Source organism: Phocoena sinus, chromosome 1, assembly GCF_008692025.1.
Source record: "Phocoena sinus isolate mPhoSin1 chromosome 1, mPhoSin1.pri, whole genome shotgun sequence".
Taxonomy (NCBI): Eukaryota; Metazoa; Chordata; class Mammalia; order Artiodactyla; family Phocoenidae; genus Phocoena; species Phocoena sinus.
Window position 1 is genome coordinate 18,653,423 of NC_045763.1, and position 53,381 is coordinate 18,706,803.

Sequence of the window (53,381 nt, forward strand, 5' to 3'; positions counted from 1 at the left end):
CCCACCAGTAATGCACAACAGTTCCAATTTCTCCATATTTTTGCCAACACTTGTTATTTTCTGGCTTTTGTTTTTTGATAATAGCCGTCCTAATGATTATGAAGTGGTATCTCACTGTGGTTTTAATTTGCATTGCCCTAGTGCTTAGTAATTTTGAATATCTTTCGTGTCTTATTGGCCATTTGTATATCTTCTTTGGAAAAATGTCTATTCAAGTCCTTTGCCCGTTTTTGCTGAGGTTTTTTTTTTTTTTTTTTGAGTCACCTCAAAAGAATGGTACTAGAAGTGAGGAGTAGAAGAACCAAAGCAATTACTTTCTTTGCTCTGCATTAAAGAGACTTGGCAAGTTACCCCCCTTCTACTTTTTTATAAAACATAAGGCTATAAGCAATCCATATAGAAACTGGAAGAAAAAAGCTACAACATGCTTTTTGGTAGAAAATAATTTAATGTACAAATTTCTTTGATTGTGTTAAAGAAAGCAGGGCAGAATCACATTCATTTTCTTCATAGTATCACTGTAAATAAACTGAATTTCAGAGCTCTTAGTTTGCTTTGGAAACTTCTAAAAAGCTGATTATTAGCAGCCTAGGAAGCACTTTCCTTCCCCTCCAGGATCTCCTGCTCCTGGGGGTAGCTGGGAGTAACTGGTCACGTTTGATGCTAAATAAATAGCATGTGGTGGATTTTGCCAAATCCTTTTCAGCTCCTCCCATAGGCAATGGGATGACTTGGCTTATTCTTGATCTGAAGTCATTTGAGTAAACAAGCAGGTTATGAAACACAGAATGGAGTGAAGTTTCCATCGTAGATAATTCCCAAAGTTAGGATGAGCTTAACTGCTCAATCCCTTCTGCTGATCAGAGAGAGAGACGCTAGCAATCGATCTCAGATCTTTTGATCCTGTGAGACATCAGCGTAACGTAATTCCTTCCTTTTATTAAAATGCGTTGGAAAAGAGATGTGTGAGTAGACAAGAGTAGTTGATTACAGTGATGGTACTATAAGAGGAAAATCAAAGTGTAGGCAGTGTCCCTTTCTTGTTGAACTCCAATGATCACTCCACTCCTGTCAGCTTTACAGCCCAAGCAAACTCAGTCGGAAGAGCAGAGGGTGGTAACTGGGGCAGGTACACGAGGAGACCTTTACCTGGATTTGGGGACCACTTCAGATACTTTTCGATTCCCAGCATTGTTACCTGCAGAAAGCAAAAGGGAATGGAAAAAACATTAATGCGCTGATGGGCACAGAATGTGGCCTGAACATGGTGAGAAACAACTATGCTGGGCCATGGCAGGGAAGACAGTCCAAAAGGGGAATAAATATGGGAGAAACCTGGGGAAGGAAGGAAGAATTAGAGAAGACTTGCCAATTCCTTTACAAAAAGTTACATCTCTGACAAGACTGACTGAGGCTCTTTACCTCTGTAGTCGAAGTAGTTATGGGGGATTTAAGGCTTAAGATTCCATCTTCTGGCCAGTGCAGGAAAATGGCATAAACAGCTGATCCTTTTGAGGTATACCTGGGAAAAAAGAAACATCACTGTCAAAGATACCTGGCTTATTACCCTGCCACATGACCTTATACGTTCCCCTTTCAATTATCCACCAATTCCAAGACCTTCAGTCTGTCACTGCTACAAGGAAGCACTAATAACTCGATACCAATTAAGGTCTGTGGGAAGAAAGCAGCCCTGGAAGATTCTTTCTGGTGATATCTTCCATTTTCTCTCTCTACGGGGTTCTAAGTTTTCTTTAAAAAATTTGTAACTCTTATACTAGTTACCTCACACTGAAGCCATTTGCCTCATCATTCAAATCATTCTTTGGCTCCAAATCCATATGAAAAGTCAAGGATATAACAAGGGCAAGGTGTGCAACGAAGACAAATTTGGGTTTTTGTTTTTAATTTAAAAAATTTTTTTTATTTTTTAATTTTTGGCCACCCAACACAGCTTGCGGGATCTTAGTTCCCCGACCGGGGATCGAACCCTGGCCCATGGCAGTGAAAGCGCAGAGTCCTAACCACTGGACCGCCAGGGAATTCCCAAGACAAGCTCGTTGTTCTGAGATTTCACCATGCTTAAAGAGGAGGGTGAAAATCACTACATAGAAACTCATCCAAAACAGAAGGATGAACGTGTTTCCCCTGACCCAGAGACCCCTGCTCTCTGGTATAACACTTACAGAGGTCTTTCACTGAGCAGTTAGTTTGTGCCTGGCACTCTGATGATACTTTACATATGTTATCTCATTTAACCCTCGCACTCTAGGAAGTTACGTATCATCACCCCATCTTGCCGTTGAAAAACACTGAAGCGCAAGATCAAATAACTAGATCCACAATCCAAGTATGAATCATGACTTCTCCATTTAGTAGCTCTGCAATTCTAGGCAAGTGCTATTCCTGCCCTGAGTCTGCTTTCTCACTTGCAACCTGATAATGATAGTATCAACTTGGTGGGATGGTTGAGGGGATGAAATTGGGGGAAAGAATTTAGAATGAAGCCTGCATTTGTGAATGTCGTGCAAATATCAGCTATTAGTATTTTTAGGAGGTGGGGTAACATTGTCAAGCAAATTCACTGACACTTTGTAGCTCTTTCTTTTTTTACCAAGCCTTCGGCCTCCCTTACTAGTCAAAGATACCCTGGGGGGGGCTTCCCTGGTGGCGCAGTGGTTGAGAGTCCGCCTGCCGATGCAGGGGACACGGGTTCGTGCCCCGGTCCGGGAAGATCCCACATGCCGCGGAGCGGCTGGGCCCGTGAGCCGTGGCCGCTGAGCCTGCGCGTCCGGAGCCTGTGCTCCGCAACGGGAGAGGCCGCAACAGTGAGAGGCCCGCGTACCGCAAAAAAAAAAAAAAAAAAGATACCCTGGGGCCTAAAACATAAACCTGGGCACAAATTTAAGAGCAAAAGGACCACTTCTGCATTTCCTCAAGATGACTCCCAGCCTGGCTTGTACCACTGTGGACCCAAGGAGATGCCAGCTCAGGATGGGGCCACATCCCATTCCTGCACGTAACAGAAGACTAGACTCACCACACAGAGGTCGTGTTTTTTTCAGATTGTACCCTCCATGGTTTGGAGGCATAGATAGCCTCCCCATTGATGCTCAGCCACTTCCCAACAGCAAGAAGCCTTTCTTGGAAGATGGGAACAATCAGTCCATCTTTAGTTGGTCCAATGTTGAGAAGATAGTTGCCTCCCAAACTTACTGTCTGAATCAGTTCCTGGAGAGAACAGAAACAAGGAAATCCCAGCTCTGAATGTCAAGACTGGAGAAATGCTTAGAACACACAGATGAAGGGAAGAAAAAGAATCTAGGCTACACTCTCCCTCTGTTTTGTGAATAGCCTTTACCCTTTGGAAAATACTATATATTTTTGTCATTATAAAAGCAGGATAGGCTTATATGAGAAAATTTTAAAATCCTGCTACAAGGTGGAGAAATATATTAACTCGAATTCCAGGGAGTAATCACAGGCACTTCCCTGTGAACCAGCACCTGCTGTGGTGCCACATGCAGACGGAAGGGTCGCATGTCAGAAGCACAGACTGTGAGCAGGGAACTGAAAACAAAGCACTTGGCCATGAAGGAATCCCATGGAGCCATCCAGAGAGAAAACAGGGATCAGAAAGGAGAGATTTAGAGCAGGTGCTGTGGAGACTCTGGGGAGGTAGAAAAGATCTGATGGATTTCAGGACACTTTGTATGTGGTGGGCTATATTAGTGTGTATGTTGCCCCTTCAGGAAAACATGCTGTAAAGAGATATGTTCTTTAAGATTTTTGGAGGGAGACGCGTGTGTGTTTAGTGTGACCTCAAACGGTAGCACTTCAAGGCAGCCCAGAAAAATTAAGGCTATATACAGAATATTTTAAAAAGGAGGTTTTGTTACAGTACCCCAAAGACACCACACCATTAACTTTTTTTTTTTTTTTGGTGGTACGTGGGCCTCTCACTGTTGTGGCCTCTCCCGTTGCGGAGCACTGGCTCTGTACGCGCAGGCTCAGCGGCCATGGCTCACGGGCCCAGCCGCTCCGCGGCATGTGGGATCTTCCCGGACCGGGGCACGAACCCGTGTCCCCTGCATCGGCAGGTGGACTCTCAACCACTGCGCCACCAGGGAAGCCCCACACCATTAACTTTTTTTTTTTTTTTTTTTTTTTTTTTTTGCGGTACGTGGGCCTCTCACTGCTGTGGCCTCTCCCGTTGCGGAGCACAGGCTCCGGACGCGCAGGCCCAGCGGCCATGGCTCACGGGCCCAGCCGCTCCGCGGCATGTGGGATCCTCCCGGACCGGGGCACGAACCCGTGTCCCCTGCATCGGCAGGCGGACTCTCAACCACTGCGCCACCAGGGAAGCCCACCATTAACTTTTGATGTTTCCTTTTGGTGTTTTTCCTATGCAGTTAATTCTATATAGTTGTGATACTACACCAACCCTCTAAGCATTAATCCATATTACATTAAGAAACATTTTAATGGTTAAGGAGATTCCCTAAATCTACGTAATTATTCCTTTATGGTTGCAAGAAATTGAAACAACCCAAATGACAAACTGAAAATAATCCTGGAAAGAACATCTCTGCACAGAACACTTCTTAATTATACCTAGTTCCTTAGGACAGGTTTTATGAGTGTGTTCAATAACCCTAAAGAGATCTATTAGCCTGCACTTCCATCCACAGTGCTTCCACCACTCTTAGTCAGAAGGTAGTTAACAAATCACAACCTCACAGGTACTCTTACCGAAATGATTCGAGATTCACTTGTGATGTCAGCCATTGCCATGTTGCGACGATAGCCCCAGGACAGCTTGTCTATTGAGGTGCACATCTCCCACTTGTGATCTGGCAAGGTCTCTGGCTTGAATTTATCTTGACAGTTGTAGTATCCTCCATGGCGACAGGAACAGTTCTGACCCCATCGGTCATTTACTACGACAACATCCTAAAGGAGGAAGGAGTACCGGGGTCATCGGGGGTAAAATCACTTAGCTTCCTTACGTAACACAGTTTGATATATTAGGTGCTTACTTGGAAGCAGGAAGCAGACTTAGTCGAGAGCAGTGTTTCTTTTTCTCTTTAATTTTATTTTACTTTTGGCTGTGTTGGATCTTCATTGCTGTGCCCGGGCTTTCTCTAGTTGCAAAGAGCGGGGACTACTCTTCGTTGTGGTGCGCAGGCTCTAGGCGTGCGGGATTCAGTAGCTGTGGCACGCAGGCTCAGTAGTTGTGGCTCACGGGCTCTAGAGCACAGGCTCAATAGTTGTGGCGCGCGGGCTTAGCTGCTCTGCGGCATGTTAAGATCTTCCCGGGCCAGGGATCGAACCATGTCCCCTGCATTGGCAGGCGGATTCTTAACCACAGTGCCACCAGGGAAGCCCAAGAGCAGTGTTTCTTAACTGGGGGCCATTTTGCCCTGGACAAGACTTTTAGCAAAATCTAGAGACAGTTTTTTTGGTTGTCACAACTGTGGGTGGTGCTACTGCCACCTAGTGGGTGGAGACCAGGGATGCTTCTAAACATCTCACAACATACAGGATAGTCCCCTCACAACAAAGAAATATCCAGCCCCGAATGTCAATAGTACTGAGGCTGAGAAACCCTGGCCTAGCAATGTGTAATGTCAGAGCTGGAATGGCCTGTTTAAATAATCTAGTAAACCACTTATTCTAGCAGAGGAGAAATGGAGAGGAGGAGACTTGCCCGAGGTCACATCCCCAGGCAGTTTCAGAAAGCTGGGCCTATGAATCAGGTATTTGAACCCAGCCCAGGATGCTTTCCACTATACAACCCTGACTTTCTTTACTTAGGTAAGAAAAAAATCAAACATTCTTTTCCTTCCCTCAAGGTTTTGCTGAACTTTGAGAAATCCTTACATGGAATAACCTAATGTAAATGTTTACTACTACTATAAGGGACTTCCCTGGCCATCCAGTGGTTAACAAGCCACCTTCCAATGCAGGGGATGCAGGTTCGATCCCTGGTCAGGGAACTAAGATCCCACATGTTGTGGGTCAACTAAGCCCGTGTGCGCTAGAGCTCGCACGCCACAACTAGAGAGCCCGCGTGCCACAACTACTGAGCCCACGCACCACAACTAAGACCTGACGCAGCCAAATAAATAAATAAATAAGTGTTTTTAAAAAAATACTACTATGAGGCTCATACTGGGTTATCTAGGGTAAAAAAACACAGTTCTTGCCCTCAGAAATCCAGCAGAGACTAGCTGAGGAGACAGATATGTGAAAAATTATAATGTGATATCACAGCAGAGTTAGGGATGAACATAAATAGGGAACACTGATCCAGGAGTGTTTCTTTCTTCTTCCAGGAAAGAATATAAATTGCCAGGAGGCAGATTTAGTTTACCTTGCACCAATACTTACTATGCGCCTAACTGGGCCAAGTACTGTTCGTGGGGTTGGGGACACAGCTGTGAACAGACCCAAACGCTTGCCCTCCCAAAGCTGACACTTTAGTGAGGGAGACAGATAGTAAAGAGGCAAATGATATCTGAAACATGTTAGGCCAGTATCAATATCTTAGTGGTAAGAGAAAGATAAAGCAAAGAAAGACATACAGTGTGACAGGGGCATGCTGCAATTTTAGATAGGGTGACGGGGAAGGTGACCTCCCAGGGAAGACCTGCGGAGAGCTCAGGAGTGAGCCACGTGGGAACTAGAGAGAATGGAGAATAAGGAGAAGGGACTATTTCTCCTAAAAGTACTTTCCTAACATGAGTATATCTCCAAAACAACCCTCCTTCCCAATGCGTGAGAAAGCATTCAGAACAAGAGAGGGTAGAACAGGGTCTGTGGTGTCCCACCCAAGGATCCACAACGGAGCCACCGCAGCCTGAGGACCCTCGGGGAAGAAGCACAACACTGTACCACTAGAGGTCCCCACACATCTTGCAAGTCCCAGAAAACCAATCGGAATTTGCTTCAATTTGTCACACAGGATCCTTCCTTTTTCCTTTCTCTCCATTTTCTGAATTTAGTAATATTTACCCAATGAGATCCTTAGAGGTTTATGAATCTCCCAAGAAAGCTCAGTTCAAACTGGTCTTACACTTAGATTTTTCTTTAAAATCCACAACAAAACTAGAATATGTAAAATTTTTGAAATTTTCTATAGTGAAGGTTAAGATGTCTGCTGCTTTGTAAGTGTATTGAAATACAAACTTTAAATGGGTAGCTATCGTGCAGCGTGACAGTGTTGATTATGGGGGAGAGGACAAGGTAGGCAAAGTTCCCTCAGGAATTTGGAGGGACTCCCCTGGTGGCACAGTGGTTAAGAATCCGCCTGCCAATGCAGGGGACACAGGTTTGAGCCCTGGTCCGGGAAAATTCTACATGCCATCCACGGCAACTAAGGCCGTGCGCCACAACTACAGAGCCTGTCTTCTAGAGCCCGTGAGCCACAACTACTGAGCCCGTGAGCCACAGCTACTGAGCCCGTGTGCCACAACTACTGAAGCCCACATGCCTAGAGTCCGTGCTCCACAACAAGAGAAGCCACCGCAATGAGAAGCCCGTGCACCGCAACCAAGAGTAGCCCCTGCTTGCCTCAATTAGAGAAAGCTGGGACTGTCAATGAAGACCCAACACAGCCAAAAAAATAAAATAAGTTAATTAATTAAAAAAAAAAGAATTTGGAATATAAGGGAAATGAAATTTCCCCTTAAGAGTTAAACTACATAATCAACATAAGAGTAGGTGAAGTCATAGATATTCACATTTTATTCTTATCATTTAATTTTACGTGTTTTATATATTAATTTTTGGGGTGGTTTTCTCATTTATAATGTCTGTTTACTTAATAGTTTATTTTCTCTATGGTGGTCTGGGACTTCTACATACTATTTCTAGCCTACTTAAATTTAAGAAGATTTAAAACTATCTTGTAAAAATCAAGAATTAAAGGAGAAGAAGAAAGATTATACTCCAAGTAAGGGGCCAAAAAAGAATTAATGGAGAAACCTTTAACATCCACTAAGTTCCCTGATCCCTACCACACCCACGTTGATAATACTGTTTACTACTGTTGCTGTGGTCATTATTGTTATTACTCCGGATCTTGGTTCCTCACATTTTCTTTTATCATAACAGAAAAATAAGAGATAAGTCATATAATCATGTACCTTAACTGGGCTATCATTGTAGAGCCAAGCAAGAAAATTTGTAGAGTTCCAATAAGTATCAGGACATTCCCACTCTCCATCAGACCAAATCAAGTCAGGTTTGTACCTGAGAGACAAGCGATGAGAACAATGTTTATTACCTGAATTCATTCATAGTAAAGTCTTACGGATCTATCTTTGCAACAAGTATTTAAAAATTAATTTTCTCCTATTTGGAAAGTACCAAAAAACTACCGCAGTGCAGAGAAGGTGGAAAACTAAAGAGACAAAAATGACAACACAGACACACACACAAACCCCTTAGCTAACACAACCACTGTTTAATACACAGCACTTTGGTGTATTTCTTCCTAATCTTTTTCTTTTTAATGTCTTAACTTAAAAAGTAGAGTTGTAATCAGTGTGTATACAATTTGGTTTCCTTCCGGCAACTAATTCCAATGAAAAGAGTGGTGCTCCAGAACTATGGGATTAATGTTGCTGCTTTTAAGATGTATGACGAGCTTGAACTGTTCCGCCAAATGCATTTCTGGGGACAACTACCCAAAACTTTGACTATAAAAATCTATTGAATTCACTTGCGCCACAGTTGCATCTTTCACATATTATTACTCTGAGCCCTATGAGGTGTGAGTGTGTGTGTGTATTTATAACTATAAGGTAAGCAGTATTATTCCCACTTTAGAAAGCTAGAACCTAATGCTCAGTAGGGTACTTTGCTTTAGGGGACAAAGCTGCTAAGTAACAGGGGCTGGAACCCACATGCAAGTCTGCCTGATGCCTTATCGTGTGCTGTACTCCGTAACTACTTAGGATAGCAGCTCGGTTCCAGGAAAATGACTGCCTGTCTGAGAGGTGAGAGAAGCACTGCTGGTCTGTGTTCCACTGTGTACGAGAAACTGTACTAGGCACTTTATACTCATTACCTCATTCATTCTCACGACAACCTTGTGATGTATAAACAGATAAAGAAACTGAGTTCTAGAGAGATGAAGTCATTTTTTCAAGGCTATACAGTCAGTAAGAAAAAAGAACTAGATTTCTGACTTAAAGCCTATGCTGATCTCTTACAACTGTACTATTTCCTTAGAGAAGTCATCTGGATGCAAGGAGTTTTTTTTGTCTTCTGGTCTACAATGAGAGTCCAGGCAGAGATGGCTGCCTCTTAATCTTTAAAGGCCCACCATCCTCTAGGAGGCCCCAGAAGCAAGAAGGGCAAACTCAGAATAAAACGTGGTGAAGACTAGGGACAAATGCCAAAGTGAAAGTCATCATTTTAAGAATAATGGTAATAACAACACCATTATTCTGTACCAGGCATAGTGACAAATACTTTTCACATACTATGCTGAGCCCTACACAGAAGGCATTATTATCCCCACTTCACAGAGGAAGAATCTGAGGCTCAGAAGGGTGACCTGTTTAAGGCCTGTAAGTAACTAGAGCCAGGATTCAAATACAAATATTGCCAGATGCCAAATCCTCTTCAGGGTCCGTTAGACCATGTTGCCCTTCTTCAAAGTCCAGACAAAGAAAATAGCATGTAAGGAGGGAACTGAAGTTTTGACTTACTACCATCCTCAGTTTTGTTTGTTTCAATTTATAGAGGCAATATGACCATATTATGAAAGTTCTAAAAAGTAGGAAGAAAAAATATATTTTGTCTTAACACAACCACTACTTTTACTATTTTGATGTCCTACCCCTTTTCCCCTTCCCCTCAACTTAACAGTATCCTATAAGAAGCTCAGGTGTCATTGCTGAAGGTCATAAGGCCAAAAAATTTCTGTTTTGTACCTGATAACGAGGTCATATAGCTCTGGCATTGTTTTTGCACGGACAAAATGCTGTGTTTTGAAGCCATTTTTCTTATCACGTAGGTAGAGAGGATGGAACCATTCTAATAGTGAGTGATAGAGTCCATAGCGTATGTTCCTTAAACAGAAAAACAGGACAGCAACTGTCATTAAGCAAAGAAAAAATAATTTATTTTAAGAAAAATCAGTTGCAGCATTTTTACATCTCAGTGAAACTTATCCATAGGGCATGCAGAGGGGCAGGATCCACAACCATTTCCTTAAATTATCTCATCGTTCACTTAAGCAAAATGCTTGGGCTTACTATGCTTTTGATAATACACATAACAAATTATTTTCATACATAAATATCTTAACACCAAATGTCATTTAAACCATCTTTTGTCTTTTAAGTCAATTATCTCAGTAACATGTAGTCCTATTAAAAAATGTTTTCTGTCAATCGTAAGAACACATACGGAAGAGATACTAGAAAATAGAGACAAGTATAAAGAATAACTAAAATCTTATCACTTAAATAATCATTAGTAACATTTTCTGTGTAGCTGAATTAATTAATATAGGTTTATTGTTTCATATAAGATTTATTAATAGTTCTTAACGTGAGCAGAAGCAAGAAGAACTACAATCTTGCAGCCTGTGGAACAAAAACCACATTCACACGGGCTTCCCTGGTGGCGCAGTGGTTGAGAGTCCGCCTGCCGATGCAGGGGACACGGGTTCGTGCCCCGGTCCGGGAAGATCCCACATGCTGCAGAACGGCTGGGCCCGTGAGCCATGGCAGCTGAGCCTGAGCGTCTGGAGCCTGTTGCTCCACAACGGAAGAGGCCACAACAGTGAGAGGCCCGCGTACCGCCAAAAAAAAAAAAAAAAAAAAAAAAAAAAAACCACATTCACAGAGACAGACAAGATGAAAAGGCAGAGGGCTAGGTACCAGATGAAGGAACAGGATAAAACCCCAGAAAAACAACTAAATGAAGTGGAGATAGGAAACCTTCCAGAAAAAGAATTCAGAATAATGACAGTGAAGATGATCCAGGACCTCGGAAAAGGAATGGAGGCAAAGATCAAGAAGATGGAAGAAATGTTTAATAAAGACCTAGAAGAATTAAAGAACAAACAACAGAGATGAACAATACAGTAACTGAAATGAAAAATACACTAGAAGGAATCAATAGCAGAATAAATGAGGCAGAAGAATGGATAAGTGACCTGGAAGACAGAGTGGTGGAATTCAATGCCACGGAACAGAATAAAGAAAAGAGGATGAAAAGAAATGAAGACAGCCTAAGAGACCTCTGGGCCAACATTAAATGCAACAACATTCGCATTATAGGGGTCCCAGAAGGAGAAGAGAGAGAGAAAGGACCTGAGAAAATATTTCAAGAGATTACAGTTGAAAACTTCCCTAACATGGGAAAGGAAATACCCACCCAAGTACAGGAAGCGCAGAGTCCCAGGCAGGATAAACCCAAGGAGAAACACGTGGAGACACATAGTAATCAAACTGACAAAAATTAAAGACAAAGAAAAATTATTGAAAGCAATAAGGGAAAAACGACAAACAACATACAGGGGAACTCCCAGAAGGTTAACAGCTGATTTCTCAGCAGAAACTCTACAAGCCAGAAGGGAGTGGCATGATACATTTAAAGTGATGAAAGGGAAGAATCTACAACCAAGATTACTCTACCCAGCAAGGATCTCGTTCAGACTCTATGGAGAAATCAAAAGCTTTACAGACAAGCAAAAGCTGAGAGAACTCAGCACCACCAAACCAGCTCTACAACAAATGCTAAAGGAACTTCTCTAAGTGGGAAGCACAAGAGAAGAAAAGGACCTACAAAAATAAACCCAAAACAATTAAGAAAATGGTCATAGGTACATACATATTGATAATTACCTTAAACGTGAATGGATTAAATGCTCCAACCAAAAGACACAGGCTTGCTGAATGGATACAAAAACAAGACCCATATATATACTGTCTACAAGAGACCCACTTCAGACCTAGGGACACATACAGACTGAAAGTGAGGGGATGGAAAAAGATATTCCATGCAAATGGAAATCAAAAGAAAGCCAGAGTAGCAATACTCGTATAAGATAAAATAGACTTTAAGAATGTTACAAGAGACAAGGAAGGACACTACATAATGATCAAGGGCTCAATCCAAGAAGAAGATATAACAATTATAACTATATATGCACCCAACATAGGAGCACCTCAATACATAAGGCAACTGCTAACAGCTATAAAAGAGGAAATCGACAGTAATACAATAATAGTGGGGTAATTTAATACCTCACTTACACCAATGGACAGATCATCCAAACAGAAAATTAATAAGGAAACACAAGCTTTAAACGACACAATAGACCAGATAGATTTAATTGATATTTATAGGACGTTCCATCCAAAAACAGCATATTATTACACTTTCTTCTCAAGTGCACACGGAACATTCTCCAGGATAGCTCACATCTTGGGTCACAAATCAAGCCTCAGTAAATTTAAGAAAATTGAAATCATATCATCTTTTCTGACCAGAACGCTATGAGATTAGAAATAAATTACAGGGAAAAATACGTAAAAAACACAAACACCTGGAGGCTAAACAATATGTTACTAAATGACCAAGAGATCACTGAAGAAATCAAAGAGGAAATCGAAAAATACCTAGAGACAAATGACAACGAAAACATGATCCAAACCTATGGGATGCAGTAAAAGCAGTTCTAAGAGGGAAGTTTATAGCAATACAAGCCTACCTCAAGAGACAAGAGACAAGAAAAATGTCAAATAAACAATCTACACTTACACCTAAAGGAACTTGAGAAAGAAGAACAAACAAAACCCAGAGTTAGTAGAAGGAAAGAAATCATAAAGATCAGAGCAGAAATAAATGAAATAGAAGCAAAGAAAACAATAGCAAAGATCAATAAAACTAAAAGCTGGTTCTTTGAGAAGATAAACTAAATTGATAAACCATAAGCCAGACTCATCAAGAACAAGAGGGAGAGGACTCAAATCAATAAAATTAGAAATGAAAAAGAAGTTACAACAGACATTGCAGAAATACAAAGCATCCTAAGAGACTACTACAAGCAACTCTATGCCAATAAAATGGACAACCTGGAAGAAATGGACAAATTCTTAGAAAGGTATAACCTTCCAAGACTGAACCAGGAAGAAATAGAAAATATGAACAGACCAATCACAAGTAATGAAATTGAAACTGTGATTAAAAATCTTCCAACAGGCTTCCCTGGTGGTGCGGTGGTTGAGAGTACGCCTGCCGATGCAGGGGACACGGGTCCGTGCCCCAGTCCGGGAAGATCCCACATGCCGCAGAGTGGCTGGGCCCGTGAGCCATGGCTGCTGAGCCTGCGCGTCCGGAGCCTGTGCTCCACAACGGGAGAGGCCACAACAGTGAGAGGCCCACATATTGCAAAAAAAAAAAAAAAAAAAAAATCTTCCAACAAACGAAAGTCCAGGATCAGATGGCTTCATAGGTGAATTCTATCAAACATTTAGAGAAGAGCTAACACCCATCCTTCTCAACCTGTTCCAAAAAATTGCAGAGGAAGGAACACTCCCAAACTCATTCTATGAGGCCACCATCACCCTGATACCAAAACCAGACAAAGATACTAAAAAAAAAAGAAAATTACAGACCAATATCACTGATGAATATAGAGGCAAAAGTCCTCAACAAAATACTAGCAAACAGAATCCAACAACACATTAAAAGGATCATACACCATGATCAAGTGGGATTTATCCCAAGGATGCAAGCATTCTTCAATATACGCAAATCAATCAATGTGATACCCCATATTAACAAACTGAAGAATAAAAACCATATGATCATCTCAACAGATGCAGAAAACGCTTTTGACAAAATTCAACACCCATTTATGATAAAAAACTATCCAGAATGTGGGCATAAAGGGAACCTACCTCAACATAATAAAGGCCATATACGACAAACCCACAGCAAACATGATTCTCAACGGTGAAAAACTGAAAGCATTTCCTCTAAGATCAAGAACAAGACACGGATGCCCATTCTCGCCACTCTTATTCAACATAGTTTTGGAAGTCCTAGCCACGACAGTCAGAGAAGAAAAAGAAGTATAAGGAATACATGGCTTCCCTGGTGGCGCAGTGGTTGAGAGTCCACCTGCCGATGCAGGGGACACGGGTTCATGCCCCGGTCCGGGAAGATCCCAGATGCCGCGGAGCAGCTAGGCCCGTGAGCCATGGCCGCTGAGCCTGCGTGTCCAGAGCCTGTGCTCCGCAACGGGAGAGGCCACAACAGTGAGAGGCCCGCGTACGGCAAAAAAAAGGAATACAAATTGGAAAGGAAGTAAAACTGTCACTGTTTGCAGATGACAGGATACTACACATAGAGAATCCTAAAGATGCCACCAGAAAACTACCAGAGCTAATCAATGAACTTGGTAAAGTTGTAGTATACAAAATTAATGCACAGAAATCTCTTGCATTCTTATCACTAATGATGAAAAATCTGAAAGAGAAATTAAGGAAATACTCCCATTTACCACTGCAACAAAATGAATAAAATACCTAGGAATAAACCTACCTAGGGAGACAAAAGACCTGTATGCAGAAAACTATAAGACACTGTTGAAAGAAACTAAAGGTGATACCAACAGATGGAGAGATATACCATGTTCTTGGATTGGAATAATCAATATTGTGAAAATGACTATACTACCCAAAGCAATCTACAGATTCAATGCAATCCCTACCAAATTCCCAATGGCATTTTTTACAGGACTAGAACAAAAAATCCTAAAATCTGTAGGGAAACACAAAAGACCCCGAATAGCCAAAGCGGTCTTGAGGGAAAAAAACAGAGCTGGAGGAATCAGACTCCCTGACTTCAGACTATACTACAAAGCTACAGTAATCAAGATAGTATGGTACTGGCACGTAAAACAGAAATATAGGTCAACGGAACAGGATAGAAAGCCCAGGGATAAACCCACGCACCTATGGTCAACTAATCTACGACAAAGGAGGCAAGGATATACAATGGAGAAAAGACAGTCTCTTCAATAAGTGGTGCTGGGAAAACTGGACAGCTACATGTAAAAGAATGAAATTAGAACACTCCCTAACACCATACACAAAAATGAACTCAAAATGGATTAGAGACCTAAATGTAAGACTGGACACTATAAAACTCTTAGAGGAAAACATAGGAAGAACACTCTTTGACATATACCACAGCAAGATCTTTTTCGATCCACCTCCTAGAGTAATGGAAATAAAAACAAAAATAAACAAATGGGACCTAATGAAACTTAAAAGCTTTTGCAATCAAAGGAAACTACAAACAAGACAAAAAGACAACCCTCAGAATGGGAGAAAATATTTGCAAATGAATCAACGGACAAAGGACTAATCTCCAAAATACATAAACAGCTCACGCAGCTCAATATTAAAAAAACAAACAACCCAATCCAAAAATGGGCAGAAGACCTACATAGACACTTCTCCAAAGACATAGAGATGGCCAAGAAGCACATGAAAAGCTGCTCAACATCACTAATTATTAGAGAAATGCAAATCAAAACTACAATGAGGTATCACCTCACACCAGTTAGAATGGGCATCATCAGAAAATCTACAAACAACAAATGCTGGAGAGGGTGTGGAGAAAAGGGAACCCTCTTGCACTCTTGGTGAGAATGTAAATTGATATAGCCACTACGGAGAACAGTATGGAGGTTCCTTAAAAAACTAAAAATAGAATTACCATATGACCCAGCAATCCCACCACTGGGCATATACCCAGAGAAAACCATAATTCAAAAAGACACATGCACCCCAATGTTCATTGCAGCACTATTTACAATACCCAGGTCATGGAAGCAACCTAAGTGCCCATCGACAGATGAATGGATAAAGAAGATGTGGTACCTATATACAGTGGAATATTACTCAGCCATAAAAAGGAACGAAATTGGGTAATTTGAAGAGACGTGGATGGATCTAGAGACTGTCATACAGAGTGAGGTATGTCAGAAAGAGAAAACAGATATCGTATATTAACGCATATATGTGGAACCTAGAAAAATGGTACAGATGAACTGGTTTGCAGGGCAGAAATAGAGACACAGATGTACAGAACAAACGTATGGACACCAAGGGGGTAAAGTGGCGGGTAGGTAGTGCGACGAATTGGGAGATTGGGATTGACATATATACACTAATATGTATAAAATGGATAACTAATGAGAACGTGCCGTATAAAAAAATAAAATTCTAAAAAAAAAAAAATAGTTCTTAACGTTCCCCAAATGAAATACGGTTAAAGTGACCTATTTTCATATACAATAAAGCTTGTTTTGAGTTCAGAATAGTGAGTGTTTTGGAAATGCTATAATACAAGTAAGAAGTAAATGTAATATTGCAATGGCACAGATAAGACAGAAACAATTGAAGTTAAGTATTTCATCACGTGATTCAGGGACTAAATAAAGAAGGTAAAAATCAAGGATCTTAGAGTCCAGATCTAATCAACACCTCAGAGTCTTACAGCAGGACTATTAGCAGAGCACAGCATTGGGAAACTGAATATTTAACCGGTGACGTAAGTCAGCAAATGCTTTCTCAATGGACCAGATAATATTTGAGGCTTTGCAGGCCTTGCGATCTCTATCCCAGCTCTGCAATTGTAGCTTGAAAGCAGCCAGAGACAATGCATAAATGAATGGGCACAACTGTGTTCCAGTCAAACTTTACTTATACAAACAGGCAGCTGGTCTACCCCTTAAATAGGACATCAAGTTTGCCACATCACAACAGAGCTGAGATTGGGCATGACACAAATACCACTTTTCCTCCTTAGAGGCAAACGTCCCCAGAAATATAGGACCCAAAACCAAAATACCTGGGTTCAAATCCCACCTCTGCCACTTCCCAGCATTTTGATCTTGGGATGTTACTTTTTATTAAGTGGCAAATATTAGAAAACATTAATTAGAATCAACAGGGTGGCTCCTTATCTCACTTTTTGCCCTTTTCAGTTCTCTCTTGATCTACTATTCATCTAAACCTTCCCTGAATGCCTGCAAAGCTCTGTGTTGACAGCTAAGGAGGACAGAAAGATCAGAGGCCCAACCCTGGCCCCCATCAGACACTGGAAAAGGCCTGGGGTTGGTAGCCTTTCCAGAAAAAATCCTTTGCAGAATGCAAATGAAGCACTGGGGTCTACGCTGGGTATCCTTCACCTAAGCAGACAGGGCTGTGAACTTCTCTGATGGTGTCACCTTTGGTCATATGAAAACTGCCAAGCATCAAACACTGCTAAGGCCAGAAGCCCTTCAAGGTACTGGTTAAATGCAAACTTAGAAAACACACAAGAGTAGAGAAGGCACGGCACATCGGATGGCTAGATCAAAAGTGATGATGGAGTAATCATCTGTGGACACACACCTACTTCGGATGGCTGTTCCCAACTCACCAACCAAATCACGATGGGGCCCCAGATCCTCAGAGTTCCAGTTCCAAGACACAGGACTTGGCCAGTTTGTGAAGCCTTCGTGATGCTTTGTTGTCAGGACTACATACCTGTGGACATTGAAACCATATGAACAAAGGAAGTGGGCAGTGGGCCACCGGCACGAACTTACCTGGTATGCCTGGGGCTCTTAAAATGGTTGGGAGAACTTGACTACAGGAAATGTATGGTTGAACCTTGAACAACGTGGCGGTGAGGGGTGCCAACCCCCTGTGCAGAAGAAAATCCATGTATAACTTTTGACTCCCCGAAAACTTAACTACTAATAGCCTACTCTTGACTGGAAGCCTTAGCAATAACATAAATGATTGATTAATGCTCATTCTGGGGGACTTCCCTGGCAGTCCGGTGGTTAAGACTCTGCGCTTCCAATGCAGGGGGCACAGGTTCGATCCCTGGTCGGGGAACTAAGATCCTGCACGCCATGCAGTGTGGACAAAAACAAACAAACAAAAAGCCCCACCCATTTTGTAGGTTATCTGTATTATGTACTGTATTAATACAATAATGTAAGCTAGAGAAAAGAAAATGTTTTTAAGAAAATCATAAAATACATTTATAGTACTGTATTTATTGATACTATAAGTTTACATTGTCTGTTTACAAGAGGAACCACCTGTCAGTACCTACATCAATATTATCTTACATGACACAAAACACTGCAGATGTTAAAATTATTACTAAAACTAGATATAAAAAGTGAAAAGCTAACGTGAAAAAGAAATTCATATTTATTTGCAGGTATAACAATTTGTGCATTGATAATAAAGAAGCAGCAATATGATTGCTTTACAGTAGCCTAGTGTAATCAATATGATTGCTTCATGATAGCCTAGCCGATACACTAATGAATGAATCATTATAAAATTTTTATGGCATATGGTATTATAATCCTACTCATGACACAGTATTGGAAACATTGTTACATTAAAAAAGAACACACTTGCCTGTGATGATAGGCTGATACACAGTTTATCCAATTATGAGGGGGTAGAGGGGAGGGCATACTGTATGGTAATGTAATTCTTTGAAAGCAGAGTTTTAAAACAGTAAGAAAACTGATACATTGGTAATTTTTTATTGTGTCACTTACCATATGCTTATGTAAGGATTGGCTATTCACTTCCATACCAATCTTGCATATGATGTTCTACGTGATGAATACTCAGGCAATGATGACGATGATGATGGCACAAAAACGTTTCACAGTTCTTGCCGTCCAGTTCTCAGGTTTTCACATGAAGACACACACGCACAGCAGATATGTTTATTAACTGTATGGCATAATGATTATTCACCGTTCATTAAGTGGAAGTGGATCATCATAAAGGTCTTCATGGTGAGTAGGCTGAAGAGGAAGAGGAGGGGTGGGTCTTGCTGTCTCAGGGTGGCAGAGGCAGAAGAGGTGGACGGGGAGCAGGAGAGGCAGGAATGCAGTGTAACGTTATGGAAATACATCGCAATTTCTGTCTGCCTTTTCTGCTTTTACATTTCTTAAAAATACTTCCACATGATACCAATCCTCCTTCCACTATTTGCTTTTTTCGTTTGTTTGTTTTTATTTTTTGGCTGCACTGCTTGACACGTGGGATCTTAGTTCTCAGACCAGGGATCAAACCTGTGCTCCCTGCATTGGAGGGGTAACCACGTGACCACCAGGGAAGTCCTCACTGTTTGCCCTAGTTTCAGTGCTCATATCATAGAAGGGTCCACGTGGTAAAAGAAGTCAAAAGCTGTCTTGAGTAATCAGAATCCTTCTGCCAGATTGTCTAACGTCAATCTGTCTTCTGGCACTGCTTCTTCTACATCTCCTTCCTCTGCACTTGTTCAGAAGCACTCATCTCCATCAAGCTGTCCTCTGTTAATTCCTCAGGTGTGATGTTTATTAGCTCCTGAATTTCTCCAAGATTCACATCTTGAAACCCTTCACCCTGCATCTTTTTTTTTTTGGCTGCATTCGGTCTTTGTTGCTGTGCACAGGCTTTCTCTAGTTGCGGTGAGCGGGCGCTACTCTTTGTTGCAGCGCGCAGGCTTCTCGTCGCGGTGGTTTCTCTTGTTGTAGAGCACAGGCTCCAGGTGTGAGGGCTTCAGTAGTTGTGGCACGTGGCCTTAGTTGCTCCACGGCATGTGGGATCTTCCCAGACCAGGGCTCGATCCCGTGTCCCCTGCTTTGGCAGGCGGATTCTTAACCAATGCGCCACCAGGGAAGCCCTCCCCACTCCCCATCTTTTTTGCCGTATCCACATCTCTTTCATGATTTCCTTGACTGGCTCTGTTATAAATCCTGTGAAGTCATGCAAAATATCTGGACACAGTTTTCTCCAGCAGGAATTTATTGTTTGGGGCTTGACGGCTTTCACAGCTTTTTCTATAACAACAATGGTATCTTCAGTGCTGTAATCCTTCCAGACTTTCATGATGTTATCTATATTGGGGTTCTCTTCCACAGCATTGACAATCCTTTTCATAGAGTACCATGTGTAATGAGCCTTAAAGGTCCTTATGACCCCCAAAGATCTAGAGGTTGAATTAGAGATGTTGTGTCTGGGGGCAAGTAGACCACTTTGATGCTTTTGGTGTTGAACTCTTGGGGTTCTAGGTTGCCAGGGGCATTTTCCAATATTAAAAGAACTTTAAAAGGCAGTCCCTGGGCTTCCCTGGTGGCGCAGTGGTTGAGAGTCCGCCTGCCGATGCAAGGGACACGGGTTCGTGCCCCGGTCCGGGAAGATCCCACATGCCGCAGAGCGGCTGGGCCCGTGAGCTATGGCCACTGAGCCTGCGCGTCTGGAGCCTGTGCTCCGCAACGGGAGAGGCCACAACAGTGAGAGGCCCGCGTACTGCAAAAAAAAAAAAAAAAATTAAGCTGTTTGTTTTACCAAGCCCATATGAATTGCCTCTCATTCACAGAGGTGACAAAAGGCCAAAAGAAAAGGGGAGAAAAGGCAAGTGTTGAAATAACAAGCAAATCACTCACCATTTCATTTACTTTTATGGCAGAAAAACAGCTGGTGCTCACATGTGACAATTTAATCACTGGCTGATGTGGAGAGCTCAAGACTTTAAGGTCTAGACAGTATTTCAGACTCTGTGGATCACAGTCCTCTGTGCGGCATACTCTTCTTCTACTTTTTTTTTTTTAATTAATTTATTTATTTATTTTTGGCTCTGTTGGGTCTTCATTGTTGCACACAGGCTTTCTCTAGTTGCGGTGAGCGGGGGCTACTCTTCGTTGTGGTGCGCGGGCTTCTCATCGCGGTGGTTTCTCTTGTGGCGGAGCATGGGCTCTAGGCGCGCGGGCTTCAGTAGTTGTAGCACGCGGACTCAGTAGTTGTGGCTCGCAGGCTCTAGAGCATAGGCTCAGTAGTTGTGGCGCACAGGCTTAGTTGCTCTGTGGCATGTGGGATCTTCCCGGACCAGGGCTTGAACCCATGTCCCCTGCACTGGCAGGTGGATTCTTAACCACTGCGCCACCAGGGAAGACCCTCTTCTTCTACTTTTTAAAAACAACCCCTTAAAATGTAAAAATCCTTCTCATCTCAAGAAACTCACCAAAATGGGCAGAGGACCAATCCCTCTGGCCATGGTTGCAGACCTCTGGTGTGGTGGAAAGAACCTTCACCTTAGAGTCACGGGATTTGGAGTCTAGGACATTAGTTCCCTTTTTCTGTCTGGGCCAGTCATCTTTCCATAGCAAGGGCATCTTGTCCCGGGCAAAGGATGTCTCCCAGATTTTAACTTCTTCATTTGAAAATTATGGATTTCTAAGGCTTCTGGAAGACAGTGAACTCCTCCTTTGTTTGTTCAAGGCTTATATTCCCATACACTTAACTGCACACACTAAATATCAGTTGTAATTTCTATTTAGTACAAGAGAACTTAAAGTCCAAGAGAAACTAAAACCTGCAAGACAGGTGAGGAGACAAAGTAAGGGTGGAAGACTGCCCTAAGCCAGGATCCGGGAAACCTAGCTGCCTTCATTCTTACTCTCCTCCAACCCACTTCCTGCGCAGCAGCCTCAGAGTCATCATTCCTTGACTTAATACCTGCAACATTCTGTCTTCAAGGATGATTCCTTCAGGACTAGCTCCAGCCTTCAACAACCTTGTGAGTCCTTGCCTCTCTCTTCCCAGCCCCAGTGCTCTGCACTTTCAGTTCTCTGAACCATTCACAAGCAAGTTGCAACAGTTCTCAAAACGATTCTGACATTTCTTGAGCACTCTCTATGTGCAAGGCATTGAGAAGAGCAGCTGAAAGAGAATCTGTATTGTTGCCCAAATACACTGCACACTGGAACTCCCTTCCCTTCGGGACATATTAAAGCTGAAAGGAGGAACACAATCCCTGTCTACAACCATGGAAGGAGGCGGTAGGGAGGTAAAATGCCTTGTTCAAGTTTGCAGCTGAACTAGGATCAGACTCCATACCACCGGCTTAAAATCCTGGAATTCTGATTGCCTTGTTGACCCGGAAGGGACATTAGGTATCACTTAGCTCGGTCTTCTCAATATTCAGGTGCAGACACTGTCGGCTTTGCAGTCCATCACCAACCGGAAACCTTTATTTCCTTCTAATCCTCAACCAGACGCACCTTCTTAGGATCAGGCGTGCCATATTCAATTCTGCATCCTTCAGGAGGCAAAACAGAGTACCCCCGGTATCTTAAGTCAGACGGACACCTGTGTGACCCGGCAAGTCGCCTAGCCTTCCCCCGCTCGGTTTTCACCTGCCTAAGCCCCCTTCCGACGCTCGGGTCAGCCCTAGCCGGGGAAGGGGAGCCCCGCCCGCCCCGCGCGGCGGCACTCACTTCGCCCCGGCGGCCTCGAACAGGTTGGCCCAGCTGTCCGGGTGGAAGAAGCGCGCAGTGAATCTTGGCCCGAAGTCGCCATAGGTGAAATTGGGCGGGTAGTTCTCCTTCATGAAACTCTCGTACTGTGGCAGCTTTTCGCCCTTCCAATGCCACCAGAACCACTCACTGCCCCAGGCCGGCACCGAAAACACGCCCCAGTGCACAAACACTCCAAATTTGGCCTCGTCGAACCAGGCCGGCAGCGGCCGGGAGTCCAGACTCGGCCAGTCTGCGGTGTAGCGACGCGGAGGGTCGGTGCAGCGCGGAGGGTGGGTGCAGCGCGGAGCCCGCACCGCGCCGAGCACCAGCAGCAGCAACAGCTTCGCGCCCACCACCCGCAACTTCATCTCGGGATTTGGCACAGCAGCCTTGGAGCCCCACCGCCGCCACTGAACGCGCAAGTGCGGGCGCGTGGCCCCGCCCACCCTAACTAATGATTGGCTCGGAAGGAAAAGGGGTGGGTCAACCCAGGCTGCTTGGCTACCGGGCGTCTTCCCCTCCTGGTGGGCGGTCCCTACCACCACTGGCTCTCAAAGGGAGAAAGGTGCGAGGAGGACGGGGGTGTGACCGATGATTGAAAACTTTAGAATTCGCTGCCGGTGAAATCGAGGGGGTGTGGAAGGCCCGGTGTGTGCAGAGAACTGGGACTGGTCCATTTTGCCGTTGGCAGCTGTGGGGGACTTTTTGAGCTGTAGTATGGAAGAACAAGCCAGGAGGCAGGAATACCAGATGGACGGGCATTGTAACAGCCCTGGCAGAAATGACGGGGCAGAAGGACGATGGGAAGAAGCATTATAAGGGGAGAGGTGGGAGGAAAGTGGGCGCTGAAAGAGGAAGAACAGGTGTGACCATTTTGCCTGTCTAATAAATATTTTTTGAACTTGCTTTGGGAATTTTGAGGCAATTCAAAGAGCTTAACATCTAGTTGGAAAAACAAGACCCATGCACAGGCTACCACGAAAGAATATTTTTAGTGTAACAGCGTGAGAAATTTGAGAGCCTCAGGCCCAAGGAGTGCCTTGTGTGAACCTTGTCTGGCAGGGGGGTCACCAAATTCCTCTATAGTTGGTAGAGGCTGTGCCTGCGCAAACAGGCGGTGAGGCTGTCAGGTGTGGGAAGTCTAATGACTGCCCCGTGGCACAGCTGGTACCTACATATCAGTGAGAGCTGCTGCAGGTAAGAGTTGGAAGGAACTTTGGAGACCCTCGACACTATCCCCTTTTTTACCCTTACCATTTTATGGAAGGAAACTGAGACCCAGAGAGGGGATTGGAGTTGCCCAAGATCATGCAACTAGTTTGGATCAGAGGTGGGACCAGAACCCAGGTATCCAGATGCAGAATCTACGTCTCTCAAATGCTGCTTCTCTCTTGCACCCCAGGAGGTGCAAGAGAACCTGACAAAAGCTGTGTCGACGGAAGCAAGCACTTCCTCATTCTAGGAGTGATAAAGAAACACAGTGGCTGTTGCTGAATGAACAGTCATTTTCTTTATTTTCCGTTACTTCCTCTGCAAGATTATATTGTAATATTGTCCACAACAACAAGCCCAGACACCTAACACAAGCAAACAAACAAAACAACAACAACAAAAAGCATTCGTACACATCTTGTAGTGATCAGGGTAATGGTCTTTGATGTTACAGAACTCATCTTGGGGGAGATAAAATAGGACACCATGACCTTCATTTCTCCTTAGCCTCATAACCAAAATGTAAATCTGTAGGGGCAGGTGAGAGACATTGCAATAGGGTGGAAAAACTGGAAGTTGAGAAACCTAGGTTTCTTGCATTGGACACCACCTTGTTGGGTCTCCTTGGGCAAGTCTTGTCCACTCTCTGGTCCCATTTCCTCATCTAAACAATGAGAGCAGTTCTCTGTGATACCTGAGGTCCCCTTTCTCCCTTGCTCTCCCCCTCCATAAACTAAGCAGAAATAGAGTGTGATTGTGAAAGGAGAGAGGAAGAAAGTGTGGAAGTGCATTTAATTCAATGATTTTTAAACTCTAGTTTAAAACTCTAGTTTTATTCATTAAACAGATGTTTACTATCAATTTATGCCAGGCACTTGGGCATTTTCTTTGCTGAAATGAGATAGGACCCCACCAATGAATAAAGAAAGGCATGCCTCAAATTTAAGGAGCCACATATCCACCTTTAAAAAATCATCCAATTTCTTTGCCTTACAAAAATTTGGGTTAAAATAAAATTCGATTTTCCAAAATGTAATCTAAAGCTTTTCAGAAGCAGCTCAGTGCCACAGATGTTGATCAGCCCCTTTAAGACTCTATGCTGGGTCTTCACGTAACACTGAGAGATAAACATGGAGCTCATCTTGTGGGGGAAGACAAGCCAGTGACTCCCACTTAACACAGTCCATGAGATGTGCTGTAAGAGAAGGTTGAAATTTGTCCTTGGGGGCTGTACTGGGTTGAAGCATGTCCCCCAAAACTTCATGTCTGCTTGAATCCTGTGAATGTTACCTTCTTTGGAAGTAGAGTCTTCGGAGATGTAATTTGTTAAATTAAGATGAGGTCATACTGGATTACAGTGTGCCTTAATCCAATGATTGGTGTCCTTAAAAGAAGACACCAAGAGAAAAGACCTAAATGTAAGATGGGAAACCATAAAACTACTAGAAGAAAACATAGGCAGAACACTCTCTGACATAAATCGTAGCAATATTTTTTTGAATTTGTCTCCTAAGGCAAAGGAAATAAAAGCAAAAATAAATGGGATCTAATTAAACTTAAAAGCTTTTGCACAGCAAAGGAAACCATCAACAAAATGAAAAGAAAACCTACTGAATGGGAGAAAATATTTACAAATGATATGATTGATAAGGGGTTAATATCCAAAATATATAAACAGCTCATACAACTCAATATAAAAAAAAGAAAACAACCTGATTAAAAATGGTCAGAAGACCTGAATAGACATTTTTCCAGAGAAGACATACATATGGCCATCAGGCACATGAAAAGATGCTCAACATTGCTAATTATTAGAGAAAGGCAAATCAAAACCACAATGAGATATCGCCTCACACCAGTCAGGATGACCATCATCAAAAAGAACACAAACAACAAATGTTGGCAAAGGATGTGGAGAGAAAGGAACCCTTGTACGCTGATGGTGGGAATGTAAATTGGTGCAGCCACTATGGAAAACAGTATGGAGGTTCCTCAGAAAACTAAAAATAGAGCTACCATATGATACAGCAATTCCAGTCCTGGGCATATATCCAAAGAAAATGAAAACACTAGTTCGAAAAGATACATGAATCCCAATGTTCATAGCAGCATTACTTATAACAGCCAAGAGATGGAAGCAATGTAAGTGCCCATCAAGGGATGAATGGATAAAGAGGATGTGATATACATACATATATATATATATATATATATATATACATATATATATATGAAATGGAATACTACTCAGTCGTTAAAAAAGAATAAATTCCTGCCATGTACAACAATATGGATGGACCTGGAGGGTATTATGCTAAGTGAAATAAGTCAGACAGAGAAACACAAATAGTGTATGTTATCATTTATGTGTGGACTCTAAAAAAATAAAACAAATGAATGAACATAACAGAACAAAAACAGACTCACAGATATAGAGAACAAACTAGTGGTTACCGGTGGGGAGAGAGAAGGGGGAGGGGCAAGATAGGGGTGGGTGTTAAGAGGTACAAACTACTATGCATAAAATAAATAAGCTACAGGGATATATTGTACATCACAGGGAATATAGCCAATATTTATAATAAGTAAATGGAGTATAAGCTATAAGAATGTGGAATCACTATGTTGTTGTTGTTGTTGTTGTTGTTTGCGGTACGCGGGCCTCTCACTGCTGTGGCCTCTCCCGTCGCGGAGCACAGGCTCCGGACGCGCAGGCTCAGCGGCCATGGCTCACGGGCCCAGCCGCTCCGCGGCATGCGGGATATTCCCAGACCGGGGCACGAACCCGTGTCCCCTGCATCGGCAGGCAGACTCTCAACCACTGCGCCACCAGGGAAGCCCGAATCACTATGTTTTATACCTGAAACTAATATAACATTGTAAATCAGCTATATCTCAATTAAAAAAAAAGAAAGACACCTGGAGATAAAGGGTGGGGAAAGGCCATGTGAAGACAGAGGCAGAGGTAGGAGTTATGTTGCCACAAGCCAAGGAACACCAGGAGCTGCCAGAAGTTGGAAAAAGCAAGGAAGGATCCTCCCCATGCAACTTTGGTGAGAGCATGGCCTTGCTGACACCGTGATTTTCTAGAGTCCAGACCTGTGAAAGAATAAATTTCTGTTGTTATAAACCACTCAGTTTGTGGAAAACTGTTGCAGGAAGTTTAATACAGGGCATAAAATGAAGTATGTTGAGAAATAATGATGAGTCATTATCTTAAGTTCGCAGCAATCTGATGTTACAAAAGTCTAATATTATTATTGGACCTATTAAGTCATATTATCACTTATACTTTATACATATTTATCACTTAGACTTATTATTATTGAAGTCATTATTATTTATAGACTTATTTATTATTACTATCCTAATCGAGCAGAATTTGACTGAACTAGGCCAAGAGGTTAGTGGTAAAGAGGCTTAGGAGTCAAACAGAACTGGATTGAAAACCCCAGCTTTGGGTACGTGTTAGCAGTGTGACCTCAGGCAGGTGATTTTGCCTCTCAGAGATTTCCTCATCTGTAAAATAAGGATACCAAACCCTCTTCATCAGGTTACTGTGAAGACTAAGTGAGATCCCTCATTTAAAACCACATAGCCCAGAGCCTGGCACATAGTAAAACCTCAGTAAAAGCCAGTTGACTCTTATGACCAGAGCACACAGTAGTTATACCTTACCTAATGTTACCTCAGTTAATCTCTATCCCACGACCCTGACGATTTCCTTCATTGTACCACCAGTAATCATCTTCTTTCTTTTTTTATTGGCTCTCTTCTTTCTTTTTTTATTGGCTCTCTTCCCACCAGCATGTAGAATGTGAGCCCCATCAGACAGGGGCAGAGTCTCATTTACGGCTGGACACCCAGGACCTAGCACAGAGCCTGGCGCATATTTGTGAGGTGGGTGGATGAATGAATGAACAGTGAACACCTTGTCTTGTAAGTATTAAATGAAGACACGCTTAATCAATATCTTTCCTTTTATTCCATCTGTAGCTCCAAATAATTGCGTTAGGATTCCTCTGCAGTCCTCCACACCATCAACAGTTTCTCTTGCCTACTGCTTTAAGCCCCTTTGGTAGGAACCTAGCCTCCCTGATATGTAAGATATGGGTGTCCTGGGATCTCCAAAAGTATGGGGCTGAATCCTTGCTGGAGATGATGGACTGTGGGATGTCAGAACCACACCTGGCACATAGTAAGGGAATTTCCCCCTCCTCCCACTTGCTCTGTTTATTATTCATTATAGGGCATGAGGGTGGAGGAGACAAAGGGGCTGAATTGAGGGATGACAGGGAACAATTCGGGGATTTATAAAATCCCTGTGAATATCTTCCTTTTTTTTGGAGTTGGGTTAGCCTGGGACACTGCCTGCTTCCAGTGGTACCGTCAAATAGGTCTTCACAAAACCAATCTGCATCTCAAGCGATCCCAGTCTCCTCTGTATTCCCCACATACCTAGGAGGACACAGTGGTTGTGAGTGGGGATTATCAGGGTGTCGGAGAGGGCCGGTGTCATAATGATAAGATGCCCTGAACTGGAGGCTTGTCAGTTATCTCTGCAAAAGGTGGATCAACATCCTAGGTCCTCATTGCATTGCAGTTCTTGGTCCTCTGTGGGAAAGGGTGGCCTGCAGGTAGGGCCTTTCATAGCTCTAGAACCAAGGTGGACCCAACAATTAAACAGGAAGAAGGGCTAGCCAGCCATCCTGAGATCCCAGGAGAGTGAGCCATTCTTCCCAGACTTCCTCCAGGCCCTTTACTGCTGAGCCTGAAGGCTCCGCTTGGCTCCCGTGGTCTCTAGAGAATGCAGGGACTAAGCCGTCTTGTTGGGAAGGTTGTCCTGACCTGCAATGAGCCTGTCCCAGGCCTCCCACCTCCTGCCCACCTTGCTGCCCCTCACAGGGCCTGGCTACCCAACAGACTGTGTGCAGACAGGCGTGGCCAGGTTACCCTCCAGGGGTCAGTGCCAACACTCAGTGAAAAGGGGTAAGTGTCCAGGCCTTTGGGGCTAGTTCAAGTAAGATGAGAGGATCAAAGACACTCTCCTCCAGGGATTGAAATGATTTCTGACTTGGCTTATTTAAAATTGTGAAGGTGACTTTATTAGTGATTAGAGCAGTACAGCTCTCTGGAATCTGGCCCTGGGGTGATTTTCACATCAGCCTCTGTCTCAGTGACTGAGGACCTCGGGAACTCTTCTTTTCCTTCAGGCCCGAGGCCCCTCAGGCACTTCTTCCAGTGGGCCAAGCGGTGGTGGGCAGAGGAGCGGATCTCCCCACTCCGCAGGGCGTAGATGATGGGGTTGACCATGGAGTTGACAAGGCAGAGCAAGGAGCAGAAGGCAAAGACCTTCTTGACCTGTTTGCTTAGAGTGGTGGCCAGGCTGTAGACCATGAGGGTCAGTACCGGGACCCAGCATATGAAGAGCACAGCCAGCAGCACCCCCAAGGTCTTGGCCAACCACACATCCAGCCTCATCCGGGCCATTCCGAGCACTTGCCTGTCCCGGTGCTCAGCCAAGCTGGCTACGTGCTGACGGGCCTTCCAGAGGACATGTGCGTAGGTATAGATAATGCCAGAGAAGAGGACAGCAATGAACAGGAGCCAGCCCAGCAGATAGTCATTGGGAATCAGGGGGAAAAGCTCAGAGCAGGGCCTGGGACAGCAAGTCCATCCCATGAGAGGCAGAGAGGAAACCAATGCTGAGAGGACCCACATGATGCCCAGGGTCACCAGTGCCCTCCCACGGGTGAGTAGGGCTTTGTATGTAGGTGGGTAGCGCAGACAGAGGTAGCGGTCTATGGCAGTCAGCAGCAGGCTGCCTACAGAGGCCGTGAAGGTCATAGTCACGCTGCCAATCTTCAGCAGGAAGACAGCTTTGGAATCAACGCCATGGAAGACGTGGAAATTTACAAAGTTGAAGGCAAAGACCACACTGGCCAGAAAGTCAGCCCCAGCCAAGCTGCCAATGAACAGGTACGAGGGCTTCCTGCGGAGCCGGTGTGAGGACAGGATCAGGTAGAGCACCACCAGATTCTCCAGGGCGCTTAGTATGCCCAGAGAGGTGCACAGCACCGCGATAGCTATCTTTTGGGAACTGCTCAGGATCATGTAATCCTTCATGGGGTTGAAATCCAAGCCATCAGTGGAGCCATTGGCTGCCTGTATCTTCCAGCATATCTCCATGGGTTGGGTCCCTCGGCTTCTGCCGGGCTTACCAAGAAGCCTTTGCTGTAGTACAATGAGAAGAAGAAATGAGTTCTTTTTCAATCAGCGCAATAATGACCTCATACAATCACCGACTCTAACCAAACACTTTACCTGTGCGATGGATCATATGTTGACACAGCGATTTATATTGGTTTCTCTCTATGTTACCCTTTCTTCATCCTAGTGGGGTGCTAGGTCTGTACTGGTTGCCTTAGGAGAGGCATGTGGGAATTCAAGAAGCAGAAGTGACCTGCAAACCATATGATCTCACTTACATGTGGAACTGAAAAACAAAAACAACTAATTCATAGATACAGAGAAGAGCTTTGTGGTTGCCAGATGCAGGGGTTGGGGGTCGGGGGGTGAAATGGGTAAAGGTAGTCAAAGGTACAAGCTTCCAATTATAAAATAAGTAAGTCTTGGGAATGTACGTACAACATGGTGACTATAGTTACTAATACTGTATTTGAAAGTTGCTAAGAGAATAGATCTTAAAAGTTCTCATCATAAGAAAATAAATTTGCAGCTATGTGTGGTAACGAATGTTAATGACTTACTGTGGTGATCATTTCACAGTGTATACAAATATCAAATCATTATGTTGTATACCTGAAACTAGTATAATGTTACATGTCAATTACACCTCAATAAAATAAAATAAGAAATAAAATAAAAGTGACCTGCCTTTTTTGGTCTTTTTTAAAAAACCGGAAAACTACATCTAAGACTTCCCTTTGAAAGTAAGGAAATCTCCAAGGGTCAAAAACCGAGAGGAAATCAAAACCAAGAAGAAATGGAATCCAGAGTGATCTGGTGGAGGGTTTTTTGCATTGATGTTTTATTTTGTTTTGTTTGCCAGTTTTGGTAAGTAAGATGCTGAAGTTTTAACAACTGTTTAGGGATGGGAGACAAGACTTGGGTTTCACACCAGTAGATTTGCCAGACAAACTATAGGAGTCCAGATAAATTTGAATGTCAGGTAATGAATCATTCTTAGTATAAGAATGTCCTAAATATTGAGAAAAACAAACAGGGCACCCTTCTCTAGAGGGATATACTCTCGTATCCAGGTCACACAAGATTTCCACATATAAAGGCCCATGGAATTTGAGCTCACAATGCAAACTTACAAAATGCACAAGGAAACATGAACAAGAGTTAGCAGAAATGTCAGACAGTAGAATTAGACTTCCAAGAATTCATACAATTCTTGGGTTTATGTTATAGAATATGTTTATAAGCTTTTGTTTGTTTTTTTGTTTTGGCTGCACGGCATGTGGAATCTTAGTTCTGACCAGGGATTGAACCCACACCCCCCCTGCATTGGAAGCACGGAGCCTTAACCACTGGACCGCCAGGGAAGTCCGAATATGTTTAATATGATTAAACAATAAGGTATCAAAACCATGATTACCTAATGAGAGACTAGGCAGAATTGAAAAAGAATCAAGTAGAATTTCTGGAAGTGAAAAATGAAGTCATTGAAAACAGTAACCCTTAAGGGTAGGTTAAAGAGCAGAAGAGACTAGCTGAAAAGCTTTGATCTAGAAGGTGGATCTGAAGAAACTTCTCAAAATGCAGCACACGGAGATAGAGAGATGGGAAATATGAAAGAGAGGTTAAGAGACAGGAAGAATTGAAAGAGAAGGTTTAAAATATATCTAACTGGAGTTTCAGAAGGGAAGAATAAAATTGGTGGTGGGCATTGAGGAGGCCATATTCAAAGAGATGCTAGTGGAGAATTGCCCAGAATTCTCCTGGACATGACTCTTCAGATTCAGAAATCACAGTGAACTTTGAGCATAATTTTTTTTTTAAACTGAAGTATAGTTGATTTACAACGTTCTGTTAGTTTCAGGTGTACAGCAAAGTGATTCAGTTTATATATATATATATATATATACTTTTTCAGATTCTTTTCCATTATAGGTTATTACAAGATATTGAATATAGTTCCCTGTGCTATACAGTAGGACTTTGTTATTTATCTATTTTATATATAGTCATGTGTTGAACAGAATTTTAAAAACAAACCAGTGGGAATTCCCTGGTTGTCCAGTGGTTAGGACTTGGCGCTTGCCCTGCCAGGGCCGGAGTTCGATCCCTGGTCGGGGAGCAAAGATCCCACAAGCCACACAGCAGGGCCAAAACCAAAACCAACCAACCAGCAAAAACCAAACAAACAGAAAAAGAATTCCACATTCACATATAGCATAATACAACTTCAGAATACCAAAGACAAAGAAAAAATTCAAAACAATCAGAGAGAAAAGGCAAAGGAATCACAATTAAATTTAAAAGCAGATTTTCCAATAACAGTAATAATAGCCAGAAGATAGAGGGAAAAAAGCTACACTATCACTCAAAATAAAGAAATACAAGTAGAATTGTCCACTAACAGACTCTCACTGAAGGAAGTCTAAAGCATATGCCATTAGAAGAAGGAAATTCTTCACAGAGGGAAGAACAGAAAGGCAAGCAGGAATTGTGAACAAATAAATTGATAAATGTATGAGTAAATAAAAAAATACGTATAAAGCAACAATAATGATGACTGAGACTGATTTGGAGGGTATAAAAACAAAGTGGAAGTAAAATTGTGAATGACAGTAACACAAGGCAAGAGAGATGAATAGAGTTGAAGCTTTACTTAGGAAGTGAGTAAAGGTATTGATCTAATTTAGGATTTTAAAAATCAGGCATAATCTCTTACTTGGTTTACTACAATAGCTTCCTAACTGACTCCCTGCTTTTAACCAGGCCTGTCTAATTTCAGTACAACAGCCAAGGTGATCTTTTTAAAATATGTCAGATCCTTTTCAAATATGTCATTCCTCTGTCCCAAACCCCACACAGCACCCGTTCCATTCAGTGTAAAAGCTAAAGTACTAACAGTGGCCTAGAAGGCTGTATGTGTTCTGGCCCCATTGACTCTCTGACCTCCCTACTAACCATGCTTCCCTTGGTCAACTAGCTTTAGCCACACTGGCTTACTAATGGGTACTCCCCCCCGCCCCCCCACGGGGCCTTTGCAGTAGTTGTTCCCTCTTCCAGAACACTCTTTTCTATGCATGGGTCAATCTCACCTTCTTCAAGTTGTGGCTCAAATTTTGCCTTTTCAAAGACATCTACCCTATCATCGTATTTAAAACTGTAGCTCACCCCACCCTCCTGCTCATCTGGTCCCCCTTACTCTGCTCTATATTTTATTTTTTCCATATCACTAATCACCTTCTAACATATAATTTACCCTACATAATCTTTATTGTTTATTATCTGTTCCACTAGAATTTAAGTTCCATAAGGTCAAGGAACTGACTATTTTGTTCACTCATATAAGGCTTTAGAATAGTTTTTGGTACATAGTAGATACTCAACAAATATTTGTGAAATTGAATAGTCAGTGATTTTTAGCATTCCTCTCTCAGAAGTTAACAAATTAAGCAGACAATATACTAATTAATGTGATATATAAGATTTGAACATGCAATTAATAAGTTTGATCTAATAGTCATATATGGAACTCAGCACCCAATAATTAAAGAATACTCATTGTTTTCAAGCAAATGTGGACATTTACCAAAACTGGTCTTGTCTTAGGTGAAAAGTAAATTGCAACAAACTTTAAATAATCTGTAACATACAAACCATGTTCTCTGACCACAGTGCAATTTATTTAGAAATCAAGAACTTAAAAAATGTAACTAACAAACTTCACAGGTTTGAAGCTCCTGAATAATTCCTGAGCCAAAAAATCATAAAGGAAATGAGAAAATTCTTAGAATTATAACATATTAAAATGAGTGGGATGCATCTGAGTAGTACTGAAAGGGAAATTTATAGGCCTACGTGCTCATATTAGAAAAGAAAAAAGACTCATGAGCTAAACATCCAACTCATGAAATTAGAAAAAGAGCAACAGCAAAAATACAAAGAAGGCAGAAGGCAGAAATAATAAGAGCAGAAACTGATGACATGGTAAAACAACAGAGAATAAGAAGCCCTGACAAAGACCGAAACTAGTTCTTTGAAAAGATCATAAAACAGACAAACCTCAGGCAAGATTACTTAAGATGAAGGAGAGAACCTACAAATAAGAAAAATATCAGGCATGAAAGAGAAATGGTCAATAATCCTTTAAAAAGATGTTTAACCTCAATAGCATCCACAGAAAGGCAAGTTTCACTCCCATCAGATCAGCAAAAAGATGAATCTGACAATATCGAGTACTGGAGAGGATGTGGAGTGCGAATGGTCAGCACTGTGATGGGGGTGTAAGTTGGGGCAAACACTGTGGAGAGCAGTTTGGCAAAATCTAGTGAAGTTGAAGATGAGCCACTGCCCTGAGATGCACCAATTCCGCTCCTGAAAATGCGCCCAAGGAGACATGTACAATCAACATTTTTGAAATAGCAAAAGAAAACCACCATCACCACCACCACCAAAAGTCCATCAATTGCAAAATGCATAGATAAATTATAGTACATCCATACACAGAAATAAATGAAACAGTAAAAATGAACTAGAACTATATGTGTCAACAGGGATAAATGCTAACATCACATCATTGAGCCAAAAGTCCAGTCCCTTAGGAGAATGTAGAGGATTTATAGAGTAGATAGAGAGAAGAGAACTCGCGGACAGTGGCAGAGGAACTAGAGAAGCAGGAGCGAGTGCAGGTTTTTTCCCCGGACTAGACTAGAAAGCAATGTCTTGCTTGAGGCAAAGGGAAAAAATGTGTTCCTCTATGTAGACATTTCCCTGTATTCTTTTTTTTTTTTTTTTTTTTTTTTGCGGTACGCGTGCCTCTCACTGTTGTGGCCTCTCCCGTTGCGGAGCACAGGCTCTGGACGCGCAGGCTCAGCGGCCATGGCTCACGGGCCTAGCCGCTCCGCGGCATGTGGGATCCTCCCGGACCGGGACACGAACCCGTGTCCCCTGCATCGGCAGGCGGACTCTCAACCACTGCGCCACCAGGGAAGCCCCTCCCTGTATCTTTACTGGCTTTTTTTCCCCCCTCCAAACATTAAACACTAAAACACTAAAAAGTAGTTACTTTTGAAAAATGGAAAAGTAGGTCATTAAAACTCACAACAGCATTTTATAAGGTTTAAATATTTTATTTACACTCAAAACAGAATTTATTATAATTTTTTGGCACCCATTTAAATTTTGTGCCCATGGTGAGGGCCTCGCTCTCCTCACCCTACTTCTGGTCTTGCTAGAGGTTATCAGGGAGTGGGAGTTGGGACAAGAGCGGTCTGTGGTTCCCAAGCAGCGGTTTCCTGGTGTGTCTGGGTGAGAAGACCTTCGCTGCGTTTTCACGTCTCTCCTCACAGTAACCTCCAGGGTGGGTGTGATTATGCTCATTTTAGAGCGGAAGAAGATTTAGGAATGATAAGCTGTTTGGGCTCCCTGTACTCACTCCATTTCCTTATCTATAAAATGGCGATAATGATGGTAACCCACCATTATAGATAATTCACGTTATAAGGATTAAGTGAATTAATACATAAAATATATTTAGAAGAGAGCTCGACACTTCACTGAACTGCTCTTAATTTGGAACCTGCTCAGGATGACCTAGTTATTTAAGAGTTGAGAACTGGGGTTCAACTCCAGTTCTGTCTATACCTGCACCATAAATGTGGTTAGTCTGAACGGAGATATGCCATGAGTGTAAAATACACACCAGATTTCAAAGACAGTATGGAAAAAAGAAGGTAACATAGCTCATTAGTAATGTTTTTTTTTTTTTTTTTTTTGCGGTATGCGGGCCTCTCACTGTTGTGGCCTCTCCAGTTGCGGAGCACAGGCTCCGGACGCGCAGGCTCAGCGGCCATGGCTCACGGGCCCAGCCGCTCCGCGGTATGTGGGATCTTCCCGGACCGGGACACGAACCCGTGTCCCCTGCATTGGCAGGCGGACTCTCAACCACTGCGCCACCAGGGAAGCCCCATTAGTAATGTTTTTATATTAATTACCAGTCGAAATGATATATTGGGCTAAATAAAAACATTTATTTCACCCGTTTCTTTTTTTGGGGGGGGCGTTTCTTTTTATTTACTTATTTATTTTAACATCTTTATTGGGGTATAATTGCTTTACAATGGTGTGTTAGTTTCTGCTTTATAACAAAGTGAATCAGCTCTACATATACATATATCCCCATATCTCCTCCCTCTTCCGTCTCCCTCCAACCCTCCCTATCCCACTATTTTTTAATTTTGTGGGTACTAGAACGTTTTAAATGACAAGGGGCTCATGGGACAGCACTAGCCCACCCCAACGTGCTGTACTGTCTGGTGGCAGCAAGGCAAGGTCCGAAGTATTCCTTTGCAGCTGCTGTAGGCAGCCCCAGTCGGGCTCAACTGGTCGCCTCACCATTCCTCAGATAGTTCTGCTTTCTTGCACCCTTGCCCCAGGGGTTCCTCTCCCTGGCTCATCTTTTTTCTGGACTTGTCTTTCGCCCAGTGAAAGCTTCCACGACCACGCAGTCACACACCAAGTTCCTAGACTTACTCTGTATACATCATAACCAGTTTTGATTAGTCTTTTCTCCAACCAGGTTGATAACTGCACCAACCAACATTTGTATGCAATTTAACTTCTACAAAATATTTTTTCAGCCACAACCTAAAGTAATCCACACAACCTCTGATATAGGAATTGTGGTTATTGTTATTTCATAGATAATGGAAGCTCAGAGATGTTAAACTACTTGGAGGAGGATGCACAGCTCGTCAATGTCAGGAACTGAGCCTTCATTATTTCTGGGTCTTCTGTGCCTTGCACAATGCCTGCTACCTAGTCGGTGCTAAAAAACTGCTTAATGGGGGAATTCCAGTGGTTAGGACTCTGCGTTTTCACTACCGAGGGCCCAGGTTCGATCCGTGGTTGGGGAACTAAGATCCCACAAGCCGCAGCGGGGCCAAAACAAACAAACAAAAACTGCTTAATGAATGAAACCCATGTGGATGGAAAGCGGCTGTTGCCGATGTGTAGATCCCAAGTAAGAGTGCTAGGGGGAGGGGAACACACAGGGTAGGTTCAAATCCTAGCCTGGTGACCTTGTTCAAGATACCTAATGCCTCTGTTTTCCCATTTCTCATCTGTAAAATGGGTTTTTGTGAGGATTTCAGTAAATTAATATAACATATGGAAGTGCTTATTATTATTGGGAGCATCTTCAAATGGGATAATTCAACCTGCTTAGTGAGGCTGTTGACAGTAATGTGCCTGGAGCATTATATGAGCTTAATAAGTGGCAGCTCTTATAATCCAGTGTTTTTTAAATTTTAAGACAGCAGAATGCTTTTTACCATCAATGGAACACCTATTCATAAATCAGGTAAAAATCTGAATTCATGTCACCTATTGTCCTCTCTTCCAGGCAGCCCAGATTCCTCTGTGGAGCCCTCAGGCTCTAAGGAACAGATTGAAAACCTCTCATCTAATCCACCTCTGTCATTTTACCATCAAGGAAACAGTCTAAGGGTGGGGATGTAATTTTCTAAGATCACCCAACAAATCAGCAGCAGAGCTGGAACACATCCCCCAAACCACAATCAAAACCCTCGTGCTGTAAGCATAGAAGTGACCCTATTTCGAAAAGCTGAAAAGGAGTGTTTCCCTGAGATGGATGCCCTTTGCTGAATGTTGCCAAGGCCACCCCAGAGTGAGACAGGAAATGGTGCTAGCCGAGTTCTCAGCCCTGGACATGAATAAGAGACAGTGTAAGCCTTTCTCAGCTCCCATATCCACCCTCCCACTTCTGGAAGCTTCCTCCCTGCACCCCTGCAGCCCCAGTCTCATCCCCCTCCAACTCTCTTGCCATATTTCCCTTAGAAAACAGCCCCCCACCATCAGAGAATGGCTTACCCCACGCAGAGTCCAGCCTAGAAGAGGGATGCCGGGGTGGTGGTGGCTGGTATTTGTGCCTCACCCAGGCCTGGCGTGGCCACCAACCTATGGTTATTGTGCAAATTAAGTAAGGCCAGGAAATGCAGGCATTTGGATGGAGGTCCTAACAAGAAAACATCCGACAACAGGATGCAGAGAGCAACAGGAAACCCAGCTCCCTGTCTGCCTTCCCTCTGAGCAGATAGAAATCCCTTTTGGAGTCAGAGCTTCTGGCTTCTAGATGAACCTTCCTCCCGGGCAAGGACTGGTCTGAACGCCCGGCGCAGAGAGAGACTCATTGCTTGCTGTGCTACACAACTGTTCCAGTTCCACCTCTGCATGGCTTGTCACGTGACTTTGGGCAAGTCCCTAAAGCTTTCTGAGCCCCTCTTCTCATTGTGAAATGACAATGATAAGACCTGTCTGATTCTCCTTGGGAAAACCAAACTGGCTGGCAATCTCCCCCATGGCTCTTTAACCAGGTCCATGGGGAGGCTGTGATGGGGTACCACTCCTTTCAAAGTGTAGGTAAGACTTCATGTCAGTGCGTTTGTTAGGAGGAAAGGGTTCATTTTTTTTTTTTTTTAATCAGCGTGTCAGTGGAGTTTCAAATATTAGGAACCACTGATGCGTGTGAAAACATTTTGTGACTTGACATCGTACAAATGTAGTATTAAAAGAGAAGCAACCAACCAAGTGCTTTTCCCACCTAAGAAAAATGCCAAACCCCCAAACTACATGACACTCTTCCCCCAGAGAACATGCCTATGCTGCAGTGGGTGTCCAGGACCTGGAGCCTGACTCCTGCTGAGTGTCTGCGAAGCGCACATTGAGTGCCGGGAAGCTGCTCAGGAAAAGGTGCGCCTGGGGGTTTTACTGACCTGAACTGAAAGTGTGAAGTGAAAGCATGCCACGGTCACAGCAGGCCCCTCTGTACGGCTGTGTTGAAAGCCCAAAGGCACTGGGGACCACGTGTGAGTGAGAAGGAGCTGGCCCTTTGATTGTGGCCGCTACAAGTGCAGTGAGAAGCTGAGACTGGAGGCCGGGAGCCAACATATTTATTTCTCACTGGGAGTGGGGAGGCCTGGGTTCCAGTCCCTGTTCTGCCACTGAGTGACTTTGGGCAGGTCCTTTCTCCTGTCTGGGTCTTTCTTTTCTCATCTTTAAAGCAAGTGGGTTGCTTAGGTCACTTCTTAGGTCTCCTCTGGGAAACTCGCAATGTTGGATCACAATGTCACAGGCTTGGCAACCAAACCTCCTTGGATTCAACCAGCCCTGGATTCAAATTCAGCTCTGTACCTTGTGGGCTGTGTGATCTTGGGCAAGTTACTTGGATTCAACCAGCCCTGGATTCAAATTCAGCTCTGTACCTTGTGGGCTGTGTGATCTTGGGCAAGTTACTTCACCTATCTGAGCCTCTGTTTCATTCATCTGTAAACTAGGAGGAATACTACCCATATCACCCTGTTGTGCAATCAAGTGATAGAAATTTATGAAATGAATGGTGGCTTACAGTATGTGTCTAATGAATGGCAGGACATACTCAGTAGAATTAGTGTATAGGATTCTGTGCTGGTCTTGTCCAACTGTCATCTGAGAACTTAGGCATATAGAAAGCTTTTCACTCATCCTCAGTGGACACTTTACTACCATGAAGTCCAGACCATCACATTAAAAAAACAAAACCAAAAAAAACCTGTTTGACCTGCATGAATGATCCATTAGTAATAGACCAAGTTGAGGCTCTTGACTTGCTTCCCAGCAGGGCTCTTGGTGCTGTGTTCAGCCATAGGAAGGGTGTCATGGGGCCTTTCTTCCCCTAGTTCCCCTCCGTGCTTGGTAGCACTTGGTTGCAGTTGCAAGAAAGTTTTCTGGAGTTTTGGGCTGTGGGCCATATTCCTTTGCCCAAATCTTATTTAGTTTTTCAGGCCCTATATCAAAAGCCACCTCCTCCGGGAAGCATTCTCTGGTTTCTCCTTACCTGTCTACGAGGATGAGACTCATTGAGTCCTAATGCATGGATCACGGTCTACCTTCCATTATTTGTGTCTGTTCCTCATATTGCTCCCTGGACTGTGAGCTTCTAATTTGGAGAATCTGGGTCAAGGATTGGTGGCATCTTTGTGTTCTACTCGCCCTCACACCAAAAAGAGCCCACAGTAGACTCTTGGTGGAGATCTTTTGATGAAGGGCCTGAGCTAAGCTAAGCAGCCCTATGGAGATGGAACTCAGCCCACATAAGCAAGGCAATTTGATGGCCCCCAAGCCACCATTCCCCATTCCCAAGTCATGGCAGACATTGTCCATCTGTCCCAGTCCTCCCGCGCCCTAAGCCTCACTGTGAGCTTCTCACTATAGTGTCCCTGGTCCACAGATCCAGACTTCCGGAAAGAGGCGGGAACACAAGCAGCAGGTTGAAAGCAGAGAGTTAACTAGAAGGTTGGCAACTGTCCAGGATCCTTAACCTTATAAACAGAGCACCAGGATAGCCATTCCTAAAATGAATTTGGCAGGGGAGGTGGGCCAGCATGTGGAAGAAGGAACTTAAAATTTCTCCAGTGATATGAGTCGCAGGAGAAAGTTATCGATGCGAGGAGAGTATAGAAATTGCCTTAGAGGAGAGATGCAAAGGGCTGCCAAAGGGGTTATTTCCCAAGCTGATTTCTCTAGTACTTTCCTCCTGGATTTCCAGCCCTTGGGCACAGGGCCTGGCAAAAAGTAGGCTCTTAAATATCTTCAAATCAACTTATTGAATAAATGAATGAACAAATGTCGATTAGGAAAAAAGCAGGTTTCTTCAGACAAACTTTCGTGTTTCCTTTTCCCTCAGCTGCCAGGAAGCTCAGAGCTAAATGCAGTACAAGCCAGCAGTGCTGGGTCATTCAAGGTTGGTTCCTCATTCACTTATTGCTCCTTTTAGTAGTTTCTAGTGTTTTTCTTTTACTTTTTTTTAAATTAAATATATATATATATATATATATTTGGCTGTTTCGGATCTTAGTTTTGGCACTCGGGATCTCGTTGTGGCTTGCGGCATGTGGAATCTTTAGTTGCGGCGTGTGGGGTCTAGTTCCCTGACAAGGAATCGAACACGGGCCCCTTGCATTGGGAGCGTGCAGTCTTAGCCACTGGACCACCAGAGAAGTCTCTCTAGTGCTTCACTTTTATTTCCACTGCCCTAATTCATAACATAGGCCACCTCCAGTCCTTTTAGGAAAGCATTTGTATTTTAAAGAATTGGGGCAAAAGATCATCATTGAGGTCTCCTCTACAATTCCTTTCTCAAATGTCTATTGGTCGTCAAAGAAACCCAGTCCCCATGAATCTGCCTTGTGGGGTTGAAGGATTTTGTCCCAAGTCTGCTGTCTACTCACCATTCATCATTCCTGCCCAGGGGTCTGTGGGGTCACCACCTGCTGTCTGGACACTCATTCTCCCTGGACCTTCCTTCTTCATTAATCTGTATCATCTCCAGCCTCTCTCCCAGGAGGAACTGAGCTAAATGATGCCTGAATCCTCTTTCCACTGTAGCGGAGGTTAAATGCCACATCTTCGGAATGAAGCATTGCAGGGTTCAAATCCCAGCTCTGCCACTGATGGGCTGTGTGACCTAGGGGCAAGTTACTCAAACTCTCTGAGCCTCAGTTTCTTCATCTGTAACTGGGGAAATTAATACCTGAATTCTTTTTTTTTTTAACTGTTCACAAGTTTACTTCTGAGTTGCAAAAATATTTTCCCTGTAATACCAGCATTCTTGATGTGCAGATGAAATAATTATTTAAAACAAGCAGTAGCTTGGCCGCCTAATTGAACGACAGAGCGTGTGTACAATGTAGTAGAAAGAAAAGCGTCCCAAGTTAAGAAGCAGATACTCAGGGTTTGAACCTGGCTCTGGCACTGGTTAATTCTATGCAGAAGTCACTTACTCTCTGTTGCCTCCATACTGCCATCTGAAAAGAAGATTGGAGGATAGTGGTGATGGGCACTTGGCATTGCACTAGCACTTTCTCTTCAGTATCTCATTTAAACCTGATATTATTATTTTCAATATTTCATAAGTGAGGAAATTGGGGTACAGGGTTGCTAAGAGACTGGCTGTGGGCGTCAGGAACCTGTGCTCTTGTTCATTCCTCTGAAGACCCAGGGTCCCATCCTATTGCTTTACATTCTTTACCTCCAAGCCATTACACGGTAAATTAACAAACCTGAAGTCTGCCCACAGGACAGTTTTGTTGAGTCTTTTCAAATATCTTCTTCTTCTTTTCAACTACCTTATACTCTAGCAACTTCCCTTTCAGAGAATAGACTCATAAGGCCCACATTCAGATCATACTTGAAGTTTGCACAGCAGGGAAGGGCTCATGGCTATTATATGAAGCAGGTAGCATTCCTTGAGCAAATGGGTTTAGAGAACCCAAGTCACTTGCCCCCAGTTCACAGCAAGTGGCAGGCCAAGCCAGACTTGAGCCTTTATGTTATGACAAAGTCAAGTTGATAAAAGGACAGGATCTAATTCATGACACTGCCCAGGTGACACCAGACACAGGCAATCTTTTGTCTTTAGTCCCAGGGTCAAATCACATCTCTTTTCTCTTTTTGTCTTTTTCCTCTTCACTCAGTCATGCCTCCATTGCTACTATTAGCTGGCATAGATTTTAGTCCTGTCCCCATCAGCCTGGTGAAGTCCTGATCCGCATGGATTTGCCAGTCAGGCTGATTTCCAGTCCTGGCTCAGCCAAATATTAGCTTTGTGCCCTTGGATAAAGTCACTTACTTCATTCACTTCTTTTCCTCAGTTTCCTCATCTGTAAAATGGGAATAACATATAGTACACATTTCATCGGTGGTGAAGCACGAGGACTAGTTGGGATAGCATCATGGTCAGTATAGTGCCTGGTACACAGTTAGCCCGCCACTGATGGCAGATTATGTATGTATATATAATACGTACACATATTGTAGCTTTCTCCTCAAAAAAGTTTTTTTTTTTTTTTTTTTTGCTATGCCACGTGGCATGCAGGTTCTTGGTTCCCTGACCGGGGATGGAACCCGCTCCCTCTGCAGTGGAAGCGCAGAGTCTTAACCACTGGGCTGCCAGGGAAGTCCCTCTCCTCACTTTCTCAAGTTCTTTGTTAGTTGGCAACAAATGAGAGTGACAATGCCATGTCCGCTATGCCTTTGGGCTGGTGTGAGGGCAGGGGCGTGGTCAAGGAGGAAGGCAGGAGAGAGGGGGTGAGCAGAGGGAGAAGATCCTGTTTCCAGTCAGGACTTCTGTATGGTTTTGTTTTGTTTTGTTTTTGTTTTGCGGTACGCGGGCCTCTCACTGTTGTGGCCTCTCCCGCTGCGGAGCACAGGCTCCGGACGCGCAGGCTCAGCGGCCATGGCTCACGGGCCCAGCGGCTCCGCGGCATGTGGGATCTTCCCAGACCAGGGCACGAACCCGAACCCGTGTCCCCTGCATCGGCAGGCGGACTCTCAACCACTGCGCCACCAAGGAAGTCCATCCAGTCAGGACCTTTGGAGCTGAGTGAACAGGAAGCTGACAATATGCCTGGGAGCCTGATGGATTATTAACCAGGCTGCGGTAAAGAAGTCAGTACCTGACAGCCTGCAATCATGAGAAGAGCCCTGGGCCAAGGAGACAGGAGTCTGGATTCCAGTTCCAATTTTGGGTAGAACTGATGCCTGGGAAACTCAGGCAGAACGGTCCCCTTCTCAGAATGTCCATCTGCACCAGATGAGATCTCAAAACCCTTCCAACCTGGTTCTTCCATTTTGTGAGTTGTGCAATTAACTGCACACAACTGGGGCGGGCTGGGGCGGGGCCGGGGCGGGGCTGGGGCGGGGCCGGAGTGGGTGCGGGGATTTGTCAGGTGGGAAAAGAGCTAACAGTGAGAACGCCTGGAGCAGCAGTTCTCCAACTTCGTGGGCTCAGCACCTCTTTACCATCTCAAAAGTTACCCAGATCCTGGGCTTCCCTGGTGGCGCAGTGGTTGAGAGTCCGCCTGCCGATGCAGGGGACACGGGTTTGTGCCCCGGTCCGGGAAGATCCCACATGCCACGGAGTGACTGGGGCCCGTGAGCCATGGCCGCTGAGCCTGCGCGTCTGGAGCCTGTGCTCCACAACGGGAGAGGCCACAACAGCGAGAGGCCCAAGTACCGAAAAAAAAAAAAAAAAAAAAAGTTACCCAGATCCTAAAGGGCTTTCCTTGCAGGTTACATCTTTCAACACCTACTGGGTAGAAACCAAAACTGACAACTTAGAAACAATATTTAATAAAGCTGTTACATGTTAATAGAAATAACATGTTTTTAATGAAAATAATTTTGGGGGGCAGATATCTTTATTGCCAGGCAGCTGGATTCTCATCTGCTTCTGCATGCAGTCTGTTATAATGTGTCGTTGTGGTTAAAGCGTGTGAGGCAAATGAATTTTTCACTGTCTCCCGTGCTTCCTTTGTGGCAGGCACTACAGGAGGCATTTTACCTGCACTCTCTCCTTTATCCTGCAAACTGCCCTTGCAGATAGAAATGCTTTATTCTCACTGTCTTAGAGATCAGGAAAGTGAGGTTCAGCTGAATGGATTTGCCCAGGGTCACACAGCTTGTAGGTGGCAGAATCAGAACCCAAAGCCAGGCTGCTCTGCTACGGCTGGTGCCAGACCCAATCCATGGAAGGCAGGCCAGCCTGGATGGAGGGGGACGGGGTTCTTTCTCACACTCTGGGCAACAGTCTCTTCCCTGGTCTCCTTTTCCTCCTTTCCTCCTTGGACCATTTCCTCTAACCAGGGCCTCCAGCACCACCATTAGCTGCCAGGGCATTGACAGGTCAGCTCCAAGAGATCCGGGGTTCATCGTCTGTTTTGTTCCCTGCTGCGTCTCAGGGGCCTAGAACGCTGCCTGGCCCATGGCAGCTGCTTGAGGAATATTTGTCCAGTGAATTGGTTGAAGGAGTTCTGTGACACTTGTGAAAATCCTCAGGGAGGGCTACCTTCTTCAAGATTCTCAAAGTAGACACAACTGCTCGATTTATGGGGGAAAAGACGGACTGATAGAATATACATCAGCAGGAAGGGCACGCCTGGCTTAACATTTCAAAAGTGACTCTCAAAGCTTCTGTGGCAAGAGGACATAGGGAAAGCCTTTTAGAGCCTGACCTGCCCGCCTTGAATATATGGGCGAGAGGGGGATCGCAGGGTAGGGGGGACTGTACCTTAATGACAGTGGCTTGCTGTGTGCCAAGCACTGGGCTTTGCATGTAAACTCAGTTACTCCTCACAACGAGGAGGGGAAGGTGGTGCTCTTCTCATGTCCCTCTTTTACAGACGAGGAGATAGAAGCACAGGGGAATGAAGTGACTTGCCCAAGGTCATACAGAGGGTAAAGCCCAATTTGAACCCAGGCCCAGGCCCATCACCCTCAGTCAGATCCTGAAGCTTTCTCCTGGGGACCTCTATCCTTTGTGGGGGGTGGTTCTTGAAATACTGTAAGTACAGTATTTACTGTACTTACAGCCCCTCTTTCCTGCTTTAGCAGATCCCAGGGTTCAGAGTCTCAGGATGGGCACCTTGACATGCTGTCTGAAGACATGTGTCTTAGTTCTGCCCCTGCAGGGAGCATCTCTACGATTCAGGGCTTCACTCTGATTCTGTGCTGGTTATCTTCATCTTGATAATAGGAACTAAAGGCCTATCTTCCTCTTTCTTTTTTGTTTTTTTAATAAATTTATTTATTTTTGGCTGCGTTGGGTCTTTGTTGATGTGAGCAGGCTTTCTCTAGTTGAGGCGAGCGGGGGCTACTCTTTGTTGCGGTGCGCAGGCTTCTCATCGTGGTGGCTTCTCTTGTTGTGGAGCACGGGCTCTAGGTGCGTGGGCTTCAGTAGTTGCAGCACGCGGGCTCAGTAGTTGTGGCGCACGGGCTTAGCTGCTCCGCGGCATGTGGGATCTTCCCAGACCAGGGATCAAACCTGCATCCCCTGCACTGGCGGGCGGATTCTTAACCACTGCGCCACCAGGGAAGTCCCTATCCTCCTCTTTCAAAGGAAACCTATTACAGAAAATTTTAGGAACTCGATCATTAAAGTGTAAATGCCCGATAAGAGTCTCTGGCTTCCCCTCACCCTGGGGGTACTTGCTGCTGGTGGAAGCTTGGTCAGGAGTCAATGGGAAGCATGGCGGGGGGAGCAGGTGGGATTAGGAGCATTGTTAAAACTGTTAAAATTACACCTAGAAGTGGCCAGTCAGCCCCCTCCGCCCATGAAGTGCTCTCTGTAAGACAAGCAAAGCGTTGTAATGGGGTAGGGGGAGGGGGGGCAGAGAGGCCATTAATGGATGCTGAGGACTTTTCATGGTGGCTCCTCTGTATAGCAAAAAGTAGGAAAAGGTTAACCGCATGGTGGGTATTCTGAATCCCTTGTGGTTTCCTTTCAGGCTGCTCTGCCTCTTCCTGGCTTGGCCAGATCCCAGAGGGTGGGGTCCCTCCCTAATCTTGATTCTGGTTGTTTCTAGGGTTGCAGCAGTGGGGGTGGCGGTTCCAATTTGGGCTGGTCCCCGAGCAGAGGCGGGAGTGGTGGGGTGATGATGCGCAGAGCCCTGGAGGCTCAGCTCTTGAAACACACCAGTGCTCACGACAAAGACAGAAAGTGACACTGAATGAGCACTTACTGTGGGCCAGACTCCATGCTGCGCCCTTTACACATTAACTCGTATATTCCACACGACAAGCCAATGAGGGAAGTGGTATGACTCCCATTGTATAATTGAGGGAACTGGCATCAGTAAAGAGGCTGAGTCGTAGGGCTGCAGGCCACTAAGATGTGAGTGGTGACAGCGTGGCTGGAGGGTCACAGGGACAGCTGGACAGCGGCTGATGCTAAATGAAACCTAGTGTGGGCACTCAGGCCATGGACAGATAAGGAGAGGCCAGACATCTGTGGAGCTGACCCTCATGCAAGTTCCACAATAGGCTTTTGTGATAGAATGAATTCACGTGTGTTTGGGGATCTGTCTGGCTTCTGGCCTCCGTGGCCGTGAAGAGGAAAGCACATTACCATTTCTGGCCTAGGATTTGGGATCAGATCCAGCAATACTGACTCCTTCAGTATACCCACTTGCAGGGTAACCTGGATTTCTATCTCCTGCTTCTGTGAAGAGAGGTGGTGAACAGGTAAGGATCAGCTCAGAATAAGAAGGGAAGAGTTAGAGGTTTAAGAGGCAGGCTTGAGTCACAGTTGTGAGTTCTGATTCTGCCCCCTTATTAAATCTGTGGGCTCTTGGGCAAATTACCTCACTATCCTGAGCCTCAGTGTCCTCATCTGTAAAATGGGAATAATGAAATTATCTCCCCTCAGGGCGCTTGCGAGGGGTGAATGGGGCGGGCGGCAGGTAGAAAACACATAACACAGTGCCTGGCTGGCACTTAACAGATCCTCATAAACGTTAGCTATTATGTTTATTGTTTTTGTGTGCATTTTCTCTGCCAGATTACTTAAGGATCATATCCAAAATTTAAAGAGTAAAATAAAATAGAATGAGATGGTTGGACTAGACCATCTCTCATCTCTCCTGACTCAGGAACTATTTCACAGTAAAATATAATTTTACAAACCCCCATGAGAATTATTTGGGCCATGTCATAATTTTCTATGGTCCATGAAAAAGGAAGTGTTTTTAAGTCAAATGTACTATTTTTTTAAATTAATTAATTTATTTATTTTTGGCTGGGTTGGGTCTTTGTTGTGGCGAGCGGGGGCTACTCTGCGTTGGGTTACGCGGGCTTCTTGTTGCTGTGGCTTTTCTCGTTGCGGAGCACGGGCTGTAGGTGCGTGGGCTCAGTAGTTGTGGCTCACAGGCTGAGTCATTCCGTGGCATGTGGGATCTTCCCCGACCAGGGCATCAACCTGTGTCCCCTGCATTGGTAGGCAGGTTCTTAACCACTGTGCCACCAGGGAAGCCCCCTAAATCAAATGTACTATTTTTAATAAATGTATTATTTCCAAAATTTCCCTAACATTTATTTTATTTAAATTATATGCATAATATATAAAAACAAATTTTGACTTCTCCCCACTTTACAGTGGCATATGTGCTTGATTTGCTTTAAATTCATGACAGAAGAAAATGCATGGTTGCTGAACAAATTTTAAAGTGATGTTTTATGGGGGGACCAAATAGACATTAAAATAGAATGAAATGGGGAATTCCCTGGTGGTCCAGTGGGTAGGACTCAGCGCTCTCACTGCCAGGGGTCCAGGTTCAATCGCTGGTTGGGGAACTAAGATCCCGCAAGCCCTGTGAGATCACTTTCATAAGCTGGGGGTTTGCATTCTTGCATTTGATGCTTAAAAGTCTGATTTGTAGGCCTTCCTTGGTGGCACAGTGGTTAAGAATCTGCCTGCCGATGCAGGGGATGCGGGTTTGAGCCCTGGTCTGGGAAGATTCCACATGCCGCGGAGCAACAAAGCCCATGCACCACAACTACTGAGCCCACGTGCCACAGCTACTGAAGCCTGTGCGCCTAGAGTCTGTGATCTGCAACAAAGAGAAGCTACCACAACGAGAAGCCCATGCACCACAATGAAGGGTAGCCCGTGCTCGCCTCAACTAGAGAAAGCCCACGCGCAGCAATGAAGACCCAACACAGCCATAAATAAATAAATTTTTTAAAAATCTGATTTGTACTTTAAAAGAGAATGTTATGTTTGTATGGTAAGATAAAATAGCTCTCAGGTCCCTATTTGCAAGCACCTCTCTGCATATGCCTTGCATAGATTACTTTTGCCTTGCATAGATTACTTTTATGCCCAACACAGGGAAAGAAAGAGTACATATTATTTTCTCTTTTTCTTTTTTTTTTTTCTTTTTTGCTGTATGCGGGCCTCTCACTGTTGTGGCCTCTCCCGCTGCGGAGCACAGGCTCCGGACGCGCAGGCTCCTGGGCCCAGCCGCTCTGCGGCACGTGGGATCGTCCCGGACCGGGGAACGAACCCATGTCCCCCGCATCGGCAGGTGGACTCTCAACCACTGCACCACCAGGGAAGCCCTATTTTCTCTTTTTAACATTTTGTAACTCACAAGAATTTTTATGACAAGGTATATAAGGAATTTGATCAGATAAATGCAAATGATAAATCTTGAGACTTATCTGTGGAGGAGTCATCATCTTCTTTCTCCTATTTCCTTGTGTATTCGACCTCAGAGTTCACTTTGATTCCTTTCTTTAATCATTGGTTCATTAAAGGTATAAATTAGACAATATAAGATTAAGAATAAGACCAGTGTAAAACCTTGCATCAGCCAAAGCCACTCCAGTGGCCAAATGATGAACAGCCTGGTTGGGGGTCATGAGGTTATTGTTTGTTTCATCACCACTAACTGCTGCTTTTGATTCTTCCATTTATTTTATTAAAAAAAAATTTTTTTGGCTGCGCCATGTGGCTTGCAGGATCTTAGTTCCCCAACTAGGGATCGAGCCCAGGACCCTGGCAGTGAGAGTGCCAAGTCTTAACCACTGGACCACCAGGAAATTCCTGATTCCCATGTATCTTAAGAAGCTCTCACCCTGAGAAAAATATCTTTTAAATGGAAAAATAATTATCCACTAATTTTTCAAAAACTGAAAACATTCTAATAATGTGAACCTTCTGGAACACCTTCTTCCCTGTTGGGAAGAGCTGGTGGAAAGTAGTGGAAAGACAGACCCAGGCTTGAATCTTGTCTTTGCCATTTACCTGCTGTGTCTGAGCCTTGGTGGCCTCATTTGTTCAATAAGTATTATGTGACAACTTAGAGAAGGTCCATGAAGCACCTCACTCCCCCCTGGTCCTCAGCAGGCTCCCATCTCCTGCTTTTGGCTCCATCAGATTCCCCAGGATCCAGGCAGATACACGGAGACACATAAAAGACAGACTCATTGAACTCTGACAGAGGCAACACTGTGAATGCAGCTGTGATTCTCAAAGAGGAACTCTGGAGTGGCCGCAACCCCCAGAGAGGAAGGCAGGGGGGCTTTGGTGGGAGGGGCTGCTTCTGACTCACTGGGTGAGCAGATCAGGGGCCTCCCCTGTGCAGGTGGGAGCAGGTGCGGGAGGAGAAGAGAAGCAGCAAAACCCACAGGACGCCCAACCCACCAATGTTGTCTCTTCTGCCCGAGGTCCCACAAACATCCTCCCCATTTGGATGGGATACCCACAGCTTTCCTTCCCATGCCTGGGTCTAATGACACTCCCCACCTGACCTACCCCACTGATCTGCCCTGGTCTGCTATTTTCTTTCCTTTGGGGTCTTTGCTGCATGGCGGTGGGGGCAGGACACACCCCATGCTCTGTGGACCCTATCTCTCCAGGATATGGTGGGAATAGGGAATAATGGTCTTGTCCTTTTCTGCTGGAAGAGGGCTGACCCTGGAGCCTGCATTGCACCTCACTGCTTAGGAGGCACTTTCCACAACTGTTTTCCAGTTTGATTCTCACCACGATGTACCATGGTTCTGGATTCAGACAGACCTGGGTTTGGGTCTTGGCTTTGCATGTGACCAGCTGTGTGAACTTGAGCAAGGTCTTAAGCCCGTGTCAGCTTCAGTTTCTCACCTCTTAAATGTGGGTAGTGACAGCATCTCTCCCACAGGCTGCTGTGAGGATTGAAAGAGGTAAGTCTTCAGGGCTAGCAGAGCTCCAGCATACGGTGCTAGAAAGCTCAGTAAATGTTAACTTCAGAAAATAAACAGGCACCCCTTTGAGACAGGTAGGTAATGCTACCATAGCTTCATATTTAGAGTTGAGACTGAGGTTGAGAAAAGTGATGTGGCTCAGCCAGGGCCACCTGACTAATTGGTGAGGGAGACTTGGGCCTTCCACAGGATTCAGTGACTGACAGCACAAGCTTTGGAACCCGCAGAGCAGGACCCAACGCTGGCTCCTCTCTTCGTCGGCCATGTGACCTTGAGCGAGTACCCATTGCCTTTGAGCCTTGGTTTTCCTCCTCTGTAGGGTAGGACAGCCTGTCTCCCTTCAGAGTGCCCTTGGTGTCTCCCGGCTCAGAGACTTTGCGCAGGGGTGGGGTGGAAAGCAGAAGCTGTTGGAAAACAGCCCTTCTTCCTGTCCTTTGTGAAAAACCTAAGAAGGTTAAGCTGGTGTCCCAGGTGGGTGGGGAGAGAAGAGCCAGCATCTGTGATCGAAAGCCGGGGAGAGAGGAGAGATGGCCCCACACAGGGAGGGGACCAGAGGTCATGGCTCCTTGAGTGTTGGGGACCTGGGCTCTGGCCTGGAAGTGCCTTGGGGAGATGGTGGGACCTCTGGGGAAAGTTGCCAGGTGGCATACCCTGAGGGTGAACCCAAGACACAGGGGATTCGAGCCTTGGCAAAGAATCCGGGCTCCAGGCTGGACTTCAGAGGATCCAACCCATTTGGACAAGGGGCATTCACCAAAGGAGGAGCCTGGGTGGCTTCTCTCACTCTGTGCTCTGCAGGTGACCCTAAGAATTGATGTGTGATGCTTGAAGGCGGGGGGTGGGGGCGGGGGTGGGGGCGGGGGAAGCTCCGTACACACTGAGGTTCAGTTACTGACCAGTTCAGGAGGATGGGGGCTCAGAGTCTTATTGAATGTGCTTTAAGAAGAATGAATAGGGACTTCCCTGGTGGCGCAGTGGTTAAGAATCCGCCTGCCAACGCAGGGAACACGGGTTCGAGCCCTGGTCCGGGAAGATCCCACATGCCACGGAGCAACTAAACTAGACCCATGCACCACAACTACTGAAGCCCGCGTGCCTAGAGCCCGTGCTCCGCAACAAGAGAAGCCACCGCAACGAGAAGCCCGCGCACCACAACGAAGAGTAGGCCCGGCTCAACGCAACTAGAGAAAGCCCGCGCGCAGCAAGGAAGACCCAATGCAGCCAAAAAAAAAAAAAAAAAAGAACGAATCAAAGAACATTTTATGCACATCTGAGAGCATGAGGTAAGATTAATAGATGCAACAAGATGAGGAGGGAAGAAAAGAGACTGGCGCTGAGGGCTCTGCTCAGCTGAGCCGGGCTGCCATTTTCCCACCTTAACCTGACCTTAACCAGCCAAAGGATAAAGGACATGCTTCATTGATAGAAATGGATGCTTGGCCCCAGGGCAGGTTAGGGGCCGTCTCGAGGTGAGCCAGAAGGCGGATGCAGAGCTGGGGCCAGTGTTGTCGGGTGCCACCTCCCAGGCATCCCCAGATTCCTCCCCAGCCCCTCCCCCACCTCAGTCCTGGTCTTTATGCCCTGAAGGTGTCTACATGCCGCCCATTCCAGGGAAAAACAGCGCGCAGCCTCATTTATCCTCATCTCTAATCCAGGGCCAGAGCAGGTGGAGTCAAGATCAGAATCTCCACCTCGGCCACCTGCTGAGCCCAGCACGGGTACCCATCCTAGCGCTGGCACCATCCTGTCGACACTCTCACGAGCCTGTGACTGACGGTCCCGCACCTAAATTTCTCAGAAGAGGAAGCTGAGTGGGAGAGAAGTGGAGTGATTTGTCTGAGGCCATAGGGCTACTAGAGGCTGCGCTGGGGTTCGCACCTGGGCACTGACCCCAGAACACACTTGTCAACACTACTGTTCGCTGAGTGGAACCTCCAGGGAAGTGGACCCCTAGCCTCCTGGGTCTAGTGTGGACTAGACTACACTACGTCACCGAGCTGCCTCAACCGGGCAAGCTGCATCTCTCTGTGCCTCAGTTTCCCCACCTGTAAAACAAAGGCCGGGACTCACCAGATGGTCTTTTCCAGCCTTAGTCTTTTGGGGTTTTTTCCTGGCCCACCATCTGCTGTTTAGGCCTGTACCTTGTAAGGCAGGAGGGCCTTGTGGTTGAAGAGTGGGCCATGGAGCCAGAATGCTCCAAGTTCAAGACCAGAGCTCTCATTTAATGCCCATATGACTTCAGGTAAGTGGCTGAGCCCCCATCTGTAAAGTGGGGAATGGTTTAGACCATCGTGAGGATTAAATAAACATGAAAGGCCCTTAGAGCAGCATCGAGCACACAGCGAGGCTCTCTGCGGGCTGTGATCGTCACCTTGTGTCCTGACTTTGGCGGACATGAATGCTGAGAGCCGATTCTTGTCCTGTCCCAGGGTGAGGACTGCACCAGCCCTGAACTTTCCAGGGCTTGGTCCTCAAAAACCTCAGGAGTCCTCTACAACATCAATCCCCTGGCCCCAGGCAGTCCCACCCAGCTTCCTACAACCCTGGGGGGAAGGGATAAGGTAAGAACACAGGTTTTATGGAATGAGGAAGAAGCCCAAAATAAGACAACAGAAAAAGCTACTCACGGTCGTCCCTGGCTGAGCTCCCTGACCCAGCTGGACGTTGAGGGGTCCTGGCAGTTGTGTGTCTAAGGCCCAGCCCTGGGTCCCAGTCAGAGCTCCTGTGGGGCTGCTGCCCTCAAACCAGCGTTCTCTTGCTTTTGCTTTCTCACAGATGAGTGAGTGTGGGCAGCTCTGGCCTTCCGTCCCTGTCACCACTTCCCCTCTGGGTACCCAGTGTCACAACATCCTTGCCCTTACAGTTGAATTGTTTCTCATGGGGATCTCTGGCCAGGGCATAGGCCCTGGAGTCATGGGATTTGGGATCCAACCCAGCCTAGCTGTTATGATCCTGAGCAATCCACTCAACCTCCCTAAACCTTAGTTTCTTCATCTGTAAAATGGGGATAATGCACCCATTTTTTTTTTTTTTTTTA

The 53,381-nt window shown here is 44.8% G+C and overlaps 2 protein-coding genes across 4 annotated transcripts; both read right to left on the reverse strand.

The window, feature by feature from the left end:
* Positions 1 to 428: 428 nt before the first annotated feature.
* Positions 429 to 22,777, reverse strand: FUCA1 (alpha-L-fucosidase 1). Its single transcript, XM_032653503.1, has 8 exons — positions 22,331 to 22,777; positions 17,442 to 17,576; positions 9,948 to 10,085; positions 8,151 to 8,256; positions 4,753 to 4,953; positions 3,041 to 3,231; positions 1,423 to 1,522; positions 429 to 1,198 (listed from the first exon to the last, which is right to left on the reverse strand). Exons 1-8 carry the CDS (start codon positions 22,717 to 22,719, stop codon positions 1,058 to 1,060), a joined length of 1,401 nt encoding a protein of 466 aa, XP_032509394.1. The 5' UTR covers positions 22,720 to 22,777; the 3' UTR covers positions 429 to 1,057.
* Positions 22,778 to 27,415: 4,638 nt separating this feature from the next.
* On the reverse strand, positions 27,416 to 53,128 carry CNR2 (cannabinoid receptor 2). Of its 3 annotated transcripts, XM_032640236.1 has the most exons (4): positions 52,972 to 53,128; positions 39,049 to 42,483; positions 37,658 to 38,977; positions 27,416 to 29,797 (listed from the first exon to the last, which is right to left on the reverse strand). In XM_032640236.1, the coding sequence occupies exon 4, from the start codon at positions 29,750 to 29,752 to the stop codon at positions 28,670 to 28,672; it is 1,083 nt and encodes a 360-aa protein (XP_032496127.1). In that variant the 5' UTR covers positions 29,753 to 29,797; positions 37,658 to 38,977; positions 39,049 to 42,483; positions 52,972 to 53,128; the 3' UTR covers positions 27,416 to 28,669. The 3 variants fall into 3 exon arrangements, with proteins under 3 accessions (XP_032496127.1, XP_032496119.1, XP_032496110.1); XM_032640228.1 differs by lacking the exons at positions 37,658 to 38,977; positions 39,049 to 42,483 and adding an exon at positions 29,888 to 30,026 and having other exon boundaries at positions 27,417 to 29,797; XM_032640219.1 differs by lacking the exons at positions 37,658 to 38,977; positions 39,049 to 42,483 and having other exon boundaries at positions 27,419 to 29,797.
* Between the last annotated feature and the right edge of the window lie 253 nt (positions 53,129 to 53,381).

What these genes read in the sequence shown, in the direction of transcription:
- CNR2 (XM_032640236.1), bottom strand. Translation starts at nt 29,752, where the DNA reads ATGGAGATATGCTGGAAGATACAGGCAGCCAATGGCTCCACTGATGGC.
- FUCA1 (XM_032653503.1), bottom strand. Translation starts at nt 22,719, where the DNA reads ATGAAGTTGCGGGTGGTGGGCGCGAAGCTGTTGCTGCTGCTGGTGCTC. An exon ending in GGAACAGCCATCCGAAGTAG is followed by an intron (nt 10,086 to 17,441) that starts GTGTGTGTCCAC and finishes TTTCTGTTTAAG; the next exon opens with GAACATACGCTATGGACTCT. An exon ending in TAACTACTTCGACTACAGAG is followed by an intron (nt 1,199 to 1,422) that starts GTAAAGAGCCTC and finishes TGCTTTCTGCAG; the next exon opens with GTAACAATGCTGGGAATCGA.